The following is a 72,089-nucleotide window of genomic DNA, read 5'->3' on the forward strand; positions in this document are numbered from 1 at the left end:
AGTATCGGATCAGTAACATACAACCTCCCCAAAGCACTGATTGAAATCATCAAACCCCTCCTCAGTACAACAGAAGTTGTTTTGAGACAAAAACAACTGGCACAAGAACTCAACAGCATAAGAGTAGAAAAAGATGAAATATTCATATCACACGACGTGTTATCACTAGTCCCAAAACCCCCAGTTGACGTCACATTACACATCGTACAGGAACGACTCAAGGAACACCGAAACCCTCAAAAAACACACAAACCTGACAGTTGAAGATATTTCCACACACTGTCGTTCCTCGATCTGAACATCCACCACAAAGAAGACGGCATCAAAAAATCACTGTTTACAGAAAACCCACTCACACGGACCAGTACCTCCTCTGGACATCAGAACATCCCACAGCACACAATCACTCAGTCGTTAGAACACTCTATCAAACAGGCCAACAACATCACGGAAGATAAAGATAGACAGGAAGAGGAAAGACACATAGAACACGCACTCACACTTTGTCAATATAATACAATACAATAAACAAAAAGAGAGAACGAAGAAACACACTCAGAAAACAGGACCAATACAAAGACACCATATGCATACCATACATCCGGGGATAACGGAAGCAATACAACACATCATGAAAAAACATCACATCAACGCAGCAATAAAACCACACAAAAAACTCTGTTAACTCATAGTACACCCAAAAGACAAAATAGAACTGGACAAAAAATGCAACATCATCTATGAAATATCGTGCAAAACATAAACATGCCCAAAAACATATATTGGAGAAACTGGAAGATCATTCTACACATGGAGAAATTAACACAAAAAAGAATGCGAAACAGGAGACAGCGGGGAAATCAGGAGCAATCACAGATCACTGCAGGAGAAATTGGAGGCCATAGAAATCAGGAAGCGGGCACACAAAACTATCAACCGGGACGAGGGGGCGTACACCCTGGACCCTGGAGTGAGTGTGTACATGCACACTCACTCTCCGCCCGCTCGCTCGTTCACTTACACTTCATGCACACACACACACACACACATTTCACCCTGCACTGGACAAAAGTGGTAACTTTTTCCCACTTAGGGTCATGAACAAACTAAAATGAAGCATTTAAATTTGGGGGGGGGGGGCAATTTTGAACAAAAAAATCTATTTAAAAATCGTAAAACAAAAAATCCTGATACTTATGTGAGTTGATTTTCTATCCCAACCCTAATACACTATGCACTTAAGCTGATCAGGTCGGACCGCTCTCTGGAGACACGCCCACTGGAGACTCTCCACAATACACCTAGCGCAAGATAGAAACAGACACACCAGTGCATGCACACACACATCAAGAGGGGAGAGAAACACGGCCAACCCATACAGCCGTAATAGCAACTTATGTAATAATACAGTGTTGGTCACTTCTCTGACAAGTAGTTTCTTTTTTTTTGGCGGGGGGTTTCAAACATCTGACATTGGACTACACAGAAGGAGCATCCCTGCTAGGTCTAACCCTGTTTCTTCGCGAGGATTCAGAGAACTTCTTCAGGACATGCTTGGTGAGTACAAAAGGAGGCTCAACATATCTATCCAGACAAGAGGATAGATATAATCGCTTGGACTGTGTGTGCATTAACAAGAAACAAACGCACGGTAGGGTACGGAATAATTGTGTACACCACTGGAAAGTTTATCAGATGACTAAGCAGAATGAATCCCATTTAACTACCGTTCATTAGAGTGAAGCTAATTAAAATTAAAAAATGTTATCCTCTTGTCTGGATCAGGGTCGAGAGGCTAATAACCAAAGGAGAAAAAAAATGGTAGAAGCATCACTCCATGTTGCTTTTTTCTACATGCAGACATGCATGGCAAACTTTTTTGTTTTGTTTTTATGGGTGTTTTATTCAGTTGGATAATTCTGCCCAATTTACAATGTTAAATTGTATGCTGACATTGTGACATTGTTTTTCTTTTATTATATTATATAAACTGTTTTGTTGTGAACTGCACAGGTGTTTTTACAGGTTTTGCGTATTTCTGTTTGACACAGCCACTTGAGATATGTCAGCAATGTTGTTGCTGTTGTTACAATTGTAATACACTGCTCAATGACTTGTATATGAAATGGTAAAAATGTTTCGAATGTATTTGATCATAGGTCAATAACACTTGGAAGTTATTATTGTTATGGAGCTACTTGTTCTGCACTTTGCTGTAGTAAGACAGCAATTCTCTGCTGCTACTGTTAAATTGTTAAATGGAACAATTTCCAATTATTTCAATAAAGTATGAAGTAAACTTTAAACTTGTTTTGTATTCTGTGAAATGCAATTTTAAATGTTATTAACCTTAACTTGAAATGTTAACTTAACAACCCTAACTTGCTTTTTTGAGTGAGTAAAATTCTTAGTTGGTATAACGCTAACCTTTAAGTTTTACTAATGGAGAAAACTACTTTATCTGAACAAAAGATTATTAGTTGGCCAAACTGTTTGAAAACATAGACTTGGCACAAGTCTAACTTTCAAGTTTGTCTCAAAAGGAAAATGTAAAAACAAAACAATATGAGATTTTGGTTGGGCTCAAAACTCAAACATTGATTGCAATAAGTTGCCTTGAAATTTTGAGTTTTCTCAACTTTTTCATTTTTACACTGTCTGTATCTTGACGACTAAAATGCAACACAAACCAAACCCAGGAGACATGGACTCAAACGCCCACAGCCATGGCACAAAACTTTCGGAAAGCTCTCTCCCTGCTCTATCACATAGGTCAGAGTCAAAACTCAGTTAGTGATATATTTCTTTTTTCATTGAAATTGTAGATTAATGACAATCGTGTGCCACAAAACTTAAAATAACAGATTGCTTCAACTGGCGAATGTGAGCAGGTTCCTGCTTGGCCCAACAAGCCTCAGCAGCACTCTGCAAAAAGGTCTGTTTCCGACCTTACAACACCACACACCACACGCTGGTGGGACAAAAACTTTCTGAATTCTCCGGAGCATCTCTCTGACATATAACCAATTCACACTGTTGGCACGTTGCTTTATATTGCACCTCCAACAAAAGATCACCAAACTCTTATATACCCACATACAATGTGTCTTTAATGAGGCCCACGTACACAACTTCCTCATCTTTAGTACAACATTTAGATCCAACATATTCCTGGAAAGGTCTCAGTGTTGAATCAAGCTACCTCAGACCCAGCGCTATGTGCATACCTGAACAGAACTAGATGGTGCCTATTTTTTTTAACAAAACCCACAAAACATACACTGAAACACTCACACGCACGGCACAAAATGATTCAGAAACCTCCAGGAGGGAGAGCTGGTCACTAACCACTGCTGTGAGAATGTGAGGCCCCCCCTCTGTTTCCCATCTTTCCTTAATATCTAAAGTATGGCCAAGATTTTGAAGACCTTTGTGTAGTTTGGATATTATCTTTTGGAAGGGGACATTCTTGTAGGCTCTTTGAAAAGTGTTATGAATTCCATCTCTCTCTGAAGTAACATCCCTTGGGAATTCCTTGCCTTTAAAGTCTTATGAATGGTTCCTTCCTGAAAACTCAAAACTTTATCTGTGGGCTATTAATATTCGTGTGTCTTTTATTGGAGGTGTAATTTAAAGCAACATGCCAACGTACATATCAGAGAGACGCGTATTCAGAAAGTTTTTGTCCCACCAATATGTGTTGTTAAATTGCCTTTAATGTTCTTAAATTCGCCAGGCGGAAGATATCCTTTGCACTAAATTTTGCGTGATGTCATTAATCTGCAATTTCAGTGACAAAAGAAATGTGAACCTATCAGTTACTGATACTTTGTTTTGGACATATGTGATTGAGCAGGGAGAGAAGTTTCTGAATCATTTTGTGCCGTGCGTGTGAGTGTTTCAGTGTATGTTTTGTGGGTTTTGGTAAAAAAAATAGACACCATCTAGTTCTGTTCAGGTATGCACATAGCGCTGGGTCTGAGGTAGCTTGATTCAACACTGAGACCTTTCCAGGAATATGTTGGATCTAAATGTTGTACTAAAGATGAGGAAGTTGTGTACGTGGGCCTCATTAAAGACACATTGTATGTGGGTATATAAGAGTTTGGTGATCTTTTGTTGGAGGTGCAATATAAAGCAACATGCCAACAGTGTGAATTGGCTATATGTCAGAGAGATGCTCCGGAGAATTCAGAAAGTTTTTGTCCCACCAGCGTGTGGTGTGTGGTGTTGTAAGGTCGGAAACAGACCTTTTCGCAGAGTGCTGCTGAGGCTTGTTGGGCCAAGCAGGAACCTGCTCACATTCGCCAGTTGAAGCAATCTGTTATTTTAAGTTTTGTGGCGCATGATTGTCATTAATCTACAATTTCAATGAAAAAAGAAATATATCACTAACTGAGTTTTGACTCTGACCTATGTGATAGAGCAGGGAGAGAGCTTTCCGAAAGTTTTGTGCCATGGCTGTGGGTGTTTGAGTCCATGTCTCCTGGGTTTGGTTTGTGTTGCATTTTAGTCGTCAAGATACAGACAGTGTAAAAATGAAAAAGTTGAGAAAACTCAAAATTTCAAGGCAACTTATTGTAATCAATGTTTGAGTTTTGAGCCCAACCAAAAACTCATATTGTTTTGTTTTTACATTTTCCTTTTGAGACAAACTTGAAAGTTAGACTTGTGCCAAGTCTATGTTTTCAAACAGTTTGGCCAACTAATAATCTTTTGTTCAGATAAAGTAGTTTTCTCCATTATTAAAACTTAAAGGTTAGCGTTATACCAACTAAGAATTTTACTCACTCAAAAAAGTAAGTTAGGGTTGTTAAGTTAACATTTCAAGTTAAGGTTAATAACTTTAAAATTGTTTAAAATGAAGTTTACTTCATACTTTATTGAAATAATTGGAAATTGTTCCATTTAACAATTTAACAGTAGCAGCGGAGAATTGCTGTCTTACTACAGCAAAGTGCAGAACAAGTAGCTCCATAACAATAATAACTTCCAAGTGTTATTGACCTATGATCAAATACATTCGAAACATTTTTACCATTTCATATACAAGTCATTGAGCAGTGTATTACAATTGTAACAACAGCAACAACATTGCTGACATATCTCAAGTGGCTGTGTCAAACAGAAATACGCAAAACCTGTAAAAACACCTGTGCAGTTCACAACACAACAGTTTATATAATATATAAAAAAAAAACAATGTCACAATGTCAGCATACAATTTAACATTGTAAATTGGGCAGAATTATCCAACTGAATAAAACACCCATAAAAACAAAACAAAAAAGTTTGCCATGCATGTCTGCATGTAGACAAAAGCAACATGGAGTGATGCTTCTACCATTTTTTTCCCCCTTTGGTTATTAGCCTCTCGACCCTGATCCAGACAAGAGGATAACATTTTTTAATTTAATTAGCTTCACTCTAATGAACGGTAGTAAATGGGATTCATTCTGCTTAGTCATCTGATAAACTTTCCAGTGGTGTACACAATTATTCCGTACCCTACCGTGCGTTTGTTTCTTGTTAATGCACACACAGTCTAAGCGATTATATCTATCCTCTTGTCTGGATAGATATGTTGAGCCTCCTATTGTACTCACCAAGCATGTCCTGAAGAACTTCTCTGAATCCTCGCGAAGAAACAGGGTTAGACCTTGCAGGGATGTGCTCCTTCTGTGTAGTCCAATATCAGATGTTTGAAACCCCCCGCCAAAAAAAAAGAAACTACTTGTCAGAGAAGTGACCAACACTGTATTATTACATAAGTTGCTATTACGGCCGTGAGGGTTGGCCGTGTTTCTCTCCCCTCTTGATGTGTGTGTGCATGCACTAGTGTGTCTGTTTCTATCTTGCGCTAGGTGTATTGTGGAGAGTCTCCAGTGGGCGTGTCTCCAGAGAGCGTGTCCGACCTGATCAGCTTAAGTGTATAGTGTATAAGGGTTGGGATAGAAAATCAACTCACATAAGTATCAGGATTTTTTGTTTTACGATTTTTAAATAGATTTTTTTGCTCAAAATTGTCCCCCCCAAATTTAAATGCTTCATTTTAGTTTGTTCATGACCCTAAGTGGGAAAATGCATGAAGTGTAAGTGAACGAGCTAGCGGGCGGAGAGTGAGTGTGCATGTACACACTCACTCCAGGGTCCAGGGTGTACGCCCCCTCGTCCCGGTTGATAGTTTTGTGTGCCCGCTTCCTGATTTCTATGGCCTCCAATTTCTCCTGCAGTGATCTGTGATTGCTCCTGATTTCCCCGCTGTCTCCTGTTCGCATTCTTTTTTGTGTTAACTTCTCCATGTGTAGAATGATCTTCCAGTTTCTCCAATGTATGTTTTTGGGCATGTTTATGTTTTGCACGATATTTCATAGATGATGTTGCATTTTTTGTCCAGTTCTATTTTGTCTTTTGGGTGTACTATGAGTTAACAGAGTTTTTTGTGTGGTTTTATTGCTGCGCTGATGTGATGTTTTTTCATGATGTGTTGTATTGCTTCCGTTATCCCCGGATGTATGGTATGCATATGGTGTCTTTGTATTGGTCCTCTGTTTTCTGAGTGTGTTTCTTCGTTCTCTCTTTTTGTTTATTGTATTGTATTATATTGACAAAGTGTGAGTGCGTGTTCTATGTGTCTTTCCTCTTCCTGTCTATCTTTATCTTCCGTGATGATGTTGGCCTGTTGATATAGTGTTCTGACGACTGAGTGATTGTGTGCTGTGGGATGTTCTGATGTCCAGAGGAGGTACTGGTCCGTGTGAGTGGGTTTTCTGTAAACAGTGATTTTTTGATGCCGTCTTCTTTGTGGTGGATGTTCAGATCGAGGAACGACATGGTCCGGTTGTGTTCTTCTTCGTGCGTGAATTTTATGTTTCCAGTGTTGTCCATAGTGTGGACATTGTGTGTGTCTGACTTTTATTTTTTTTCCAAGATGTCATCCACGTATCTTTTCCACAGTGTGGGTTTACAGTGTGTGGATGCTGTGTAGATGGTTTTTGATTCCAGGTCCTCCATGAAAAAACTGCTCATTGTTGCTGTCAGTGGATCTCCCATTGCGAAACGATCTGTCTGTCTGTATATGATTCCTTTAAACTGAAAATAAGTGGATTTAGCAACAAAATGTAAGAGTGTGGAAATATCTTCAACTGTCAGGTTTGTGTGTTTTTTGAGGGTTTTGGTGTTCCTTGAGTCGTTCCTGTACGATGTGTAATGTGACGTCAACTGGGGGTTTTGGGACTAGTGATAACACGTCGTGTGATATGAATATTTCATCTTTTTCTACTCTTATGCTGTTGAGTTCTTGTGCCAGTTGTTTTTTGTTTTGTTGTTTTTTTTTTGCAACATTGCAAAAACTCAAAACAACTTCTGTTGTACTGAGGAGGGGTTTGATGATTTCAATCAGTGCTTTGGGGAGGTTGTATGTTACTGATCCGATACTGTCAACTATTGGGCGGAGAGGGGTGTCTTTTTTGTGAATTTTGTTGTTCCGTATATCTGGGGGGTGATGTTGGCTGTGGGTATCAGGTGTTCATATGCGTCCCGTGTTATTTTGTTACTTTGTATTAAAGGTTTTAGTAATGATTTCAGGGTCCTTTTCTTTTCTTCCGTGGGGTTCTTTTTCAGTATTTATTGACACAATCATTTCCAAAACTTCCATGTAATAGAATAATGAGGTTCATTATGTCTTATTTTAGATATATGTTTAGGATTTTCTTATCTTCCAACATAATATGAGGAGATGTGTATCAAGGTCATCAAACTTTTGGTCTAAGACATGAGGTTCACTTTCAGAAAATTCAGAGTGTATGATTTTTGTGGTTTCTACTGTTGTGACTACTGAAACTTTTTAAATTGTATGTTTTCAAAGTAACACCTTTGAAAGGGACAATGCACAATCTCTTGATTTCCGAGATTGACCAAAAACTTTCTTTCATTACATACGTCTCTGAATTCACATAATTCACAGGAAAAATGTGACCGTGCCGTAGCCGGTGGTGTATCAAAAGAACATCTTGGTTGGACCCCACAAATGCACAGAACTTGCACTGCATATATGACCTAAAATGAAAATTAGCACGAAACAACAATTAGTTGGTTAATGTTTTAACCAGAACACATGAAAAAATACAATTTTAAAGCTGATATTACAATGAGTGTACTCATCAGGAAAAGGAGCTCAGCACACCCACATTAGTCTAGAAATGTTAGTAAATGTAGCCCATTTTACATTGTTTTCCTCAGGATTGAATAGTACAGTGTTTTTTTTAATTTTTAATATATATGTATCATTAATTTAATTCTCATCCTTTGCCTTGTTTTTCATTCATGAATTCATATTTCACATGATTGGTTGTGCCACAACCAAGCACTTGATTTCACAGAGCCAGGTAAAATACTCGTCTGTTTTACTTGGCTGCTAATTCAGAGTTATGATTGATTAAATGCGGTGACGCTTCATTTCTCTCGTCAGATTACACATACTGTATCTACTCTTTATTATGTCGATGAATGAAGTTAACCCAAAGATAGTATATCGAACCATGAGTCACACCTCATTTTGAATATAAATTTAATACAACTTTTGACCACAAACAGCAAAGATAAAACATACAGTTTCGTGTGGGGATTTTTTTTTTCTCTACTCTTCGGGGGCTAGCTCACCGAGTTTTCGCACAGTGATGAGACACATATCTTTGTAATCAGCAGAGTCTATGCTTTCAGGGGAAACCTGTTTGTGTGGTTTGGTTGAAGTGGTGAAATTAACAGAAGCACTGAAGTGGACATACGCGGTTTTCATTTTTGTTACATGCCCATACATGCTTGGGGATTGAACTGTGTTTCGTTTGGGTGGCGATTCCAGGTTGGAGTAATCTGGGATGGTTTCTATGTGTTTGGTTGACAGTATTTTGTCTTCAGCAGTGACAACACAGCCCAGAATAATAATCTTTTCCTGTACACACTGAGGTTTTGACAGACTTACCTTGTGTTCTTCTGCAGATAAGTGACGCAAGGAGAGTGAGTCAGAGCGACACTGTTCCTCTGTGGGTGCACAAACGAGGAGGTTGTCCAGTACTGAATGAGAGCACAGCCCTTTGTTTGACAGAACACATGACTTGAAAGGGTGCTCTAATCTTACAAAGATTTTTTTTTTTTCGTAAGTTATTAAACTATTTTTCCAGGCTATGTGAGAACTAGTGGAATGCCAAATTCTTCCCATCTTTCGAACTCCCTGCTTTGAACTACATGACTGTGAATTATACCATGGAGCTACGCTCCTCCGATTTATCACCTTTTTCAGAGGAGCAATTCCATTTAAAGTTGTACTGAGTGATGCTGTCGTACTATCAACAAAATAATCTTTTTGTGTTGGAGTTAGATTGTGGTTGCTGGCATCCACATCTCTGATATAAGGCACTGAGGTAAATACTGAAGGAATTAATTCCTTATATCTAGTTAGGAAATGTCTTTCTAATTTCAGTGTAATCCCATATTGTGAATTCAAATGTAACAAGGAAATTATTAGACAAAGGAGAGTTATGAGAATATATTGTCAGACCTTCAGTTTCTATGCCGTAAGTTAGAACAAGATCTGAGGTGTGATTGAAACAGTGACTTGATCCATTTACATTCTGAGAAAAGCCATTTGAATCTAATAATGACATATATGAAGAGCTAAGACTGACTATGATGACTTTATCTGTTCTAAGCACTAAATCACGTAGAAACTCATAGTAGCTATGACTGGGTGGCGTGGACTCATTTAAACTGACATATTCATCATCCTGCAGCCATGTTTCAGTTAAACTAAATAGATCAATCTGATGAGTAGTTCAAAGCAGGCAGTTCGAAATATGGTAGGAATTTGGCATTCCACTAAATCTGAAGAAGCTCACATAGCCTGGGAAGATAGTTTATTAACTTATACATATATATAAAAAAAGAAAAAAAAAACTCTCTGTAAGACTAGACCAGCATTGTAAGGGTCTCTTGTCTGGAGTGCTGAATATCTGAGCTAAACTACACCTGCTGTCGTGGTTTCATTAGCCAGCCCAGTCTTCATGGCCTGGAGTGCTGTGTGTCAGACATGTGGAGCTCCATAAACTACATGTGCCTCAGTCTTCATGGCCTCCTCTGCTTCTGAATATCAATATTTTCTACCAGCTCAAAGGAAATGAGCCCACCATGGAATCATTTTTTCATGGTTTTTATGAATACCAACTGAATGATAGCAGGCTCATTGCTGGGCCAACACATGGGATGACCAGCAGCCTCTTTCTCTATGAGGCACTGGAGGTTGTATGCTTTGTATGCTTATATGCTGACGGATGTATCAGGATGATAGTCAGCTTCTCTGAGGCTTAGCAGAATGATATGATGCTGAAATACCGGAGAGCATCTCCATATTTATATAGATAGATAGATATATAGATAGATATATATATGTGGCAAAATGCCATGTGTTCATTTGATAATGGTAAATGGTCTTGCTCTTATATAGCGCTTTTCTACCTACTCAAAGGTACTCAAAGTGTTTTTACAGTCAGAGACACATCCACCCATTCGCTCACACAAGCACACACATTCACACACCAGCGCCAGTTGCACTGGGAGCAACTGGGGGTTCAGTATCTTGCTCAAGGACACTTCGGCAAGGTCAAAGGTCCTCTAAAGGGGCCTTTTCTCAAAGTGTTGCTGAGGCCTGTTGGGCCAAAGAGATTGAGCAAATAGGAACCTGTCCAAAGTCAAAGAGGTTTGACTTCACGGGACAACTTATTGTAAGTAAGTGTCACTTCAGGTCTTTTTGCCCTTTAGGAAATGATGTTTAATTGCCTTCAATATTTTTATATTCACCAGGCAGAAGATATTTTTTTATTTTCTGCCATGTTTGTGAGTGCTTCAGTGTATGTTATATGGGTTCGCTTTGTGTTGTGTTGTAGTTCTCAAGATACAAGGGTTAAAAAGGTCAAACTTTGCAAAAATAGGCACCACCTAGTTCTGTTGTACATGGCGCTGGGTCTAAGACAGCTTGACTCAACACTGAGACCTTTCCAGGAATATGTTGGATTGTAATGATAATCCAATGCTGGGCGATATGGCGTAAAATCAATGTCACGATATATTGAGCAGTTCACCTCGATAACGATAAATGGATGAAAAAATGCGGGAAATTAAAAAAAAAAATATGTGTACGAATTCAACCACATGATTGTATTACAGGTGGTGGAAAAGGTTAGATGTATTGCCCTGGCTTGTGACAACAGTATTTTTGCACATTTTATGTTTTTCTGAGTAAAACCAAAATACTGCCACACGATTAAAAACGCATTTCTCTTTGGAACAAGCTGCTGCTTTTCCTCCTCCTCAACTAGGTCTACCTCCGCTGCCGGCACTGCAGCTGCCGCTTCGACGTTTAAACACTCCTCTGTTTTGTCACCGTCTCTTCCCCTTCTTGTTACAGACTGGATGGGGTGGAGTCACATGACTACATACGCTGTACTACGTGTGCAGTGTTTTAAAGAGACATGAACACAGCCTACCTACACACACAGCCAAAAGACAAAAAATACTTTTCTTTTTTTTTTTAATTCCAAATATACTGTCATGGGCAAAATGAATTCAGTTTTTGTCGTAAATTTTGATATTGGTAAATTTTCAATTTAACCCCCAGGCCTAATGATAATAATAATGCACTGCTTTTATACATTGATGTTGTCTCAAATCAAGACATGTTGATGATATTAACCAAACCCAACAAGCCTGTCTTTTGGAGGTGGGAGAAAAACTACAACTACAGAAAGAAACTTACACCAACAGGGAGAACTTGCAAACTCCAGAGAGGCACAAGCTGGGCTTGAACCCCAACCTCCTGATTGGGAGTCATAAGTGCTAACCACCAAGCTGCTGGGGCATCTGCCAACCCCTTGCTAAACTTAACACAAAATTTTCAACATGTTTTCAAGTCTGTAGGAGGCATAATGAAATATGTGAATGTTGTAAAAGTCATTCTGAACACACAATTTTATATTGAGTGTGCATTGTGACCAACTTCAGAAGTACGCAACATGTCATATTTGAAGGAAATGAAGGGCTTTCCTTGGACATATACAAGAGAAGACATTACTTGCAACTGCTGTTAAATGCAGTGATTTTCCTGAGTTTGGACTTGTGAGCAATGTATATTACAATGTATATTAAATTATAGTCTATGTAATTAAGTCATCATTGTATTGTTTTGAGTGGCAGCAGCGTAATACTATTTGCTATGATAGACATTACATGGCATATACAATAGAGATCCAAACTTGACACAAGCAACTGAACATATAACATCTATTAATCTTGTAGATTTCACTCCATGTTATAGTTATACTCACAGGGATGTGATATATTTCCCTACACAATATTATCTGGGAGATGTGCTTGGGCTACACAGTCTCTTCTAATAGACTGTAAAAGGCACACTGTTTAATGTATTTGCCTCCGCCAACTGACCTGACCGTAGTTTTTGTTGTTCTTGCTGCCTTTGCTACATTGTGATTCAGGATGCAGTTGAGTCAAGGGCCATTTCATTTTGGCTGTGTTTGTTTTAGTTTTTTGTTTATTTGTGGGCCATGCAGTTGTCATCCAGCATGCTTATTTGTATTAAGTTGTATGTTGTTTGTGGTATAGACTGGCATCTTAACATGATATGAAGCAGCAGGTTCTCTCAGGTTCAGTTGCACAAATGGTCTTACTCTTAAAATAAGGCAAACACTCTTGTTATTCCACTGAATTTCATCATTTATTTATTGTAAAACATTTTGATACTCTGGTTTCTGGTTCATTCTAAAAAACGAGTGCTTTGCTTAGAAATGATGACATAAACAATGCAGTGTGTCTATGTAATTATGTATTGTTTTGAGCTGCAGCAGCATAATACTGTTTAGTATGAGAGAAAGTAATTATTTTGGGAATTTCTATATGACAGAATTCATGTTACTAAACAAAGACTATCAAAAAAGCATCCAAGCCTTTTAGATTCATGTGATCGATGTTCTCAAAAATTCATAAATTCGACTCACATGTCTTGCTCAAAGTTGAATGAATATTGGACCTCTGTCTTCACCTTTTCTATTTTTATATTATTATATTATTCACTTTTGAATTGAATTGAACTGTCCCCTCATTGGATGTTGTGTTGTTGAGAAGTTAGTAATGATTCAGTCTCAGTGATCACTTTTGTTGGTTTGTTTGCAAATATTCTGCATGGATGGAGACAGTGAGTTTGTCACCCCAAATGTGAGGTGACAACAACTTTTATAATCCACACTCACATTTGTTCCCCGTGGATCTGATGAAAGTGTGCTTTCCATTTCTTGATTCTTACTTCTGCATAGAAATGAGGTGAGAAGGTCAAGAGGAAGTGCAAGCAAAGTCAAACGAGACAACGAAAGGTCTTCAGTCTGCACATATAGAAAATATGATGTAATGTGGCACTTATTATGAACTTTCGGTGAACTTCTGCCGAACTTGTTTTGATGTGTTTTCAACTTGTTTTGACTAAAAGGTCGCATAAGCACATAAAGACAGGTTGTATGAGCGAAGTAAAAATAAAAATGTTATTTTCCATCACATTTTGCAACTTTAATCATTTAAAGATCACAACATATACAAAGTATTAGAAAATGACATTCAATGTGTTGCCCTGACACACAGTTGACACACAACATCATCTTCATACGTCTGACACATGAAAAAAATGATTCCTTGACTCTGTTGTGTGTTCGATCCAGTGGGTGCATGTTAGTATTGTGCAGGAAACGCTTCCTTTCGCTGAGAGAAGTCGTTTTCTGTACAGAGTGTCACAAAGTGTCAGACTAGTGGAACTGAGCTCATTTTGTGACTTATTGTGCTGAATGTGATGAAAAGCACCTCCTAGTGACTTGTTATGCTCAGAATGACTGTTTCAGGCACGCGGTTGCTCCAGAACACAGGGGCCCCACCGTGCGCCTGTTAGGCCGAGAAAGGCGCACCTTTTCCGTATCAATTTCTCGCCATCTGCCGCCCCTTTGCTGGAACATGAAAATGTTGTTTCTCCTCCAATAAAGGCCTCCCTGCTATCATTCAAGCTTATTCGTGATGGGAGGTGACGGTTCTCGTGCAGTACAGCTGAATATTGCACTTCACTAAGTAGTTTTACATCGTCTTCATTGTTCTTATATCCGCCAGGTTGAAGCAATCCGTTATACTAAGTTTTGTGCTAGATGATTGTCATTAATCAGCAGTTTTAATGTCAAAGGAAATGTGAATATGTCAATAACTAAGGAAGTTAGAGTTTTAACTCTGACCTATGTGATAGCTCAGGGAGAGTGGTTTCTGAAACAGTTTGTACCATATCTGTAGCTGTTTCAGTGTATGTTTTATTAATTTAGTTTTTGTTGTGTTTTATTTCTCAAGATACAAAGGCTGACAAGGTAATATTTTCCAAAACTAGGCACCACCTACTTCTTCTCAGGCATAGCACATAGCGCTGGGTCTGAAACTAATAGTCTAATAGAAAGCTAAAATAGATTAAAATAGAAAGCAAAGAAATCTGGCAATGAGTTAGGTTTGTTTGCTTGACAAGAATTCTTAAAATAAGCACCAAGTTCTTGGCTCTGAAAGACTAAAATTAGACTGAAAACTAGACAGAAAATCTTAAATTAATACAAGTTCTGCGGTAAAAGTTCTAATTTAAGATTCAGTTACTTAAAATTCAAATTTAAGTTTTAACTTCAATTTAAGAAACGATACCTTAATGTGGAATTGATAATGAGACTGAAAGTAGTAAAAATAAGAAACAGTTTAAATAAAGACTATCAAAAAAGTCTGTGATCGATGTTCTCAAAAATCTGTACATTCAATTCACATGTCTTGCTCAAAGTTGAATGAATGTTGGACCTCTGTCTTCACCTTTTCTATCATTAAATTATTCACCTATTGAACTGTCCCCTCACGGGACGTTGTGGCAAGGTGTTGTGGAAAAATTCCACAAGTGAGGATTGTTGAGAAGTTAGTAATGATTCAAACTCAGTGATCACTTTTGATGGTTTATTTGCAAATATTCTGCGCGGAAGGAGACACACACACAAAGTAAAACTCAGAGAGCATGACACCCCAAATGTGAGGTGACAACAACTTTCATAATCCACACTCACATTTGTTCCACGTGGATCTGGTGAAAGTGTAATTTCCATTTCTTGATTCTTACTTCTTCATAGAAATGAGGTGAGAAGGTCAAGAGGAAGTGCAAGCAAAGTCAAGGTCTTCAGTCTGCACATATAGAAAAAATAATGTAATGTTGCACTTATTATGAACTTTCGGTGAAATTCTGCTGAACATATTTTCACTTGTTTTGAACTTGTGTGTGCTAAAAGGTCACATAAGTAAATATAGACAGCTTATATGAGAGATGAAAAAAATAACAATGTAATTTCCCATCACATTTCCCCCCGTTGATCATTTAAAGATCACAAAATATGCCAAGTATTACAAAATTACATCTACCATGTTACCCTGAGATACAGTTTAATACATATCTTCATACTTCTGACACATGAAACAAATGCTGCCCGGACACGGTTGTGTGTCCAATCCTTTGTGTGCTGGTGATTCTCTGTTGGGGATACAGGCATTGCCGTCTGCTTCCTTTCGTGGTTCTGGCTCAACAGGAGTCGGAACCCATGTGCAGTGGCTGGCGTGTATCCCCATTGCTCGTTCTGCCACTCTGCCACATGTGGGTTGTGAGCGGAATCTGGAACAGTCCATGAATCTTCACAAAGAGTTGTGGAAGGGAAACCCATTTCTGGTGGGGCTGGAAAGAGAACTTCAAATAGACTCAAATTAGTTCTGGCTCTTTTCCTCATCCTCATATACATGAGCACAGGTGGTAGTGCTGTGGTCCATTGAAGACCACTTTCTTCACAGCATTTGACCATTTTTTGTTTCAGTGTTCCATTTTCACACTCCACTGCACCCCCATTGGCTGGGTGGTAAGCACAGTGTTGCTTGAGGTCAATTTTCAGGAAATCACTGACCTGTTGCACTGCTTCATTTATGGTCTCGGGGTGACAGAGCCCTCGTAGCGGCCGCCCCAAGGCTCTGGATTAGCCTTCCCCTCCACATTCGGTCCTCCCAGTCCCTGGAGACTTTTAAATCTTCCTTACAAAACACATCTCTTCCACCTAGCCTATAATTCAGCCTGATTTTATCCTGACCCTGTCTCTCACTCTGACTTTTAACTTTTTATCTTTTTCATGACTACCTGCACTGTTTGCCCTGTGTTTGTTTTTATATTTATTTTATTTGGCTATTTTTGATTGATGTTTTATCAAACTCTTATGCTGCTGCTGCATTAACTGATTCTTATTGATTCATTAAACTTTCTATCCTTCCCATATGCAGCACTTTGGTCGACTGCTGTCATTTTAAATGTGCTATATAAATACATGTTGACTTGACTTGACCTGTCCATACAATATTAGAATAAGTGCAGCCAGACAGAGGCCAGAGTGTTTTGCGGCACTAGATAATGGGAATTTCAGAAAAAGAAGGAGGCGATTGACGGATTGCAGCCTGCTTAGTGGCTCCATCTGCTCTTGCATTTCCCTTAGATACGGGGTCAGCGTTATTGGTATGAGCAGCACATTTGCATATGGCAACCGCAGAGGGAACGGGATAGCGTTTAAAAGGTCCAAAACAAGTTTGTGGTTCTGAATAGGTGAACCATCTGATTTTAGAAAGTTTCTGTGTTTCCAGTGGCAACCAATATACTGCGCTACACCAAATGCGTAACGTGAGTCTGTATAGGTTGTGCAGGTGAGATTTTCTGAGAGTTTACACGCTGTTGTGAGTGCTAGCAGTTCTGCAGATTGTGCTGAGTATTGGAAGGGGAGCAGTCCAGAGTCCAGGACAGCAGTGTTGGTCACAACGTCATAACCAACACAGTTGGTACCCAGCTGGTTGCTGGAAGGAGAACCATCTACGAAGAGAATACGGTCCGAATTGGGGATTGGTTCATCCTTCAGGTCATTCCTGGGGGTGCAAACAAGGTTAACATAATCAAGACAGCTATGTGATTCTCCATCCTCTGTGAGGGGGAGGAGAGAGGATGGGTTCAGTGTGTTGCATCTTTTAATGGTGACATTTGGATGATTCAACATTTGGATGATTTGGATGGTACCAGACAAATCGAGCAGCAGAGAAATGAGAAGATGTCTGATCATTAAGTAGAAGAGTTATTGCATGAGGGAACATAGGAGTGACATCGGAGTAGGCCACAATGTCTCTGGTGGCCAGCAGAGCTCTTTCAGCTGACACGCTATCTCTCACGGCCATGGGGCTGTGAGAGATAGCCACAGATTACAGGTGCCACAGGGTCCAGTTTACAGTAATAATAGCCAACAGGTCTGAGTTTGTCACTGTGTTTTTGCAGCAACACAGAGGTCATGTGGCCTCCTTTCTCATCAACAGTTTGAACGAATTGTTTGTCTTCAGCATTGAGAACACGGCCCAGAAAAATAACCTTTTCCTGTACCCACTGAGGTTCTAAGAGACTTACCTTGTGTCCTTCTGCAGATAAGTGACGCAGCAAGGAGAGTGAGTCAGAACGGCACTGTTCCTCTGTGGGTGCACAAACGAGGAGGTTGTCCACGCACTGGATGAGAGCAGAGCCCTTCGTTTGACAGAACACATGACTTGAAAGGTAAGACTTTGTTTTAGAACCCCCTTTTAATACAGCTTGGTTGTAAAATATTCTAACTGCACTCTCTGCACTCTACTCTCTGCTCATTCAGTCACCTCAGAGATCCACTGTGTTGTCATTTCATCTGGGCAATGTAGCTCATTTTTTAGCTCAGCTAACCTTGCAGTCTCGTCCAGGAGTCTTAAGTCTTAAACAGTGTTATACAATAATAAGATTTAAGCCCTCGAGAATTAACAAGGCAAGAGAACAGCAAATATCACCAAATGGGCACAACAAAACCATCAATACAGATGTATGTAGTGGAAAGTGCTTTTATTATGGTTCCACCCCAGTGCATGCAAGCATGTCCACACGTGCCGTTGAAAACAAATGAGAATATTAAATGTAGTCTAATCAAAGGGAGCAAAAATATGGCAAATGGATTAATCAGCTGCTTTTGACATATTTTGTCATCAGGGCACAACAAGATAGGTAGCTAATAACTTGCTATGCCTCCTCACCAACCTTTGTCCAGGCTCCTTACTGGTTCCTACCACTTCATTTGATCTATGAGGGTTGATATCGCAAAAGGCTACATACCATTGTTATGCATCAACTTTAAATTGTATGTTAATATTGCTCTTGTAAACATTGACAATGCACATGTGAAACAAAAATGTTAACAATACCTCACACTTAGTTGCATGAGCTCTTGCATACATCACACTGAGGAACGGTTTAATTTTTGACAGCCCCTAGAGGGCCGGAAAAACGGGCAGCTTTGCTGAGGTAGGGCCAAAATTTGCAAGCTACATTGATGGCAAAGGACTGAGGTTTGCATGCAGTGACTTCCATCACCTCTTCATCCAATTGCAAAGCCTTCTTGGATCTCTCCCTTGCTGCTGTCTACTGGGAGTTCCTACACTTTCCTTTCCCTGTGTCTGTGACATAGGCCACAAATGTAAATTAAAAGGAAAGCAATGGGGTCCACTAAAAATGTCATAGTTTCTCTTAATTTAATTTCAGTAACAATTCCGTGATACAGCTAATTTGTAACATTATGAATATAACTTCCATTTTCACTGCTTTTTGAATGATATATATGGCAACTTCACTGTATTTTGCTACAAAGACAAAAAAGCAGAGGCTGAGGAAGAAAGAAAAATAGACAAATCTATTAATCCAAAAGAATATAAATTAATTAATTAGCAAAAACACTGAAAAAAAGAGCACCCTCCACTTTGGCTAAAGCAATACAAATTTCCATCAACAGAAACAGGCAACATTTCAGACTAGCAGGTTGGACAGGGGAATTCAAGACAGCAGAGTTGGGTTTCCTTAAACGAAGAGTAGGAAAACTGCACTGCAGTGTATCTTGATATGCCCACACTACAAGGTAAAAAGAATTGTACATTTTTGGATGTTGTCTGCTGAAATACAGCTTTTTAATATGATGAAGAACAAATATACTTACTCTTCCTCCACGCTTGTGCAGTGCTCCATTAACGTTACAAAGACCTTTCTGGAAGACGGGAGAAATTATATTCAGTTCCTGAAAGGAGCTCAGAAGGTCCAGTGTGTACAAAGCAGACACATTAAGAGTCCACTGGCTCTGGCATGTTCCACACAAATATGGTGGATGATGCAAGTCATAACACCCTTTGAACATAATCCAAATAAACAACATCATGAATACTTAACAATTCAATTCAGTTCAATTCAATTTTATTTATATAGTGCCTATAACAATACAAATTGTCTCAAGATGCTTTTCAAAAAAAAAAAAAAAAAAATCAACTCCATAGCAAGCCTGAGGGCAACGGTGGCAAGGAAAAACTGTTGCAGTATAAGAGAATGTACAGAGAGTATAAGAGGATTCATGGGCATGTTGGTGAATTGTAATGTGGGTTGTGCTTGTTTTCTTCTATTAGTGAAGAATAATATACTGCTCTAATCTTACAGAGATTTTTTTTTTCATAAGTTATTAAACTATCTTTCCAGGCTATGTCAGAACAAGTGGAAGGCAAAATTCTTACCATCTTTCGAACTCCCTGCTTTGAACTACATGACTGTGAATTATACCATGGAGCTACCCTCCTCCGATTTATCATCTTTTTCAGAGGAGCAAATGGATTTAAAGTTGTACTGAGTGATGCTGTCGTACTATTTATTAACTTATCTATATATATAAAAAAAAAAAAGAAAAAAAAACTCTCTGAACTCTCTGTAAGAGTAGCACAGCATTGTAAGGGTCTCTTGTCTGGAGTGCTGAATATCTGAGCTAAGCTACACCTGCTGTCGTGGTTTCATTAACCAGCCCAGTCTTCATGGCCTGGAGTGCTGTGTATCAGACATGTGGAGCTCCATAAACTACATGTGCCTCAGTCTTCATGGCCTCCTCTGCTTCTGAATATCAATATTTTCTACCAGCTCAAAAGAAATGAGCCCCCCATGGAATCATTTTTTCATGGTTTTTATGTATACTAACTGAATGACAGCAGGATCGTTGCCGGGCCAACACATGGGATGACCAGCAGCCTCTTTCTCTATGAGGCACTGGAGATTGTATGTTTTGTATGCTTATATGCTGACGGACATATCAGGATGATAGTGAGCTTCTCTGAGGCTTAGCAGAATGATATGATGCCGAAATACCGGAGAGCATTTCCATATTTATATAGATAGATAGATAACCCAGGCACTTGACACGTCCACAGGGGGCACCGGTGCCTCCCCCTGGACGTCCTGGACACGCCCATGACACCTCCCACCCACCGACCCAGCCAACCAAGCCAAGTGTCCGAGTCAAAAAAGTGCTCCCAGAAACCACTACAGTCGACTCCAAATGGCCTGAAACGCGCTCCTAAATGCTTTCCCTGGACCATTTTTTGGCATCCCACACTTAGCAAATTTCCCCAGTATTCCTATGGGGAAATTTCACATAACTTTTGATGGGAACGTCCTTGAAACTTGGTTCAAGTACCAGTGGGTGCCGCGTGGCCACAAATTGGGAGGCAGCAGCAGTCTCAACAAATGAGCACCTAAGGAAAAAAATTAGCCCCCGACATTATAAAATCAAAGGCCTCCCATGCTCCAATCGGAACGGGACCACTACCAGTCGATGCGGGGGGGCCGATATAGTGGGGGTAGCCCAAGTTTCAAGGCTCTCACATGCTCACAGAAAAATGAGCCGCGACTTTTAAAGTGGCACTCAGCCCCTTATCCTAACCCTAACCCTAACCCTAACCCCAACCGCTAACCCTATGTATTCCTATGGGGAAATTTCACTTGCTCATAACTTTTGATGGGAACGTCCTAGAAAGTTGGTTCAAGTACCAGTGGATGCCGCGTGGCCACAAATGGGGGGGTAGCCACAGTCTCAAGAAATGAGTACCTAAGGAAAAAAATGAGCCCCCTACTTTGTAAGATCAAAGGCTTCCCATGTTCCAATCAGAACGGGATCACTACCAGTCGATGCAGCGGGGCCGATATAGTTGGGGTAGCCCAAGTTTCAAGGCTCTCACATGCTCACAGAAAAATGAGCCGCGACTTTTATAGTGGCACTTAGCCCCTTTTCCTTATCCAAATCCTAAACGATAACCCTAACCCTAACCACTGACCCTATGTATTCCTATGGGGAAATTTTACTTGCTCATAACTTTTGTTGGGTACGTCCTAGACGTCCTAACCTTGTGGATTTGCCCTAACCCTAACCCCTATAGTTTAATTTAACCCTAACCCGGTAGTTTTGCCCTAACCCTAACCAACCTAACCCTTATGATTTAATGTAACCCTAACCTTGTAGTTTTACCCTAACCCTAACCATTCTAACCCTTATGATTTCTTTGAACCCTAATTAATATTCTTATTTAATTCTCCAACCCTAATCCCTATTTATATAAATTATTTTATGTGATTTTATTTCATAATTTAGAAGCAAGTTATAATTATAATTTAATATAAAAAAAAACGAATTAATTTCATTGTTTTATAGTTAAAATATATTAACAGTAATATTATGATGTATAAAACTAAGTAACAATATTAAAAACATTAAAAAAGTATATTAAAATTGATATAGAATAAATAGGGATTAAGATATAATATAAATATATTATAATATAATTCGTAGGGATAGACTAAAAATAATTTCATGGGTTAAATTCATATTCAAACAGAAAAACAGGGTGGGAAGGTATTGGAATACACATCTGAACACATTTCATAGAATTGGGAAGCGGGAGGGGCAACGTATGAAAAGGGAGAGATCACAAGGGAGAGCTCATTCTGCTGTGAGCAGGCGAAGGAGACAGCAGCATTTCCAGAGCTCGACAGTGTACCGAGGCCTGAGGAAGATCCTACAGGATCGAAACGTCGTTGTAGGTGCACTGTTGATTGGGATTTATTCATAACTGATTAATAAATAGTAATAAATAGATGGAAACTGTAATTTTGATTTGATTTAGTTAAAAACAATTTAATTTTATTATGTTTCATTTTTTGATTTGATTTTTGAGTTGTAATTAATAGATAACAAAGGCTACATTTAAAAACATTGTACAGCGCTCAAGAATGAGCTGCTTTTGGACACGTGATGGAGGGGGGGTGGACCACCGTCTCCTACAGGAGGCGTGGCCGCCCCCATTCCAACGTTTTGGGACCGGGAACGAGGGGGATACCGTAGAATGGACCGTGCACGTCCTGCTTTCAAGAGGGGGGCAGGCTCAGTACCTTCCCCCTAACCCTAACCCTAACCCCCTAACCCCTAACCCCTGACCCCTAACCCCTGACCCAAACCGTCACCTCCCGTCATGAATAAGCTTGAATGATAGCAGTGAGGCCTTTATTGCAGGAGAAACAACATTTTCATGCTCCAGCAGAGAGGCGGCTGATGGCGAGAAATTGATAAAGAAAAGGTGCGCCTTTCTCGGCCTAACAGGCGCACGGTGGGGCCCCTGTGTTCTGGAGCAACCGGGCGCCTGAAACAGTCATTCTGAGCATAACAAGTCACTAGGAGGTGCTTTTCGTCACATTCAGCACAATAAGTCACAATGTGAGCTCAGTTCCACTAGTCTGACACTTTGTGACACTCTGTGCAGAAAACGACTTCTCTGAGCGAGAGAAAGCGTTTCTTGCACAGATGGTAAAAATACTAACGGGCATCCAGCCCACACTCAATATTCAGCTGTACTGCATGAGAGCAGTCACCTCCCATCACGAATAAGCTTGAATGATAGCAGGGAGGCCTTTATTGCAGTAGAAACAACATTTTCATGTCTGTGCAGAAAACGACTTCTCTCAGCGAGAGAAAGCGTTTCTTGCACAGATGGTAAAAAAAAAAAAAAACCCAACAGGCATCCACCTCACACTCATTATTCAGATGTACTGCACGAGAACAGTCACCTCCCACCACGAATAAGCCTGAATGATAGCAGGGAGGCCTTTATTGCAGGAGAAACAACATTTTCATGCTCCAGCAGAGGGGCGGCAGATGGCGAGAAATTGATACGGAAAAAGTGCGCCTTTCTCGGCCTAACAGGTGCACGGTGGGGCCCCTGTGTTCTGGAGCAACCGGGGGCCTGAAACGGTCATTCTGAGCATAACAAGTCACTAGGAGGTGCTTTTCGTCACATTCAGCACAATAAGTCACAAAATGAGCTCAGTTCCACTAGTCTGACACTTTGTGACACTCTCTGCAGAAAACGACTTCTCTCAGCGAGAGAAAGCGTTTCTTGCACAGCTGGTAAAAACAAATACCAACAGGCATCCACCTCACACTCATTATTCAGCTGTGCTGCATGAGAACCGTCACCTCCCATCACGAATAAGCTTGAATAATAGCAGTGAGGCCTTTATTGCAGGAGAAACAACATTTTCATGCTCCAGCAGAGAGGCGGCAGATGGCGAGAAATTGATACGGAAAAGGTGGCACGGTGGGGCCCCTGTGGTCTGGAGCAACCGGTTGCCTGAAATGGTCATTCTGAGCATAGTTGTCACTAGGAGGTGCTTTTCGTCACATTCAGCACAATAAGTCACAAAATGAGCTCAGTTCCACTAGTCTGACACTTTGTGACTGCAAACCAACCTTTTTTGGTTAAAGCCTGGCAAAAGATTATAAACAAGTAAAACAAAACCAATGACTACTCTTAGCGGTGGATCACTCGGTTCGTGCGTCGATGAAGAATGCAGCTTGCTGCGAGAACTAATGTGAATTGCAGGACACATTCATCTTCGACACTTCAAACGCACCTTGCGGCCCGAGGTTCCTCCCGGGGCTACGCCTGTCTGAGGGTCGCTTTGCCATCAATCGGGAATCCTAGGCCTCCCACGGCTGGGGACTTTTCGTAGGCGGCTCCGGCCGGCCTTCGTCCCCCTAAGCGCCGACAGTTTTTGTCCTCCCCCTCCCTCGGCTACGGAACGCCCTTTCCCCGACTGGCGCAGTGGCTCCCTTTTCTCTGTGCTCCCTTCCCCTAGGGCCCCAGACTCGGGAACCTAGGTGGAGCGCCTTCCCCCGTTCGTGGCTCCGTGCGCGAGGCCGGCTGGTGCGGCTGCCAGTGGACGGCGCTCGTCTCCGCTGCTGACCGCGCCTCCCCCGCCCTGCGTCGCGTTTCCCCGTCCCAGCCCAAAGTGTGTTGTAAACTCCATCTAATGCTAAAAACTGGTACGAGACCGATAGAACACAAGTACCTTAAGGGAAAGTTGAAAAGAACTTTGAAGAGAGAGTTCAAGAGGGCGTGAAACCGTTGAGAGGTAAATGGGTGGGGTCCATGCAGTCTGCCTGGGGGATTCAACTTGGCGGGTTAGGGTTCAGGCGGCACGGTGCAGGAGGATACCCTCAGCGGAACCTCTCCCCGGCGCCGGCCGGCCCCCGTCGGGCGCATTTCCTCTGCAGTAGTGCGCCACGACCGGCTCTGGGTTGGCTTGGAAGTGCTCGGGGTGAAGATGGCTCGCCGGCTCCGGCCGCAAGATTTACAGCGACCCCCCACAGCCCAACTTGCCGCTTCCCCTGGATTCGTGGAATCAGTGCTCACTGCGCTCTCTCTACCCGCGGGGAGGGACGGGGTCCCCTCACTCAGGATAGCTGGCACTCAGAGTCTCGCGGTTTTATCTGGTAAAGCGAATGATTAGAGGCTTTGGGGCCGAAAACGATCTCAACCTATTCTCAAACTTTAAATGTCCGGCTCGCTGGCTTGGAGCCCGGCGTGGAATGCGAGCCGCCTAGTGGGTCACTTTTGGTAAGCAGAACTGGTGCTGCGGGATGAACCAAACGCCGGGTTAAGGCGCCCGATGCAGACGCTCATCAGACCCCAGAAAAGGTGTTGGTTGATACAGACAGCAGAGCAGTGGCCATGGAAGTTGGAATCCACTAAGGAGTGTGTAACAACTCACCTGACGAATCAACTAGCCCTGAAAATGGATGGCACTGGAGCGTCGGGCCCATACCCAGCCGTCGCTGGCAACGGGAGCCGCGAGGGCTAGGACGTGACGAGTAGGAGAGCCGCTGCAGTGAGCATGGAAGACTAGGGCACGAGCCCAGGTGGAGCCGCCGCGGGTGCAGATCTTTGGTGGTAGTAGCAAATATTCAAACGAGAACTTGAAGTGGAGAAGGGTTCCATGTGAACAGCAGTTGAACATGGGTCAATCGGTCCTAAGGGATGGGCGAACGCTGTTCGGAAGCGCGGGGTGATGGCCTATGTCACCCCCGGCCGATTGATAGGGAGTCGGGTTCAGCGCAAAGTTTCTGTGGCTGTGGCTATGCTGGGGCAGTGGCGGTGGGGCTTAAGTGTGGAGCCCCCCGGGGACCTGCTGGTGGAGCGGACTGAGGCTGGAGGATGGAGGACGGAGGTGAGGAGGCTGGAGCGCCATGGGACCTAGCCACAGCACTGTGAGGGGAGGTTTGGGGTGCCAGGGGCGCAAAGTTTCTGTGGCTGTGGCAGTGGCGGTGGGGCTTAGGCGAGGAGCCCCCTGGGGACCTGCTGGTGGGGCGAATTGAGGCTGGAGGACAGAAGTGAAGAGGCTGGAGCGCCGTGGGACTTTGCCACAGCGCTGTGAGGGAGGTTTGGAGTACTAGGGGCGCAAAGTTTCTGTGGCTGTGGCTATGCTGGGACAGTGTGGGGGCCCTGGGGACCTGCTGCTGGGGCGGATTGAGGCTGGAGGCTGGAGGACGGAAGTGAGGAGGCTGGAGAGGCGTGGGACTTTGCCACAGCACTGTGAGGGAGGTTTGGAGTACCAGGGGCGCGAAGATTCTGTGGCTGTGGCTATGCTGGGACAGTGTGGAGTCCCTGGGGACCTGCTGGTGGGGGGGATTGAGGCTGGAGGACAGAGGTGAGGAGGCTGGAGAGGCATGGGACTTTGCCACAGCGCTGTGAGGGAGGTTTGGACTACCAGGGTTGCGAAGTTCTGTGGCTGTGGCTATGCTGGGACAGTGTGGGGGTGCTTAAGTGTGGGGGCCCCAGGGCCTGCTGGTGGTTAGGGGTGCCTCTGCCCTAGCGGACTGAGGCTGGAGGGAGGCTGGAGGGCCCTGGAGGACGGAGGGACATAGCCGCGGAGGATTGAGGGAGGCTGGCTGGCTGGAGGGAGAGAGGCTGTAGCACGCAGGGACATAGCCGCGGAGCTGTGAGGGAGGCTGGCTGGAGGGAGAATGGAGGGAAGCTGGCTGGCTGGAGGGAGGGAGGCTGTAGCACGCAGGAACATAGCCGCGGAGGAGTGAGGGAGGCTGGAAGGAGGGAGGTAGGCTGGCTGGTAGGAGGGAGGCTGGAGCACAGAGGGACATAGCCACAGAGCTGTGAGGGAGGCTGGAGGGAGGAGGGACATAGCCGTGGAGGTGTGGGGTCCCAGTAAAGCTAAGATCATGACCTGTATTTTAATATATGATACCACAAAATCCCACCATGCTGGACTGGTATAAGCAGCTTAGAAGAGAACAACATTTAACATTTACCGGGTGCCACTACAGATTTGACCTCAATGAACAGGCCACTCTGACCCCCACAGAAGTTTTTACATGCACATATCTGGGGTCTCTGTAAAGCTAAGATCATAACCTTTATTTTAATATATGATACATACATACACTGTCATCTAACCACCCTGAAACAGGTTGAGATGTGGATGTGTCTGACTCATCTGTTAAGTAAATAACTTTAACAGTGGTCTTGTCTTTGATTTCTGAGATCTCTGTCAAGTTCACAAACTCATTGTCATATTCAATGTCTCTATATTGTAGTCTGAAACTACCAGACAAGCTGAATTGTCTTTTAATTTCTTCTTTGGGAGCCTCTACTGAATCAGGCATCCCATTGGGCAGAGTTAGTTTTGATGCATTGTCCACTCCAAGTACAACTCTCAGTGATGCAGGCATCTTGTGTTCATTCTGAAAAACAAAAACAAAATACATAATAATTTTAAATATTTTTTTAAATACTTAATATTTTTAATACTTTTTAAATGCTTAATGAAATACTTAATTTCTTTAATCAAATCTCGATGAATTTCATAAATCTCATCATAATGAATTTTAGCATTGCAACACTTTATTTAGGAGTGACTGAGTTTTAATAACTGAGAACCATTTTACCATACTGTATTTTAAGAAATTACCTGTTGTTGCACTGTTTGCACCTCCACATTCAGAGCCTACAAAGAAGAGAGACAGTGATTAGTACTGCTTATAAAACAGATATGGAACATAGTAAATACCAGTTATATAATGTTACATTGAGCCACTCTGAGTCAACTGCACTGGACCTGTATATATTTTTACCAAAAGCAATTAATGGATGTAGGCTAAATCATGATTTTTTTTTTTGCAACTACATTTAAGCCACTGGCTTTGCATCTATCAAGTGAAACACAAAACAAACAAACACCTCTTTCATGGAATACAGGCCTCATAAAATTTACAACTTTAGTATACTCTTTATTATTATCTATTAGATTTTAAAATGTGATATGAAATTTCAAATATGAATTTTTAAACAGTGTTCAAGAACACTAGAGCTCCTGCTTTCTGTTTAATATTTAGGGATGCAGTAAACAGGCAAAAAAGAAAATCATCTGGCTATTTAGGAATTCAAGAAATAACAGCTACGGTATTTCACCAATTAATCGCTGGGCCGCAAATAGCCGCCTGGTTCTTAAAACGCCCACCCGAATAACCGCCGGGGGCGATTATTTGCATTATTTTTGCAGAAGTAAACAGTTGGCACTTCCGTTTTCTGTTAAAATAAGAGAAGTAGCTAACGTTAGAAAAGGGTGTACCGTAATCTTAGATGACCAACTAACTCTTATTTTGACAAAAAACGGAAGTGTGAGAATGACTCGCAGCGCGCGATTTTAACGCCCCATCTTCGCACACCGGAGGACAGGTCAACATGGAGGAGAATAGAACGCAAATGGACATAAATGATAACGTAAGAAGGAAGAAAAATAAAAAGTATGACGCTACGTTTAAGCTTGGAGTTGTGAAATACAACTGTCATCACAATAATGGCCTGGTGCAGGTCTGTGTAAAATCAAATAAAGGCCTGCAGCGAAAAGCCGTATGTTTTTTTTTTTTTTTGGTGAAATACGGTATGCAAGTTTTACACTTCACAGTGGCGCAAATATGTCAATGGCACACACCAAACTCATTTATTTGGAGAGAAAAAAAATGTCAGGGAAAAAAAAAAAAACACACACTTTTTCCTCCCCAATATAACTTTAAAAGATGTTTAACACAAAGCAAGATCTCCGATAAAACCACATTAGCCACATGCTGTTTTAAACTGACCTTCGTTTTGATCTTCGGTGTTTTGTAACCTTGAAATCATTTATTATTATGTTATTCCAATGAGACCTTGTTTTATGTAAAAACGGAATAATTTTAGTAGTTTTACCACAACAAAGTAACACAATATGAACAACACCACTATTTCACTTCTTAGAGTGTGGGGTCAAATGAAGGCAGAAAACGTGCGAAGTAGATTTAGTTTCCTTTGTTCATACGTCATTTGAATCAAGCACACTAACGTTTTTTCTAGGTGCTTCAGTGGGAAACGAACACTTAGGACAGAACAACTTTATTAATGGATGAATTATGTACTCACGAGAAGCCGCCCATCACGTCAACTGTACCAAATGTGCTCTTATTAGCTGTTTTAATGGCATTATTTTATTTAAAAAGGCTGTAGGCTATATTAGATTTGATGTAATATAACACTTTACAACAATAATTTGATCTTTTCAACACATGAGAACATGACAAAAAATGAGACCAAGCTGAACAAGAACAGCTACAATTTCCCAATCTCCGTATTTTTATTCAACTGTAGCAGGTAGCCACTATTACAGCAATATTCAAAAATCTATTCAATTAAAATGACTGGATCTGAAACAATAAAAAAACAAAAAAAAAAACAAAATTCAACTAAACTGGTAATGAAAGAAAAAAAATAGTTGAGTTACCAATTTACATACAAGTCACCATACATCCACAATACTGATTAGAAACTTGGTGAAACATCACTGGAAATGTATCCATACTCTATACCAGGGGTCGGCAACCCCAGTTTCTGAGCTGTAACCACCTGAAGAGAAGACAGAAAACATTAGTACAACAGTTTAAGAGGCAGGACCAGGATAGAGGTGCAAGAAGATCCAGACTTTTCCAACACCACAGCAGTCACACGAGTCCCACTATAGATGACACCGTTGCTTTGGGACAGACAAGCTTGCAAGATCTCAACATAACACACTACAAAGAAAATACACACCAGACTCACTATACATGGGAACTAAATGAACAACATATTGTTGTTGGGGGAACTATTCCTACTGCAGGATACAAAACATTTTTTTCTGTACATTGTGATAAAGTATCCTTTGTTCATCCCATAATCCCATCCCATCATTAGTTGTGTGTCATTTGCTACTGAATCAGAATCTAGAGAAGATAGACCCAACTTATGATACTGATTTCTAAGCACACTGTCAATTCACTGCTGCTGATTGTACCATATTACACTAAGTTACAGGTAGATTATGTTATTTTTCATAATCTGACTGCAATAAAGGCCTCACTGCTATCATTCAAGCTTTTTTTTGATGGAAGGTGACAGTTCTCATGCAGTACTGCTGAATATTGAGTGGGGGGCGGCTGCATGTTAGTATTTTTACCATCTGTGCAAGAAACGCTTTCTCTCGCTGAGAGAAGTCGTTTTGTGCACAGACAAGAAAATGTTGATTCTCCTGTAATAAAGGCCTCACTGCTATCATTCATGTTCATGTTCAGAAGTCGTGAAGAAGCAATGCGGAATGAAAGCTTACGTCAAAGCCCTTGTTAAAGGGTAAGGTCAGAACACAGTTGAGGTCGTCTGAGGTGAACTTCAGAGTTTTCAGGATGAGCTTCCGTGAGATGTCAAGCCTTGACATCCACGGGTGCTTTCCATCAACCTCCTTTAAAGAGAAACGGACACTGTGGTGCCACCGTGTGTCGGCATAGCTGGCCGGCATGTTGGAGGCACCACCAGCTTGAGGAGCTAAAACCAGCTTAAAAATAATTCTAAAAAACAACAACAAACAATTGGATTAAAAAAGTAAAAACAACAAATGGTAAATTAGCGCGAAACTTACCTGGTGTAGAAACAAATAGTAAAGAAAATGAACCACTTTGTTGGCAAGGGCTTGTTGAAGCCCTTAAAAAGACAAAGAGCAACAATGTCCTCCCAAACGTTGGAGTAAAGTTATGTCACAGAGACAATCACTTTCACCACCCAGAGGAGGCGATTGCAGTCTTAGCCAAAAGGCCGAGAAGCGGTACTTGCAAAGGCTTGGCTGAGCCTCGCCCTGGGTGAACCGCCTTCTTGATCACGGTATCTCCCCTGCCAGGTAAGTATGAGTGGCACAAGTCACAAGCGGGGGAGTCTGTCCCTGACACACCGTGCAGACTGATGTTGCTGACAATCTACGCGTTAACAAAGCCAGGTCCTACAGGTACCTGTAGCCATCTGCTACACTGCTGTTGTCCGGAACTCCAGTCGGTTTCTATTCCACATTTGAATGAGATGAAGATGGCGAGCCTAGCCCATGGACCTGCGGGCAGTCCTTAAAGCAGCGTGGCCAGCCGTGGTACCTGCTCACAAGCAGTGCTGAAATCTCAGCACATTCCATTTGGACGGCATAAGAATCCATCACGCTCTCCACTCTACCCGTGTAACAGTAATAGCAGTAGACCAGTGGCAGTGATAAGTACGGGTAAGTCCCTTGCTGGTAAGTACGGGAAATTTAAGGAGCCAGCCATTTCCCACAGGTCTTTGGCTGCGCTGCACTCCCAGAGCAGGTGCCTCACCGACTCAGGTACACCACAACCAGGTCGGGGGCAGGTTGAGTCTCTTGCCATGCCCGGGAGTGCATGACGGACCTGACTGGGAGAATCTCATGCACCACCATCCATGACAGGTCCTGGAGTCTGTTCGGGAGAGCGGGAGTCTAGCCCATGGACCTGCGGGCAGTCCTTAAAGCAGTGTGGCCAGCCGTGGTACCCGCTCACAGGCGGTGCTGAAATCTCAGCACATTCCGTTTGGACGGCATAAGAATCCATCACGCTTACAACAGTAATAGCAGTAGACCAGTGGCAGTGATACACATGAACGGGTACTGGACATTTTTTGCTTTTTGCAGCTTTTTGTTGTTGTTTTTCAAGGCCAACCGAGGTGATGCGGTTGAGCATGGATGTGGGTTAGCCTGAAAATGGCAAGGTCTCAAATTGTGTCATAGGTGGTTGTTCACTGGTGAGGAGGTAGACAATAAAGATATGGCGTGCTTTTGTTTCCATTGGCTGGATAATCAGGGTAACCGGTGAAGAAACTCAGTGTAAAGATACAGCCACTGAAGAACTCGAGTCTACACGAGGCGAGCGCATCCGGCTTCTTCCAGAGTCAACCAAGTTGTACGCCGAGCTTACCAAGCCGTCCTTGTTTGTGGACATGTGGAGAGGAGTGCACCGTTTTGAAGGTACTGCAATACCAGGTCGATGCGTGGAATGTAGAGAGCAAGCCCTTGCTCCATCTCCCAACACCAAAAATCAACTTAATATATGGTCCTCGGATAGAGGACGTATCAGATATTAATTATTATTTTTTTTTTTTTCATTAAAATTATTCATTGATACAGGCGGGGGGCAGAAGATGGAGAGTACAGGGAGCCTTAGGCCGGTCCCCAGTGGGTCGACAGGGGCCCAGACACCACAAGAAAATTAATGAAAATAGAATGAATAAATCAATCAGTCTCATAGGAGATTTGCCTTCCTTATCCTTCCTCCTCCCCCTCCACTATCTCCCACTATCGTTCATTATCATCATAGTAATTATTATCACTATAATTATTGTTTTGTATGTCTGTTTTGTGATTTCTTTTCTCATTTTCTTAAATTATTACTGAAAACATCATTTTACTTCATATATTCTTACTATAATATAAATAATGATGTAATAATTATTATTATTCCTTTATTATTGTATTAATAATTTGCTGGTAAACACGTAATTTAATACCATGATAGGTCTCACGCACATCTGCGCACACATAAATATATTTTTATACAGTTTCAGTTTTAAATGTCAGTTTTAACCCATCAATGTGTGTGCCTAGATCCAACATGATTTATATAAATTATATTTCCACATTCAATTCCCATTTTTTTACGGGCGTTATTAATTCTTCCAAGTTTACAGTTTCAGTAATTAGTGATTTAATCTTTTGACAGTAAATATTTTTATTTAGAGTTACATTTCAAGTATGTTTGAACAAGTTCTACTGTTCTTAGGTTTCATAGATGGATACAACACTATGGTCAGTAAGTGGAGCAGCAGATATATCAGAGCTGATATCATAACACAGCAAGTGGGATGCATTTAACCAGTGGTCAAATCGATTTATAATTGGAGTTGAACCATGACAATTTAAATATTGCTAGATTTATCATCAAGGGTAAGTATGAGTATTATTCAGTGACCATTAAAAAAGTACATTTTTTTAGTAGGATGGCGACCCCTGCTGATCTTGAAGTACCATGGCTGAAATAAACGTCGCATCCACATTGTTTAGACCAAAAAGTGATATCATCTATCTTGGAATGCGTTTCTTGCAAAAAAAATAATAAATAAAAATGTCATGACTCTCAGACCCTTTGCATTGACAGACATCAGAGAAATATTTTTTAACTGTAACATATGACTCAAAACAAACAAAAATTGAGATGAATTAACTGAACTGTTTTAGAAACAAGAATATGGTGTTATCTACGGATACTAACACATTATGGTAGCAAAAACTTAAGCATGTCAGTTTGCTTGTAGGAACAAATCCCCCTTGCCTTGATGAAGGCATGGCCTCGAGGCCTCTGGAAACCTCACACGAACCCAGCTGGAAACTCCCTGATAGACGGTGGGCCGTGGCTGGGACTTCATCAAATGAAGTCACAGAAAAAAAACTGACCTACAGAGAGGTCAAAGCAGATCCGAATAGCATGTTGATTATCACCAATCAATAATATTCATTTGCATTAACCGGTTTAAACCATGTTCTCAAAAGGTTTAGTTGTACAATGAAAATCAAATCTATCTTTAGTTCAAGAGTTCAAGTATTAATTTGTAGTTGCGAAACTATAAAACATTCAAAGTGCTTTCTTTTTTTTTTTAACTATATCCAAGTGCTGTAGTTACATTAATAACTGTTTCAAGAGCTGAATCAGTTTTAGTTACGTTAGTAACAAAGAAAATATCATTTTTCAAAATTAAAAGTATCTATATTGCACAGTACCCTTTAATTTGGTAGAAAACTGCATTACATTCAGAAAACCCATGGTAGCTAGAGGCATTAAGGCATAACGTGCTTAATTGTCTCTCCTCGCACCGGTAACAGTGAGATACCACACTAAATATTTACCTCTTTAAGTATCACAAGCACACACTTACATCCATCAGTCTCACCAATACCTTATTTTTTCAACATACGCAGTGAACAACAGCTTAGAAAATATCCCTTAGTAAATAACAACACTGAAATAATTATTTGGATGTGACACCAACAAGCTAAGCTGCTAAGCTCAGGTCAATGGCCTATTAGCATCACAATCCAGTCTCAGGCGGCACCATTAGCACCTTTTTTCATGTCTGCTACGCCGATTAACGTAACTTTCAGCCGCTTCACAATCAACCAAACAAGTTACACATAAGGTACATTACTGTCAACCGAGCAGGTTAAAGGGTATTTTTTCACTCACCGAGTGATCAATTCAGGAACGAGCGTTCCAGCAATTACCCTCGCTTGGTCGGCAGAAATCGTCCGGTCTCACTGCTTTATAAAGTTTAAATATTAACAATACACCGGCCAGCCAGTGTTTGACATCATCAAGAATTATTCCAACTCAGTTTAAAACACTATTTTCAGGTCTTACCCCGTGGATGAAAACAGGCTTTATCTCCGTTTGGATCCGACAGTGCACGAGGCAGCCACCGTGAACATGCCGCAAAACAGGAAGTGATGACCGGATGTAACCTATGAGGTTGATCACTCTTTTCTCACTTTTTTCTTTTTCTGTCTATTTCTCCCTTTCTGTAGTAAGGGCTGCCTCAAATAGTGGCATTGGCAACTAGTTGTGACATTTCCGGTTGCATCCCTAGATCCCATGGCCGATGCCACTGTCAGGGGAGATGCCACGGCCGATGCTATGGCCCATGCCTTTCTTTATGGGAGATGCCACTGTCAGTGTCACTGTTTACGCCGCTGTTTGTCCGAGACAATAGGGTCTTGCGGCAGACCTCTAGCGTAAGGCCGCATCTGTGTCAGACGGTCAGAACAATAAGTACGCGCAAAGAAACTTTGAAAAAAAAATCATTTTACACACTTTTTTAAGAAGCGACTCTGTCATTAATTCATATTTAATTAGCGAGCACTAGAACGGCACAGTGGTCCAAGGGTCATTGCCGATGTCTCCCAGTGAGAAGGTATATGTCAACTCCAGCTCTGGCATTTCACATGTTCATTTTAACTCTTCTTCATACGTTGCAATATAAGTACATGCAGCACATTACTGCATTAAATCATCTGTCAAAATATAACATTTAATGCTTGAACAACAGCTTAGAAAAATATCCCTTAGTAAATAACAACACTGAAATAATTATTTGGATGTGACACCAACAAGCTAAGCTGCTAAGCTCAGGTCAATGGCCTATTAGCATCACAACCCAGTCTCAGGCGGCACCATTAGCACCTTTTTTCATGTCTGCTACGCCGATTAACGTAACTTTCAGCCGCTTCACAATCAACCAAACAAGTTACACATAAGGTACATTACTGTCAACCGAGCAGGTTAAAGGGTATTTTTTCACTCACCGAGTGATCAATTCAGGAACGAGCGTTCCAGCAATTACCCTCGCTTGGTCGGCAGAAATCGTCCGGTCTCACTGCTTTATAAAGTTTAAATATTAACAATACACCGGCCAGCCAGTGTTTGACATCATCAAGAATTATTCCAACTCAGTTTAAAACACTATTTTCAGGTCTTACCCCGTGGATGAAAACAGGCTTTATCTCCGTTTGGATCCGACAGTGCACGAGGCAGCCACCGTGAACATGCCGCAAAACAGGAAGTGATGACCGGATGTAACCTATGAGGTTGATCACTCTTTTCTCACTTTTTTCTTTTTCTGTCTATTTCTCCCTTTCTGTAGTAAGGGCTGCCTCAAATAGTGGCATTGGCAACTAGTTGTGACATTTCCGGTTGCATCCCTAGATCCCATGGCCGATGCCACTGTCAGGGGAGATGCCACGGCCGATGCTATGGCCCATGCCTTTCTTTATGGGAGATGCCACTGTCAGTGTCACTGTTTACGCCGCTGTTTGTCCGAGACAATAGGGTCTTGCGGCAGACCTCTAGCGTAAGGCCGCATCTGTGTCAGACGGTCAGAACAATAAGTACGCGCAAAGAAACTTTGAAAAAAAAATCATTTTACACACTTTTTTAAGAAGCGACTCTGTCATTAATTCATATTTAATTAGCGAGCACTAGAATGGCACAGTGGTCCAGGGGTCATTGCCGATGTCTCCCAGTGAGAAGGTATATGTCAACTCCAGCTCTGGCATTTCACATGTTCATTTTAACTCTTCTTCATACGTTGCAATATAAGTACATGCAGCACATTACTGCATTAAATCATCTGTCAAAATATAACATTTAATAGTTGAGAGTCATTTTTGGCACACTTGTGCCTTGACACCATCAATCAACCTAACATTAGTAATGTAAGCTCTTACCATACCATCAGTATCTCATGTGTAACATTTATATATATTGTTTTGGGTAGATTCCCAAATCTTTTACATGGTATGCTTTACACCTAAAGATTTTTAGAAGGCATAGTAGCCGATTGCATTTAGAGCTATGTTCAAATAACAGTGTCAGCATGTGCCTAAAAAAAATAAAATAATAATAATTAAAAAAAAACAACTTACCTGTGTTCTTAATGAAAATAAGTAATTATTTTTTAATAAATAAATAAACACAAAATGAAAAGTTTTCATTCTTTTTGTCTTTTTTAATCTTAACATTTATTGATGATTTTAATACACTATTGAAATCAACAGCATTGAGAATACACAGAAATTATTCAATATAAATGATATCATAAAGGCACTGAACACATGCTGTATTTCAGTCTACAACAATGTTATCTATCGAATTTTCAAATCAATTCAAAATATCAGTAAGTACACCTTGGTGCTGAAGTGGAAACAGAGACTTCTCTAAATATACGTCAATGAAACAACATGGTAACACAAAATACAAAGGCAGCAGAGGTAATCTTTGAATTTACAGCTGGTTTTGGAAATTGCAATTGGACATAGAACATAGAACAAAAAATGTCCACACAACGTCCTCTGTCAGTTCTGTGGATGTACAAAGAGTGGTTGTTAGCTACTCCAGCTAAGCTTTTATTCAGCATTAGTGCTCCATTTTGCATTCAAGTTATGCCAAGTATCCTTGTCTGTCACGAATCTCCTCACAAAAAAGATATCCTCTTTCTGCGGGGCATTGTCATTCTGCCTCAGACCAAAGGATGGCATACTACAGTACAGCCCCTGCCAGCTATTCCTCTCTCATTTTTACATCCGATGTCAGAGTGGGAAGAAACTGTACCCATTGCAGGCACAGATAGGATTAGTGGTAAACAAATTCATCTTCAATTAAAAGGGAGTTATTTTGATTTTCACTCAGTTGTTACGCATGGTGTGTAGATTATCACCTGTAACTTAATTTGCTAAAGCTATATTTTGCAACTTAGTTTATTGTCTGTGTTCTTTCTTGTATGATTATCACAGCCTTTGCCAGGAGTGGGTTTCCACTGCCACAGATGCCACGGATGTCACTGTCAGGGGGACATGCCACGGACGATATCGCTGTTTGGGAAGGCTGCCATGGAGATGCCGAAAGCTTAGTTTATGAACTGTAGCAAACTAACCTAACCTTATGAAAGCTTTGTTACTGGAAAGCTACATCTTGGACAGGTCACCAGTCTATCACAGGGCTAACACCATTAAACTTATTAATGTGCAGAAGCAACACTTATGAGAGGGTTTATGACACTTTAGGGAATTGAGGGGACATTTCATTTTCATTTATAATTTTATTTTGAACATGTAAATGAGATCACATGAACAGAAGCATATGACCAATGTTTTATGTTGTAATGCTATGGAAATAAATTAATTGAAAACTTGTAGGGTCACTTGTAGGGTGCTTTGCTTTCACTCTTCTGTCCAGTTCATCACAAACCAGCTCCATGGGGTTAAAGTCTAGAGACTGGACCATGGAGACATGGTCAACTCCTTGTTTTCAAGCTTTCCATCTTGTTTTTATCCTGAGGTAGTTCTGGTAGAGCTTGGACTACAGTTTTGGGTCATTATCTTGCTGTAGGAGGAAACCCTGACTAACTGTACCAGAGCCCAGCCAGCATGTCCATGTGGGGCCACAAGGGTTAAATATGGGCTATGTGGGTACTGAGTGGGCATGGGGTTGCACTGGGTAAATTTTGCAGGTCCCATGTGGTTTGAGGTACATGGGCCCCACATGTGAAACTCATGTGGGCTAGCTATATGAGCCCCATAAGAGATGTAAGCGGGCTAAGTGGACTTAGGCATAAAAAGGGCAAATTTTTTGTTGGGCCCCATTTAAGGTCCAGTCCCCCTGATCCGCCTTCGTGCCCATGTGGGCAAAGATATGAGGCCTACATGGGTCCTGTGCAACTCAACAAGTTGGATCCCACCTGAAACCCGGTCAGAACCTACTTGAGGCCCATATGGGCAAACACAGTTGGGGTAACCATTAAAGCTACGGACAAATCCACTTGGGACCCTTATCTGCAGCCCAAATTTAACCCTTATGGGCCCCACATGGACATGCTGACTGGAAAGATACTACGTGCTTCAGTGTTTTGTGGACTTGAACTGTGTCATACTGTATAGTCCCTCGGGATATAAATCTTTTAATGGAGTACAACTTAATAGTTTAAGAAGTTTAACTTTAAAAAATAAAATAAAATGAAATAAAATAAAATAAAGATCTCGTTTTGTATTGTTTTATTATGCATGTCAAACAACATCAGTTAGCAAATGTTTGCTAAGACTGAATAATACTATTAAGGAGTTTATCAAACATTTAAAGAGTTCCATTTAATGCTGCATGTTATGTTTACTCTCAGTTTGTTTAATACATAAGTGCTTCTCATTGCCTGTTGTGCCACATACATCAATTTTTCATTGGGTTACGATGAATCATCTGAATACTATCTTATATAAAACTGCATTGAAAATCATATATATTATGAATGTGTAGTGGTTTCAGGCTTTTGATAGCAAGTATTTACATGTCAACAAATAACTGTTTCGTAGAAATAACTAAATGTTTTTGGATGACTTTGAGGATGAATCCCAGAGTCCGCCTCCGGGCTGAAAATACTACTTATATTTAAATAAAAATGCAAGAGAAAATAAGATAACTTCATTAAATTTCTAGAACATCGCTTTGAGTCTAATGTCATCCTTGAAAATTTGTAGAAAATACATCATTCGCTCTATATAAATTAAATTAGACGAATAAAAGCGCTTCAACAATCTACTGAACTGCTCAGTACCAATGAACAGGCTCTGTGTGCCTTACAGCCTTGTTTCAGTGCAAATTCAGCCTTTCTTCTCTCATTCAAAGTGTGAAACGCAGGAGGAGTTGTGAGCATGTATGTGTATTATCCAAAGGCAAGCCAAGTTGTGTGTATGTGGCTGGAGGGGGGAGGGGCTTGTATGAGTGTCCGGCAGTGGGACGGCGTTTGAGTGATTTACAACAGTGTAATTACAGATGGAGAAGAAGCACCCTGAGTGCCTAAGTTTGTTTGTGTTTGTATAAATAGTATTTTGTAAAGATTAAATTTGTCTAATAGGTTGTAATAATGTAGTTCTAGTTCACCAATTCTTTTGTCTTTCGTTCCAAGTCTTGTGTGCACGTAGTTACATCACCAATGTTTTTTTCTATGTTCCTACGCTTCAGGGTACCTTAAGTGTATAGTATACAGTAATTCATTATTTTTTTTTTTAACTCTTCACAAAATAAAATATCACACACACATTAGACCACAGTGAGTGAAAAAGTGACAGAAACCAAAAACGGCCCGAAACTGCTTGGGATTCAAAGGGTTAATCAACAAAACCTTTAAAAATAATACTTAAACCCCGATAGCAGAAGCAGTGACATCTCCCCTAAACAGTGACATAAGCTGTAGCATATCCCCTGACAGTGGCAACAGCTATGGCATCGGCCGTGGCATCTCCCCTGGCAGTGACATCGGCCACGGCATCGGCCGTGGCATCTCCCCTGACAGCGGCATCTCCCCTAAAACAGTGGCATCGGCCATGGCATCTGGGGATGCCACCGGAAATGTCACAGTTAGTCGCCAATGCGAAAGCGTATTACTGCCACGCTACAAAAATAAATAAAATAAATAAATAAAAATAGGCTCAGTTTCACGTAATTACGTGAAAAGTTTATTGTTATAACAATATCTTTTTCACGTTTTAACAATATATTTATCACGTTATAACGTGTTGACTCCTATGACAAACTAAAGCCATTCGGTGTATGTATAAATGGAGCAATTGATGGCTTTTCAAGATTCATGATATGGCTTCATGCCTATTCAACAAACAGCAATCCCAAGATCATCGCTGGTAATTGCATCAGAGTGTCAGGCCGAGACTCAAAGCAGGACTCAGGACTCAGAATGCAGAGATGACAAAAAAGGCTTTAATTGGATTGCTCAGAGATCCCTCACAGAGGGACAAACAAATGGCCACAAAAAAAAACCTAGACGTTAATCTGATCAGTGAAAACAAAAAACTCTCCAGAAGGAGGAAACTCAAATCCAAGAAACAAATCATAAAATTAACACAAAACACTCCGAATGGAGGAAAACCTCAGGGCTAAGGATTTAACTAAGAAAAGACTAAACAAACAAAACTTTCTCTTCGAGAGGATTCACAGGCTTACTTGGAACTACTTTGGTTGAAGACATGAAGCAAAGCACGAGAACAGGTTGACGACGATAACACTCTGGCACGAGACAAGGGGAACACAGACTACTTAAACACATGGAGAGAAATAGGGGACAGGTGGACACAATCAGGAATCAGGGAAGACAATCAGACTGGTGACACACGAGGAAGGGCAAGTGACCTGAAACAAGAGGAGAGTTACTTTTCAAAATAAAACAGGAAATGACAGGACAAAACAACCCCAAGACAAGACGCCCTCACCACGGTGTGACACAGAGAAGTTGACGGGAGGATGGGGACACCTTTGAGAATACGCGCAGATTTGGGAACAGAAAATGTCACAATGGCAGAAAGGTTCTTACGATGGAGTACGGATCATCGCCCGGTCAGTAATTGTTATACTGTATCTCTGGGTCCAGTAATCACAATTAGCGGATCGAAAGCTCGTGGGCCTTTTTGAGAAGACATCATGCCCAGTACGGGATGAATCGTTTCCAGGAACTGAAAGACAAAGACTTTTTCTCTGGAGACTTCTTGGACAAGCAGCTTGTATTGTTTAGCTGCCTGGCCATCATCCAGGTGAGGATACAGATGCATGTGTAACACACTGTAATCAGGTATTGTTATTCCAGGTATTATGGCTTTATTTTGGTGCAACTCTCAGTAAAACACACACAGATAAACACACTAATATCATATAACAGCGACCTATTAATTTGTAGCGACTTTCACCAGACTTCCTCTGTCTAAGCTGTAGCGGTCGCCATGGCAACAAGGCAACAAGTCACCCTCGCGCTACCAGGTTGCTACTGCCATCTATAGGCGAAAAGTAGCAACTGGGCTAGTCTGTCTGGAATCAGGTGGGTCTACAAGCAAACAAGCAACAAGGATAATCAAAAAAATAATGTCTATTGTCCAGGGTGCCACACATGTCCATCTCAGGTGTGAGAGCGAGAGAGCACACGCATGCATAACAGGCAATCAAAAATCACAATTTATTCAAGGATTCAAGGAAGTTTGTCATTGTATTGCTACAACAAAATTTCAGTGCCATTAAAAAAACATAAACATAACAAAAACAACAATGCAGTCTGAAAGTGTCATTTTACTAAATAAAGTGTTGAATAAATGTGACTAAGTGGTCAAGTACAAGACAGTGTGTCAGATAAGATGCTTGTAGTCAGTGGGAAGTAGAATAGTTATACATATGTAACCAGGTTATGAATAGGATATGTAAACAGTTATAAATATATAGACAGCAGTATCTATGGTTGGATACTTGTAGTCCTCAAGTCTGGCTGAGCCAGTAATAGCTCATTTCGGCTATTGTTTGTTTTCACCAGGATTACACAATGTTGCAGCCAGCAAGCCTTAGAGTGCAGCTGTCAAAAATCCTATGCCTATAAGTAACAATGTTGTCCATGATATTTTTTCTCTCTACATAGGAAGAACTGCAGCGAGTTGCACATTTATGGAATACCCATGTAATCCGCATGAGCAGAAATGCAGTAGCTCCAAGTGGATGTCCGATTCTCATGTACACCATCCCTCATGAATAAGGTCAGCTGGACATGTAAAATTTCTTGAAGACGTTTCGTCACTCATCCGAGTAGCTTCTTCAGTTCTGATAAAACTAGTGGGAAATTGAGGTTTAAATAGGAAAAACTCTGTGGGTATCACCCACCCGAAACTTGCTTGGGCAAAAACTGGGGTCACTAATTTCCATAATGACCGACCCTTACCTGTCCTTGAATGGGGGGAACTGTGTGCCTAGGCTACTTACTCTATGAATAGAGCTCTAACGAGACTATTGTCAATGGGAGCCTGGAGGCTCAAGGTGTGAATGGTGTTGAAACTTCTTGGGGACGGAAGTCAAGACTGAATTATAAATAGATGGTAAATTAAATCTCAGTCCACCTCCTCTGTCAAGAGAAGGTTTTTCCACTTTGACATAGATGGCTTCCTTTACTCCTCTCTCAAACCACCTGTACTCTCTGGCCAGGACTTTGAGGTTGGTATCTTCAAAGGAGTGTCCTTTGTCCTTCAGGTGGAGGTGGACTGCTGAGTTGTTCCCTGATGAGCTGGCTCTCCTGTGTTGGGCCATGCGTTTGTGGATGGGTTGTTTTGTTTCCCCAATGTATAAGTCTGTACCTTCCTCACTACACTGAACAGCATACACTAGATTAGTCTGTTTTTGTCTAGGTGTTTTGTCTTTGGGGTGGACCAGTTTCTGTCATTTTTCTGTCTTTTACTCTTGTACTGGATTCCACTGTTAATAAAGTAACTGAATACTTTTACTCTAGTACTAGACTCCACCCATTATAAAGTAACTGAGTACTTTTACTGGACTACTGGACTCTACTATTAATGAAGTAATTGAGTACTTTCACTCTACTACTGAACTCCACCATTAATAAAGTAACTGAGTACTTTTACTCTAGTACTGGATTCCACATTAATAAAGTAAATGAGTACTTTTACTCTAGTACTGGCCTCCATCGTTGAAAAAGTAACTGAATACTTTTACTCTAGTACTATACTCCACCCGTAATAAAGTAACTGAGTACTTTTACTCGACAAATGGACTCCTCCATTAATAAAGTAACTGAGTTTCACTCGACTACTGAACTCCACTATTAATAAAGTAACTGAGTACTTTCACTCTACTACTGCCTTAACCATGGTTACAAAACTAAACACCTACATGGACGGAGAAGGAGGCCAAATCTCACTCCACAGACACTCAACTGTAGCTTATGACCACGGGCTCCTTCCACACACCCAACTGCGCAGCTAACCCTGACCTCATATTCAAATAAGTCTGCCAAAACATTATGACCACCCAGGTCATTACAGTAGTTGACTCACTCAGGTGGCCAAATTATTAGGAACACCTTACACATCCATCATGATGAAGAATGACAGATCTGAGATTTGCAGAATTACCTAAGGAGGGAGGCTTTCAGTAACACAACAGCTGTGTACCTGCTCAATATGGCTGCTCACTGCTGAGTCACCCAGTTGGCCATATTATTAGGAACACCTTACACACCCATTGTAATGAACGGCAGATCTGGCAATTGCAGCAGTACCTAAGGACGGAGGGTTTCATTAACACAACAGCTGTGTACCTGGTGGCCATCATGATGGAACACTAAGTTACTCACACCGCCAAATAATTATGACCACCTTTGACATGGACAGACAAGGAGAAGGAGGCCATATTTCACTCCACAAACACCCCACTGTAGCGTTTGACCACGTGCTCCTTCTGCACATCCGAACGTGCACCCAACACTGACCACACATTCAAATAAGCTTGCCAAAACATTATGACCATTCAGGCCATTACAGCAGTACAATGGGACGTTTTAAAACAATGAAATTACCTATAAAGATGGCAAATTAACATTGTAATATGAATAATAATGCTTAAAGTTACAGAAATTAGCTCTTATTAGTTGGTTTTAATGACGTTATTTTATATAAAAAGGCTGTATATGACTATATTAGATGTAATATAACAGTATACAACAACAATTTGATCTTTCAAAACATGTCAGAAAAAGGTAACTACATATTGGGTGAACAACTGCAACAATTTACTGTTTATTGTAATTTCTGTGATTTCTTTTACATTGATTTCCTGAATATTTAAAGGACTTCCAACTAGAAATAACACCAGAATTATTTTAATTTTAAATGGTTTAAACCGGTTTTTGGTCAGTGGGAAATTAATTGCTGTGTTTCAATCAGACCAAGCTGAACAAGAACAGCTACAATTTCCCATTCTCCATATTTTTATTCAACTGTAACAGGTAACCATTATTACAGCAATATTCAAAAAAAAAATGGCTGGTTCTGACACAAAAAAAAACACAATAAAATTCAACTGAACTGATAATGAAATGTAACTGTAATGAAAAAAAAAGTTAAGAGTTACTAACTTACATACAAGGCATCCATAACCTGGTCAAGTCACCATACATCCACAACATTGATTACAAACTTCGTCAAACCTCACTGGAAATTAATCCAGGTGTGGTATCCATACTTGAACTACTTGTTGGCCATGGTGAAGTTGCAGTTTCTGAGCTGTAACCACCTGAAAAGAGCACAGAAAAAATTAGTTATTATTTAATAACAGCTAAAAACGTTTTAAGAGCCAGGACCAGGACACCCCACACACACCCCCACCCACCCCCACACCCCCACACACCCACACACACCCCCACCCACCCCCACACCCACACACACCCCCACCCACCCCCACACCCACCCACACCCCACCCCCCCACCCACACCCACCCACACCCCCCACACCCACCCACCCCCACACCCCCCCCCCCCCCCCCCCCCACACACACACACACACGATGAAGGAAGGTAAGCGAGCAGTCATAACAACTTCAAAGATAAGGTCTCTGCAGTTCCCCTCTCTGTCCCTCTACTTAAATGTTACACTTAAATAAAATAACCAGGGTCCACTACTATTACATATTACACTAAAGTCTCACTGTACAGCACCTACCATATGCTTTTTCTCACATTTACTTTCAGGTTTCTTTTGTCTTTTTTTCTCCCCATGTTTATTGTTATTGTTGCTGTCTTTTTGTCTTTTTTCCTTCTCGTTTCTACACACGCACACACACGCTCACACACATTCACACGCTAATAGAGATGAATTTTAACAACTGTTGAAAAAAAATATATAACCCATGTTACTATGTTGCCTCAGCTAAAGTTTGTTACTTGGAATATCCGTGGAATTGGTTCTCATGCAAAGAAAAACTAAATATTCAACCAATTAATAAAGTTAAAAGCTGACAGATATGAGTTTTGAAACTCATTTCTCCAAAACAGACTATAACAAGCTACTATCACTGCAATTTAATCAAGTATTCTCAGCCCACTACAATACAAAGCAAAGAGGAGTAGCTATATTGATACATAACCAAGTCTCATTAATTCACAACTCCACTATTACTGACCCGGAAGGATGTTTCATCATAATAAATATTACAATCAATAACAAACCACTAACAATCGGCAATATTTATGGTCCAAATTCTGATAACCCATCCTTTTTCAATAACTTCTTCTCCGCCATTATCGCCAACTCAAATAGTCCCATAATAATAGGAGGAGACTTTAACACAGTCAATAACCCATCAATAGACAGAAGTAACACCACAAATAAACTCAACTGGCAATCCACAGACACAATAAAACAGTTCATGAGTGATATTGGTCTTGGCGATGGTTGGCGTGTACAACACCCATCCTCAAAACAATATTCGTGCTTTTCACCAGTTCACCAGTCATTTTCACAAATCGACTACTTCCTTACTAGTAACTCAATAATCCCACATATCATAGATTCCAAAATTCATCCTATAACCATCAGTGACCACACACTAGTAACATTCACATGGCAGAGACTCAGTCTACCTAAATCTAGCCCCAGATTGCTTCAACACATCGCTCCTCAGTAATCCAGATTTCGACAAGCTCATTAAAAAGGAGTGGGCATCCTTCCTAGAAATAAATGATTCCCAAAAGTCATCTCCATCACTTCTATGGTAAACAGGTAAAGCAGTCTTAAGAGGTATCATCATTTCATTTTCCACTCAACGAAAAGAAGGAACAGGAAGAAGAAACTAAACTGGAACAAAAAAAATCACACACCTTGAAAATATTATCATGAATAATCCAGCAGAAGACATACAGAGTGAGCTCAGGAAATACAAATCACAATTAAATGATATAATAAATAAGAAAAGCAGGGAAGTCAACACAAGCACCACTGGAAATCAATAAAATCTTTAAAGACTTTTATACAAAACTATATTCATCTAAAGATCAACTGCTTTTTTAATGATGTCAGTATACCACAACTGTCTCCCGATTAATCTGCCATACTTGAAGATCCATTGACTACAGAAAAATTATTCCATGCTCTCAAACTTGTGCCCAACAACAAATCACCTAGACCTGATGGCTTCCCTGCTGAGTTCTATAAGCACTTCTGGCCCATTCTTGCCCCACTCTTCAAAAGACTATTTAAATAAAACAAACCGCAAAATTGCCACCAACAATGAATACAGCCATAATTTCAGTGATTCTCAAACCCGGCAAAGACCCATCCCTACCCTCAAGCTACCGACCAATTTCTCTCATAAACGCCGACATCAAAATTATCACCAAAGCACTTGCATACAGACTAGAAAAAGTAATGCCATCCATAATCCATCCAAACCAGACTGGTTTCATAAAAGGCAGACACTCCAACAACACACGCAGACTCTACAACATAATTGACTACTCCTCCAAGCACCATGTACAAACCATCATTACCACACTAGATGCAGAAAAGGCATTTGACAAGGTTAACGGGTCATTTCTCATATCAACTATGTATAAATTTGGCTTTGGGGAATCATTTATTAACTGGATAAAAATTCTATATACAGCACCTTCAGCCACTGTTATCACCAATGGACTAACTTCACAACCTTTCACAGTTCACAGGGGGACTAGGCAAGGATGCCCACTCTCTCCCTTCCTGTTTACAATATTTATTGAACCCCTAGCCACAGCCATACGCCAAAATTCCAACATCAAGGGAATTCAGTCACAGAACATACACCACAAAATCAGCCTTTATGCAGATGATATCTTACTTTTCTTACAAAACCCCCACACATCCCTTGAGAGACAATTAAAACCATTGAATCGTTTTCTAACATCTCTGAATACTCCATTAACTGGCAAAAATCCTAAGTCCTCCCACTATACAGCAATAGCCGGGGTTTGGCAACCCAGACACTTCTCATTCCTATATGCACGAATCACATCACATATCTGGGTATTTACATTTCCCCCAGTCTGTCAGAGTTGCTTAGTCTAAATTACACACCATTACTGAAATCAGTATCAGACAGTCTCCTCCGCTGCATAAACTTACCACTTTCATTATTAGGCCGTATAGCACTGATTAAAATGACAATACTTCCCAAAATAACTTACCTATTCACAATGATTGCGTCTCAACCCAGCACATCATGGTTTAAATCACTAGATTTGATTATAACAAAATTCTACTGGAAAAATAAAACACCAAGAATCAAACTCACAACTTTACAGAAACCAAAGACACACGGAGGACTTTCAGCACCAAACTTTTATAATTACTACTTGCAATAACTTCACTATCTCAGATCTCCCATTCCTCAGTCAGACAATCAAACAGCATCAATGTTTTAGAATGTTATCAATTTCAGCAACTCTGACAGCCTGGTGGAAATTCCACAAAATCACAAACTCATCATTGGCACCTTCCAAATTCACACCACTCTGGAACAATCCCAACTTTCTCAATAATAAAAAACATTCCACCGTTCCACATGGTCACAAAAAGGCATAACACACTGAAAACACATAATACATAACAACACACTGGTCCTGTTTACTCACTTGGTCCAGGAGTACAGCATCAGGAGCAAGCAGTTTCTGTAATACCTTCAACTCAAATCATCAATTCAAGCAAAATACAATATCAGAACCATTAACTTAGATTTACCCCCACCAATTTTGAACCTGATTAACATCCATACAAAAAAGAAAGTCCTTTCAAGAATATATCAAATCTTTTTACAATCTGACACAACTCTATCCATACCTATATCAAAGTGGGAAAAAGATCTGGCAATTGCTCCTGATGCTGACTTCTGGAACCACATCTGCAGAAACATTTACTCCATGTCTAGAAATGCTAATCTACAACTTATACAATATAAAATACTTCACAGGATTCACTACACAGGACAGAAACTGGCAAAAATGGGATCCACATCAGAAATCTGCACAAACTGCATGCAAAATAAACCAGACACTTACCTTCACGCATTCTGGCACTGCACACCTGTTAAACAATTCTGGAGCGAGGTCACCGAATCACTTTCTGTTTTCTTGGGTTGCCATATCACCTTGTCTCCCTCCCTCTGCTTACTTGGTAACACCTCTGTCAGGCCGGGACTCAAAGCAGGACTCTGGACTCAGAATGCAGAGATGACAAAGGGACTTTAATTGGAATGCTCAGAGATCTCTCACAGAGGGACAAACAAATGGCCACAAAAATTCCTGGACGTAAATCTAATCAGTGAAAACAAAAAACTCTCCAAAGGGAGGAAATTCAAATTGAAGAAACGAATCACAAAATAAACACAAAACACTCCAAATGGAGGAAACCTCAGAACTGAGGAAATAACTAAGAAAAGACTAAACAAACCAAAACTATCTCTCCGAGAGGATTCACAGGCTTACTTGAAAACACTTTGGTAGAAAACATGAAGCAAAGCACGAGAACAGGTTGACGAAGACAACACTCTGGCACAAGACAAGGGGAACACAGACTACTTAAACACATGGAGGGAAATAGGGGACAGGTGGACACAATCAGGAATCAGGGAAGACAATCAGACTTGTGACACATGAGGAAGGGCAAGTGACCTGAAACGAGAGGAGCGTTACTTTTCAAAATAAAACAGGAAATGACAGGACAAAACAACCCCAAGACAAGACACCCTCACCACGGTGTGACAACCTCTGCGTCAAACCTGACAAACTCAAACAATAAACTCCTACTGGTGGCGCTAACCATCGCCAAGAAAACTATCGTCATGAATTGGAAGTCCCAACCCAACATAAACATAACTCACTGGAAAAATCTCTTATCCGACTACATCTCAATAGAAGACTTCAATCAACAGCTTGCAAAGGAATCTCTATCTATTTGGTCACCACTCATTTTCTCTTCACAAAACAGTCCCTCATGATGCCTGAGAGCCAATTCCACTAGAAGCATCAATATCACTACATCAAGTCTCTGCATCTTACTACAAAAACATACCTGTAGCTCCACAGTTATTGTACTATATTGTTTTATGTCGATAGTATCTTCACTAATCAATTATAGTATACAAATGTTCCTCTTCATTTTTTTTTCTTATTTTTCTCCTTCCACTGCCCCTCTCCAATAATTCCTTGCTGTCATTATTGATAATGCTATTTCCATTATTATTGTTGTTATTATTTTTTATTATTACAATAACAAACTAACCCTATATCAAATGAGGGGGAGGAGGAACAACAGATATAAATATGATGGTTACTATTACTATGACTATATTTGCCACCTGCTAATATTAAGGCCTCGGGTCCCTGTGGGGCTGCACCTGATGGACCCTTGCCTGGGGTCTCTTCACTCCTCGTGGCCTCTGGCCCTTCCCCTCTCTGCCCTGGACGACTCACATGCAAACAGCAAACATGACAACCTCCATCTTGTTTTTAATGCATCACACTACAAAAAAAAAAAAACAAAAAAAAAACAACACACACGCACACACACGAGCCCCGGTGGGAGGCGGGGGACAGGGGCTGGAGGCTGGTTCCCATTGGGTCAGCAGGGGCCCGAGACACCACATTAAAATAATTTAAAATAGACTGAACAAACAAATTAGTGTCTTAGAAGATTTATCTTGCCTATCCTTCCTCCTCCCCCTCCATTATCTCTCACTATCCTTCACTATAGTAATTATTATCACTATAATTATTAATTGTTTTGTATATGGCTGTTAGTTTTGTTTGTTTTATTTATTATCATTATTACTTTTCTTTTAAATTTCAATTAAATTGTTTTATTTCATATGTTCATTACATATCCTTACTATAATATAAATAACAATGTAATAATTATTATTATTAGTATTAACTGGTAAACATACAAATTATAATAGGTCTCACACGCACATCTGCGCGCGCACACACACACGCACACACACACAAATACACATTGTTCATATCTTCTTTGTTGTTCATATTTGTATTGTATGTACTGTATTTAAAAATAAATAAATAAATAAATAAAAAAGACCACAGTTTGTGAGATTACAGGACACTGCATATCCCCTCTAATCTCGTTCACAATCACACAAGATTATGTTACTGCCTTTTCGTTGCACATAGAGAAACACAGCCTAGATAAATCTGTAGCTATCCTCGAAATAGAGGTAAGTAAACACCTTTTTTCTGCTGTTACTTGTGTTGTGATTCCGATACCAGTATCAACTGAAAATACTGGAATCGGTATCGGCAAGTAAAAATGCAAGCACACATATATCTGTTTACCAATTAGCACAGTTAGCTCAGTTAGCGTGGCTTCAGTCGAACGCGAGCGGCCTGTTTATTGAACGACAAGAGCAGCGCTACAAATAGCCTGTGTACTATTCTCAGATTCTGGTCAGTGGCCAGTGAAACAGGACGCTCTGCCATGCACTCTGCCAGTGGTGCAGCTTTTGGACCAGTGTGAAAAAACGTGCATGAGCTGAAAAATGAAAAATCATATTACTGTATGCACCAGTATATGTGAAAACTGTGAAAAATGTATTTCTTTTGCTGTATTCATTCATGTTTTACAAAGGGTTTAACCAGAACCAGGCCTTACAACAATAATAGTCACATAACATCCATGAAGGCGTAGTAGTATACCACACCAGTATATTTCTGGTAATTGGTCAAAAAAATTTGACATTTGATTTTGTACTTATTGCCTGCCTTGACTTATTGATCTGGCTAAACTTTAAAGCTAAATAAAGTACGTAAACCTGTTTTGCATTATATATATTTGTAATTTTTTAAGATGTGTGTTAACCTTCTTTTGCACTTTATGTTTATTTTTGTCTTTTTAGAAAAAAATTATGTGGTCTATGCTGATAATTGGAATGCTTTCTGGGAAATATAAGATGAATTATCTTGTTTCAAGGGCGCATAGTATATTCTTAAATTTATCATGAATGTGTCTATCTTGATGATAAATGACTAAATGACTTACTTTGTCATTAAATCTTAAATTTAATATATTACTGGTAAAACAAGTAAAAATACATTCAGAATCCATTTATACTCTTCTATTCCACAAAACAAAACTTATTTCAAGATTTGGCCACAAAAACTCAGTTTGATTTCAAAGTTCAATTACTTGATTTAAGTTAAATTTCTTAATTTGAGAATAATTCAAAGGTAGATTTAAAAAAACAAAACAAAACACATTTTTATTCAACAGTACATACGATTTCATAATTGAAATTAGATGGAGAAAGTAATCAAACCAACAAATGATTTTGGCTTTAGCCACTTTTCAACAGTGGAATCATCGGCAAAACAAATACAACTGGCCAATACGTAACAACTGACTATAGCAAACTAGTGTACAATGTGGAGGACATCTCACCCAGAGCTCATTATATATATTTTACATCCCCAAGCCCGTTTCTATGTACAATGACATCACAGAGAGTATATTTTATTGGTACGAACACACTATCCTTAAAAGTATCTGGAAAATATGAGGCGTGATCTACAAGTTCATGCACCAATTCTGTTGCCTGGGCAAGAGTAGTTAATGCAACTTCATATGCTAACAAATCCATCAAATGTTTGATAACGCTGATACTCAAAAGCAACAAAAGAAGAATCTACTAAAAAGATGTCTTTCCCAGTCCAAACACAGGCAAAGTATCATTCATATCTGCAATAATCAGAGACTTTCCACTGATGTACTTATTTCCATTGAGAATGAGCCACTTCACAAAGACAACAGATTGGCTGATGTCCATATCCAAAACATCTCTAATCTCTGATCTACTATAATTAGTATTTGAAATATCTGCAACCGGCCCCAATTCTCTCTCAGTTGCAAAAATAGGGTGTTCAATGCCAATTTTATTCTGACAACATTCAAGAAATTGATTATGTTTTGCAAGTGACTTAAACACATTTTTAAAATTCAACTTTGGAGTCCACTGTTTGAAATAACTGTGCTAGGTTTCAAATCGCATACTTCTTATTAAAAGACCAAGGGATTTAATTTCATTGGGCAGAGGTAATGTTGCTTAGGTATTACATTAGTTTCGGGGATGTTTAAATTGACTAAGCTGTTCTTTAATCATAAGTTTAATCCATATTACTGTTTGTAGAGAAATAACGGGAGCAAGAGCAATCTGCACAATTTCAATAAACTTAATAATAAATGTAACATACTCATTGTCCACGTAACACAGAATAAAAGGTAATACTTTTAAAAGTATTAACATTCGCCCACATGATTGTTTCAATTTGTTGTCACTGTCAAAGTACTGACACTTACAGGACAAGACTTATCACGTATATCAAGAGGCGAGTAAGGAAAATTCTGAATAGCTAAATTGAACACATCTAACTCTAGATCACTTGACAGTATAAGACTTTTCGACACAAGCTTAATTTCCATTGGTGCAACACCTTCAAAAAATTACATACATTATGTCCTGTTGAGTTTGTCTGTTTAGGTCAAATGCAGGAAAATCAACAAGGCTGCTTCTTCTGTTTTGGGTCAAGAGGGCTCACTCTAGTATCTTTGTTAGCAAGACACACAAGCTTAACTCAGACTCGGTTTGAGGCTTGGGCAACTACAGTGGACATGCACATTTTGACACTTTGGAAAAAACGGGGTTCCTAATGAACTTTTCAGGGATTTCACCCACAAGCCTACACATTGTGGATCTCCCTCCATGTTGGGTCAGCTTTCTCTGAATGGTGAGCATTTCCAGAGAAAATGTTTAGTTACTCTGTATTGTTGTAAATGTAATTCACGATTGTTTTGGCAACGTGTGTAGTAACAAGTTTTATATTATTATTTTAGGGCTTTAGAGATTGTTGTTAGCAAGAAAGCCAGCTAGCCTCTTCAACCCGAAAGTCCCCCCTAGCAGACACGACCAGTGTCTGCTAGGAAGCACCAGTCCTAACATGAGGCATACCAAAATGATGGGGAGAAACTCAGTGTAGTATATTATCTTCTTGTTTTTCTCTTCTGTCCCTTTCCTGTGTTTGGGGGTTGTGAAGTGTGTATAAAGTTAAAGGTCAAAAGGTCAAAAGGTCATTTACCAGATGCCAGTTCGTAAAACGAACCAGGACATACAACCTAAAGCTTTGTTTGTGTATGGGGGTTCTCGGGGATGACCATCCTATATAAGGTGACTGTGGGAGCTGAATGGCAGAGGGGATTCGACGATTGGCCAGAGGCTCTCTCAGATTCGGCAAGAGTTTGACATTGTTCTTTCTTGTAAATAAACCTTTTTAAATGCAAGATAAGACTTGTCAGCGGTGATCACTTCTTTCTTCAGCACATCAATATACAACAATTTTGGCGTCACGAACTTGGACGTGTTTGTGGCCTCTCAGCATCTGCTTTCAGTCCTGAGGAGCTGACTCCCGCATCAGTCGACTTATATACAGGGTGAGTTTTTCACATTATAGTGCGCTGGTTTGCTCGTGGGGACTGTGCAGTGTTGCTGTGGGGACACACCGTTTAAGACTCTTTGTGGGGTGGTTGTTGTGCTGCTGTTAGAAGTTATTCGTCGTTCTAAATTTCTAAATTTGAGGTTTCTTTGCGTTGCTGGCAACGCAAAAGGGGGGTAAGGATGATATAGATTTAAAGGAAATAAGAAGATAAGAAAAAGAGAAGTTAGGATTAAGGAATAAAAGGAAATAAGAGTAGGCCTACAAATAGAGAAAAAGCGAAGAAGAGAATAGAAAAGGAATAGAAGAAATAAGAGTAGAAAAGCCTAATTAGTAGCATGAGGCGCTGAACTCACATCGTGCAAAGTTAAGTGGAGGGGCCCTTTACCGCTGTAACTAGTAAGACACATGGTCTTTGGTAGCAGTGTGAAAATTGGCTTTATTGGCTTTAAAGGAATTGGCTTAAAGTAAAAATAGGATAAAAAAGAGAGAGAGAGAACTCCTGGGCCCAGGGGAAATTAGGAACATTTGAATTTTTCAAAAAAAGAGGTAAATTTAGAGGAAAATAGGAAAAGAGGATATAAGAGTTAAAAAGGAATAGAGAAAAAGGGGTTCTATAGCTTGAGGCTACTAGGGCAGGTCTAGGACCGCTAGAAAGAATCGCCTAAAAAAGAGAAGAAAATAGGAATTTTCTTAATAGTGAAAGGTTAACAGTGAAATAGAAGATAGTAGTTAGTTAAAAGAAGAAGTTAGTTAGAAGTTAAAGTCGGAGGTAGAAGTTAGAGAGAAGTTGGAGGCCTAGTTATTTGGAAGAGAAATGTGTGATCACTTTAAATTTGTGTGTTCTGTATGTGTTGTCTGTGGATCCTTGTTGTTTGTGTGGCAACCGGTTTTATGAAGTAATATGTTAGATTTTATGTTGAATAAAACGAATAAAATTAGGAAATAGGAGATTAAGGAGATGAAAATGATAATAATATACTTACATATTCAGTATTTGCTAAAATACTATGAGCCTTTTTTAAGGACGTTTGATAAATATAGTATGAGCCTTTTGTGGGGACTTTTTTGGGTTAAAATACTATGAGCCTCTGCTTGGAGGACTTTGGAAACTGTTAAAATATATGAGCCCCAGAAAAAGGACTTTATATTTAAAGAAATAATAAAGGAAAGTGTTGGCAGGAATGTGTTAGTCACATTGAAGAGTGTATTGTACTTAGTGGTTTTCTACAATGTTAAAGTGTTTGCCTGTTGTCTCTTTTTATGGGGTGAGAGTTCAAGAAGGAAGCAAAAGGACAAGGGGGGTGTCTGGAGGCAGAGGAGAGAACAGCTGGTCTACCTCACAGGAAACTTGAGGCTTGCAGATGACAGCACACGCATCTGAACCCAGCAATAAGGCCAGTGTGATTTTATCCACAGACTCTTTCTAATCTACCTGCTTTTTGACCTCTATGCATTTGTTAATGGTTGATATTGATGATACATATATTGTTTGATTGGTAATCAGATTTGGGACAACAACAGTATATTCATTTGTTTGCACATAGCATGTATGTTGCAGTTTGAGGCTTGGCAATGACTGACCATTCAAATAACAGAGTTTAATTTCGGCTGAGTTGGGGAAGTTGTACCTTGCAATTTGATCGGTTGTTTGTATATGGTTGATATTGTGTGTGGACCTGGCGTTGTTTGCTCTTACACCTGTAGGGTTGTTTTTGCATCCTCTGAAGTTGGCAAATTTATTCATTTGTTTGTTGATTGTGATAAAAAGGGGGAATATAGGTAGTAATAATAATAGTGTATCAATTAAAATAAATATAATAATAGGATAATAGAATAGAGTTAAGGTTATTTTTAATTAGGTTGAATTTGATTACAGATAAAAAGAGGGTGTTACTATTATATCGAAAATGGATAACTCAAAAGTAACTACTCCTGTTGAGGTAGTTCAGAAGAATAACCCTTTAATTAAAGGTATTGCAAAGATGTCACAGAAGAGGGGTGTAAGCGTTGGCCTGAAATTGAGCAACCATGGCCAGTGATAGGAACCTTTAATCCAGAAGTAATAAAAACAATACAGGTGCTTGTGACCACATATAAGGCAGATGAAAAGAAAGGAAGAAAAGGTGAAAGACGTAAACAGAAGAGACAAACGGAGCTTGGCATTCTCCAGTTGTTTGAGAAGGAGGGACAGAAATGGATGGAGAAGAAGAAAGACTGTGAAGAGAAGACGGTAGATGAAATGAAAAAGAATGTGAAGAAAACAGAGAAGTTAATGGCAGAGATTGATGCACCCTTTTCACATGTAGTTCCAGTACAGAGACCTCCGCCGTATAAGAAGGAGATGGAGCTCAGGGAAGTTTATCCTCAGCTTCCGGTAATTAGTCAAGAGGGCAATTACCACATTAAGAATGAGGCTGAGCAGGTTATAAAAGTGGGGAAGGCAGAGACAACTATTAGGATGAATCCAAGTACAAAAAGTAAAAAGAAAACGACACGTTTGGAGACCGGAGGACAATTGAGAATTAAAAGGATGGATTTTGGAGAAGTGGAGGATCAGAGTGATGAAGAAGAAGCCATGGGAGGATATGATCCAGCAGTCAGACGACTACTGGCCAGAGCGGAAAGAAGAGGAGGCACAACAGGAAGAAGAATGGAACTGAGAGATGAAAGTGAAGTTGAAGGTGAAAGTGGAAGTGAAAATGAGATTGAGAATGAGGAAAGTGATGAAGAAAGTGAGAGTCCTACTCTTTTGAAGTCTGCTAAGATAAAAACTGTTTATAGAGACGAAGAAAGACGACAGATTTTAAGAGAAGTTGAAGAGAATATAGATCGATGCTGTAGATGTCTGGACAAATGCACTACACCAAAAGGAAGGAAGGCATTAGAAGACCAATTACAAGAACTGCAGATTCAGAAGAAAGAGTTGCGGAAAACAGGTTCCCAAAAACAGGACAAGGAATATGAACTGCGTTCAAGGAAAGAGAAGAAGCCTGGTAAGATGTGTCCAGTTGTCATAAGAGGTCAGAATTTGGAATGTAAACCTTGGCAGAGTACTGACATGTCAGATATACTTGAGAAGTTACCTACTCTTCAAGATGGAGCACACCCTTGGATCTCAAAGTTGGAAGAGATCATGGTGGGGACGCAAGCTGCAGTAGGAGACATTAAGAGATTGCTGGCTAATATACTTGGGGTTCCAGCCATGGGGGAGATTTTGCAGAGAGCTGGATTAAACCATTATGTGGAAACTGCTGTAAATGATTCAGAGCTGTTTGCAGCAAATAGAGGTCGAGTATGGAGAGCATTGAAAGATAAATTTCCAACAAATATACACCCCGACAACATTCTCATTGAGCCACTGGGACAGGAAGAAAATCCGAGAGCCTATGTGTCAAGAGCCTATCAAGTGTGGAGAAATGTCACAGGAAAGATCCAGAGGAGAGTCAAATGGAGCAATCAATTTTGCGAGCCAAGATACAGAAGGGGCTACCTCTACCAGTGCGGAGCAAATTGGCAGAAGTGGTCGGTCTTGGAAATATGGCGAAAGGTGTATATACAGACCATGTAGCACATCAAGTGGACCTGTATAGAAAGAAGGAGTATGATCAGAAGGAACAAGATCAAGAAACTCTTCGGAAACTCAATCAAATACAATTGGTGGATAACAAGAAGAAGGAGAAGAAGCAGGCTTTCGTTTTACAGAGCCAGCCTGAACAAAATCAGCCGCCACCACAATTGCAGCCAAACCAGGTTCAGTTTCAATCACCTCAACCATCCCCAGTGGTCCCTGTTGTTTATAACACACAACCAACTTTTGGCCAGCTGCAAATATGGAGAGGAAGAGGTCGAGGAACCTTTGGAAGAGGAAGAGGAAACTTTAATTTCCAACAGTTCTCAGAAGTGTGTTATAACTGTGGACAGTTTGGACACTTTGCTCGTGAGTGTGATAGACCAGGAGGAAATTTCAGAGGAAACTTCAGGGGAAATGCAAGAGGAGGATTCAGAGGTCAGCAATTGATAATCCGGGGACCGGCGAACCCTTATAGGGGTCCAGAGCAAGGATTTTAGGGGTGCCCGGAAAATTCGAAAGGGGGGTGTCAGCTGGTAGTGTCAGGGCCGGAACAAGATCCAACAATAATGGTGAAAGTAAATAATAGACCATTAGAAGTGATGGTAGATAGCGGAGCGGCTTTCACCTGTATTCGGCCTGAAGATGCTATACACCTCCCTATGTCTGGTCGGGGTTTGAGGGAGTGAAACAGCTGGTACCTCTTACAAAACCAATTGAGCTCTGTTACAAAAATCAAAAGACTACAATACCTATATTGGTTTCAGAACACACACCTATTGCACTGTTAGGAAGAGATGCTTTATGCAGATTGAAGTGTGTTATAAAGTGTACACCCGACGGCTGTTTGGTGGAGATGCCATCTGATACTGCTTACCAACTATTGATGACAACAGATGTGGAGGCCTCTTCAGTATGCTGGATTGGAGATCTTAGTGCAGAGTTTATGGAACCTGTTAAATTGTGGGAGAAGTTCATTGTAGCAAATATGCCTGATGCAAAACTTCCAGACTATCCGCTTCATTGTACGCTCAAGTATTTTAAGGACGCTGCCCAGTCAAATTGTGAGGAGTGGATAAGTCATCAACCAAAAGAAGTTGAACTCACCTCGTCTTGTATAATTTTGGGACCACAAGGAGCAGCAATGATGGTTGATATGAATGAATATGTGAGCGAAGAATATAAAATCAAAGAGAGTGTACCACATGTGACTTTGATGGTGTCTGAAGAATATGAACAGAAAGATATAGGAGAAATGATGGCGGAAGCAGTAAAAGCTGTTTTTGCACCAGTAGAGGGGAATTCTGCCATCTGGAAGAGTGAGGATCAGTGGTTTCTCAAGATTATGATATCTGCTCAAGGACATGGGCGACCAGAAGTTGTCCAAATGACACATGAAACGATATGTGGGGTTGAAATGGACGCAGACGTTTTGAGGAGAAATGTTACAGCAAGTACCTGAATGTTTGTGGTCTCGATACAGTACTGATATTGGTCTTGTTAAATCAGCTCAACCAGTGAAAGTGGAGCTTAGACCTGGAGCCAGACCTCCTTGGAAGAATCAGTATCCACTGAAAGAAGAGGCAGTTCAAGGGATTGAACCACAGCTTGAAGGACTTCTGAGAGCAGATGTGCTGAAGATAACTCAAAATCCTATAAGCAATACGCCATTGTTGCCTTTACAGAAACCAGATGATTCCTATCGCTTGGTTCATGATTTGAGATTTGTGAACGAAGTAGTAGCCGATTTTCCAGCAGAAGTGCCAGATCCGCATACTTTGTTAGCTCAAATTCCCCCAAATGCTACACATTTTACAGTACTGGATTTATGTGGTGCATTTTTCAGTGTTCCACAGAGCGTAGAAAGTCAGGGTTTGTTAGGGTTCACATACAAGGGACAGTTTTATGTGTACAAAAGGTTGCCACAGGGATTTAAACATAGTCCTCATATTTTCAATAAAGTATTGAAAGATGATTTGGCAGGACTAGATCAAAAATTAAAAAGTACAGTGGTTCAATATGTAGATGACATTATTATTTGTTCACCAGATAAGAAAACATGTCATGAAGACTCAATTAAGTTGTTGCAGATTTTGGCAGAAAATGGTCACAAGGTCTCACAGAAGAAGTTGCAATATTGTCAGGAGAAGGTAGTTTATTTGGGTCAAACAATATCACAGGGCCACAGAAGTATTTCTGACAGTCATTTAGAGGCTATTCGAAAGGCTCCAAAGCCCCGAACAGTCAGGGAGATGATGACATTCCTCGGTATCACTGGTTACTCTTCAGCATGGATTGAAGATTATGCAAGTTTGACAGGACCTTTAAGGGCTATGATTAAAGATACTGGGAGTACTCAACTTCATTGTAATCTTCTCTGGACACAGGATGGTTTATTAGCCTTTGAAACGATTAAACAGAGGTTACAAGAAGCTCCAGCGTTAGCACTTCCAGACTATTCTAAGAATTTTCTGTTGTACGTATCTACCTCAGCTGGAGGAAAATATGCATGTGCAGTTCTTTGTCAGCCAACAGGTACAGGGACCAGTCCTCAACCTATTTCATATTATTCTACTGCTTACTCAGATGTTGAACTTGGACTACCACTGTGTTATAGAGCAATGGTGGGAGTCTATTTAATGTATGACAAAGCATCTTCGGTCACGAGGGGATATCCAGTGACAATTCTTACTCATCATAGTCTCAGAAATCTTTTGAACTATGGCAGGTATACGTTGACCATGCCTAGACTTAGAGACTATAATAGGCTTTTAGAACAGGAGGATGTCACATTAGTCAGATGTGTTACGATAAATCCAGCTGAGAATTTGCCAACTCCAGAAGATGGTGAACCACATGATTGTGTTCAAGAAGCAGAGAAATACTCAAGATTAAGGTCAGATTTGAAAGCTCTCCCACTGCGTGAGGCAGATGTAGAGTATTGGACAGATGGGTCCTGTTATCGTGTGGGAGATAATTTGAGTGCTGGTTATGCGGTGGTAAAAGCCCAGGGAACAGGATTTGTTGTTGAGAAAGCGGAAGTGGTACCGCAGCCTGCATCAGCGCAGCTTGCCGAATTGGTGGGGTTAACTGAAGCATGTCTTTTAGCGGAAGGCAAGCGTGTGACGGTCTATACAGATTCTGCATATGCTCATAATGTGTGTCATTTGTTTGGATCGGTATGGAAAAATCGAGGGTTTAAGAAAACAGATGGTTCCCCAATACAGCATCACACTCAGATAATGAAACTTCTCCATGCTATGATGAAACCTAAAGAAATAGCAATAGCTAAATGTGCAGCACATAAGAAGGATGTGTCAAGAGTCACTCAGGGTAATAAAGCGGCTGATGAGGCTGCAAAAGCAGTGACAGGAGCTGAGAAGTTGGGTAAAGTTTTCTTGGTCACACATGAAGTAGATTTGGAGGATAAGATTACAGTGAAAGATGTGGTCTTAATGCAGGAAGCTGTCTCTGAGGTGGATAAACAGTTGTGGGTGGATCGAGGGGCAACACAGGATTCTACTGGTCTTTGGAGAAATCATGAGGGACTGATAGTAGCACCTCCAGACCTGTTGGGATTGATGATTCAGGAAGCACATGGCTTAGCCCATGTTGCAAGGGGGGAAGTTAGGAGGAAGATTATAAAAGAGTATGGATTTTGGGCACCATATTTGCTTGAGCAAATTGATTATGTTATAAGCAGGTGCACTATCTGTCTGAAAAATAATGTTCGGAGGGGTGTGATGGTTCCTCCAGGTCATATTCCAACGCCAAGGGATCCAACGCGTGAGTTGGTGGTGGATTTTGTCGATATGATAAAACCAGTGGGAGGTAAGAGGTACATGTTGGTCGTCGTGGATAGATTTTCACGATGGCCTGAGGCTTGTCCAACTAAGCGAAAGGATGCTCAGTCAGTTGCCAAGTTTCTGTGCAGGGAGGTCATAAGCAGGTGGGGACTTCCTGATCAAATATCTTCGGATAACGGGAAGGAGTTTGTGGATAAGACTGTGAAACTGATCTTACAAAAATTGGGGATTAAACAGCGTCAGGGGCAGTTTATCATCCACAGAGTCAAGGGAGAAATGTGTGTGTGTTGATGTTTGTTTTTAAATATATTGTGTCTATACGTTTTAATGTTTGCAAAGATACTGGTGTGCTGTCTTTTCTCCACTTAGAAGGATATTGAAGGAGGATCACTGCAAGAAGCTGGGTGTTCGGGGACTGAAGGACCTTGAACTAGGACACTGTGATGAAGCTTTGCAGTGCCAGTGGAAAACGAATGGAGCAAAGTGGAAAAGAATCACAGTGCAACATACTTTTGTTTTGTCAATGTTGTAATGAATGTAATTGAGTTATGTGTTTGTTAAGAAAGTGGATGTATTGGAACCTCAGTTGTTTTCTTTTTGTTTTCGGGGTGTTTAAGGAAAGTAATGCTAGGAAGGGAAAGGTCCAATGGAGGGTCCGATGGGTCGACCAGCCTGATGTTGGATATGGATTTGATTTATTTTCTGAGGTATCCATATATATACTCTGCTTAAGATATTTCCCTATAAAGTTTAGAAATCCTTCTTTTTTAGTAGGCTTGGAGTACTACTGTGTGGTCGCCTTAGACAGAGGGGCCGTGAGAGAATTTCCTGTCTAGATTGAAAGGTGGACATTTTAAGAAAGATGACTGTCTGATAGGTTTTCGCTCTCACACTCCATGAATTTGTTGTATTGTTAAGGGTTGTGCTGTAACTGGCACTGTAAGAAGGACATATCATTCTGTTATAACAATGAATATGTTTTTGTGTTTGAATGTGTGTATGTGTTTTTTGGTGGTCGAGACTCTAGGAGCCTCGAAGGGGGGAAATATGTAGTATATTATCTTCTTGTTTTTCTCTTCTGTCCCTTTCCTGTGTTTGGGGGTTGTGAAGTGTGTATAAAGTTAAAGGTCAAAAGGTCAAAAGGTCATTTACCAGATGCCAGTTCGTAAAACGAACCAGGACATACAACCTAAAGCTTTGTTTGTGTATGGGGGTTCTCGGGGATGACCATCCTATATAAGGTGACTGTGGGAGCTGAATGGCAGAGGGGATTCGACGATTGGCCAGAGGCTCTCTCAGATTCGGCAAGAGTTTGACATTGTTCTTTCTTGTAAATAAACCTTTTTAAATGCAAGATAAGACTTGTCAGCGGTGATCACTTCTTTCTTCAGCACATCAATATACAACATCAGCTAAAAGCCTCTACCAAGCATTGTCACCCAAACAAAACAAAGTTCAATCTCCAAGCAGTTACATGGGCATGTAACAAAAATGAAAACCGCGTATGTCCACTTCAGTGCTTCTGCTACTTTCACCACTTCAACCAAACCACATAAACGAGGTGTCCTGTGAAAGCAGAGACTCCGCTGATTACAGATATGTGTCTCATCACTGTGCGGCGAAAACTTGGCGACTTAGCCCCGCAAGAGTAGACAAAAAAAAATCCACAAAATGATACTATATGTTTTATCTTTGCTGTTTTGTGGTAAAAAGTTGTATTAAAGTTATATTCTAGTGTGAAAAAATGTTGAGATCAATCACGAAGGTCCTCGTTGTTTACATGAAGACAAAGGGGCTTTGAAAGTGAGGTGTGACTCTTGGTTTGATATACTATGGGTTTACTCACTCATAGACACAATAAAGAGAAGACGCAGCATTGGCTGCTGAGGCGCAAGAAATGCGGCCGCCATCTTGGACTGTTCACCATCTCCACTCAGTGTAATCTGACAGGAGAAATGAAGTGTCAGTGCATTTAATCAATCATAACTCTGAATACTAAACTGATTTTCACAGGATTTTTTCTGTAAAGATCATACATGTTGGCATGATACTGGACACATGATTCGGTGTATTTTAATATTCATAGTAGGCTTACCAGTAATAGAATATTCTGGTATGTGATATATGTATGATAGGTATTTTGCAAAAGATATACGATATATAATATAATACACACACACACACACACACACACACACACACACACACACACATATAAAAACACTAATATATGATAGAGAAGCAGAAGCAGATTGTGTACTACTCAGCTATTTAAATAAGTTGAAAAATGAAGATATAGTAATACATCATACATCCATATATAAGATAAAACACAATAAACAGAAGTTATATCTCAGAAAAAATGAATATATATATATATATAGATATAGATATAGATATATATATATATATATATATGGTAACATTTTCTATGAAGGTTGTATTTATAATGACCTATGAATGCATTGATAATATTTTATAAGGTATCTATAAAGCGTTGTAATGCTCATTATTACCATCTATACGTACTCACAAGTCATCATAACCAACTTCATGATGCATTATGACAACTGGTTATGAATTATTATAATTTTAATCTGAATAGTGCATTATAAATATGTCAATATCTGCCTAGTCACTTGTTAGTTTTATGATGCATCATAACTGCTTTGCTTTGCTAAATGTGTATAGTGATGCATAATGAGTTTTGTCTTCTACTATAGTCCTTTATATCTGTAGCTATAAGTATATGTAATATACTTATATATATAAGTTATAATAATGTATGCATCTCTCTACAGCACACAGTTATAAACAGCTATGCAATATCATAAATGCTATTTGTCAGCTCTTAGTAAAGTGACAAGAATATGACACTATTATTAACAGATATAAGTTAGTATGAGTAATTAAAAGGTGCAATGAACTAAGTACTGAGTCTGGCATCTTTACCCCATATGCACAATATTATGAATGACTGTGTTAATATCATAGGTGTTATTTGTCAGCTTTAGGTAAAGTAGTGCAAATGAGGTGTTGTTATAAATAGACTAAATAAGACTATTATAAACAAATATGAGTCACAATGAAATGAGAGCCTGGACAGTAAAGACAAAAGGAATGCATTTAGTTCACTTTATTTTCATTTAAACCAACACACATGATTATCAATGCTCTGAGCACATTACACAAACACATGAAACACATGAAACAGGCCACAAACGTGGCACGGCATGGTCCTATACTATGTCGTGGTGGTTATCATTGGAACACGTGATACGGCATGGTCGTATTCTTGCGTTTAATGATTGGAAAAATTCGAAATCATTGCTTTAATATGTAAACCATGTGCTCCCACTGTTGGAAAGCATTTACTGTATATACTAGTCGGAAAACGGCTTTTCTGCCCTTTGTCCGCTGAGCCCTCTCCAGGTCTTATTTTTAGACTGGAACAAGCTTGTTTTGAGATTTCTTGTCAAGTAAAATTATCTTGCATGGACAGATAATTTAACTAGTATTGATTAACGTTATGCTTGAATTAAGTAAGATTTTCTTATATTTCGACTAGCCTTTTTTGCAGTGTAGGTAAGTGCAGAGTTCACACAGATAACCACCATCCCGCTCATCCAAAGGTTTATGTCACAGCTGGACCACTACTCTGAGAAGTTAGCTGGAGTGCTCCGTAAGAAAGGAGGGGCAGCAGTAAACAAAATCAGAAAGATCATGTCTGTTATTGACTAGGTTTGTGTATAAATACTTGCATAATAAAGGATACCTCAGTTGCTGTGGATAAATCCCCCTAATTCAATTCACATAATGCTCAGTAGCCAACTGTCGCCTTTCACTCTTATTTGCTCTGCCCTTGTTGCTAATTGGCAAGTGCACCTGTTGTTGACTGTGATTTTATGAATCTGAGTGACCTCTGGATGAAGGCTGGCTGGCCAACTTATACCTGTGTCAGGGATCACTTTCTGGAATTTTTTCCAACTTCTAAATGTTAGTGACTTGTTTATACAGTATATTTTACACAATGACTCCATCAAAACAGGGAGAGCTTGCAGCCTCCAAGCACTAGCCTTGTATTTCAGTGAAGACCCTGAAGGGCTAGTGAAGGAATACAGAGTAAGTGTTATCAGTTGTTTTAAAGTTATATTTTTTTCAAAAATGAACAAGGTGCTAAATATGCTCTCATCAATGTTTTTATTTTTTTATTTAACTGACAACATACTAGTGGAACGAGTTATCAATGTGAATATTAAAATGGTGCCAGTTTCTTGTGAATTATGTGCTTTATGTGCTCAGTGGGTGAGTTTTTATTAAATTATTGTTGTTCATTTTTGTCTGTTTTTAGAGTCAGAACCTTGATGAAACCCAGAGAGATTTGGATCAACAACAATATGTTTATTGCATCTATGTGATAAAACATACAAGTGCAGATGTTGATCAACTTCTAGAAGATGTGGGCATCATAGTTGAAGGTGTGCAGGTGCTCTTTGGACTCAAATATGTTGCCACTGCTTGTGCCTTACTGTTTGGTATCATCTACGACCTCAACCTGAGCTACCAACTGACCTCAGATACAAATTTGAATTCATTTAAAATATCCTGATGGAACTTGATACACACAGGCTTTCAACCAAAATCCAGGTACTCCAAAACAAACTGCTGGAATGAATGCATGAAGCCATTACAGTGTTGTGACCTGGAGGCTATTCAGTGCGCTAAAATGTTTTTGTTATTTTGGCTACTTGAGCTATAGTTTTGACTGTGTTAACATTTTTTGTAATTTCTAACTGTTACTGTTATGCCTGAAAGGTAGAAGTTTCACATAGGACTCTAAAGCAGTGGTATCAAACTATCGACCGAAGACCAAATGCTGCTTGTTGATGCTTTTGTAAAGTCCTGCGTTAAGATTTACATAAGATTGTTAGAGTGTTCTTCTTGTCATGACTTTTCTGTGTCATAATTGTGTCAAATTGTATGTACAGCAGTTCCAGTTGTTATAAGCTGCCTCTTATTGTACACACTGTCAGCCCTACTGGGTAAAAGATCCTGACAACCTCATACTATTAAAAGCTTGTGACCCCTGCTTAAGAGTTTGAATTTATTGGCAATATGTTTATTGAAATAAAAAAATTCTAAACAAAAGTGCTGTTTTGAGAAAAGTTGTGACAAACTAAACTTAATCAACACTAACTTAACCACATCAAGTTACTATGACTCAATAACCCTGTCTTGCTTTAATGCATATCCAGTTCATTCACTGAACTTAACCATATCAAATAAGTTTAATCTAGGCTTCATTTATAAAATGAAAGTTACCCAATTCAGCCACTTAAGTCACTGTTGTACAATATACTTCAATATATTGAGTAAATGGTATGAAAACAGGTTTATTAACATCTACTGAACCAAGTTACGTGGAACCACCTGAAACAACATTTTCAGTAATCAGGATTTAGAAGGGAATTGAAAAAAAGCTGCTTTGAGTAAAGAAATTAGGTTAAATTCTGTTGACTGATGTCTGTAAAGCTGCAGAGTGCCTTATTTTGTATTTTTAGTTTAAACTTGTACAGACACAGCTCTAAATGAGCTGATCTCTGAATATGTCTGTGTATGTGTGAGCATATGTGTGCGTACGCATGTGTAGGTGGTTGTACAATGTATGTATATACTTGTACTGTGTATGCATGGTGCATGTGAATGTATATACAGTATGCATACTATATATGTATGTAACTGAAGAAGCTACTCGGAAGAGTGGCGAAACGTCTTCAAGAAATTCTACAAGTCCAGCTGACCTTATTCAACGCTTTTATGGACATATTATATATGTGCCTGTAGGAATTTGATGTGTATACTCCTATTTGCATAGTGATATAAGTATTTTTATTTTAGGATCTGAGTTTTTTTTTATGGGAATAAACTAATTGCTTGTTTGTTTGTTTTGTTTTTTCATATTTTTGGTGATTTCTATTTTGGGAACACTATATAAGACCCAATTTGTCTTGCTTTTTAGGGACCCTAGGAAGAATAGTCGTCACCATGGTGTCAACTAATGGGGATCCAATAAACAATAAACAGCAACCACAATTTAACTCCAACACAAATAGATTATTTTGTTGATAGCACAGCAGCATCACTTGGTACAAATTTAAATCCTCTGAAAAAGAAGGTGGTAAATCGGAGGAGGGCAGCTCCATGGTTGGAGGGTAGCTTCACAGTTGCGTAGTTCAAAGCAGGTAGTTCAAAAGCTGGAAAGAATTTGGCATTCCACTAATTCTGAAGAAGCTCACATAGCCTGGAAAGTTAGTTTAACAACCTATATATATATATATATATATATATATATATATATATATATATATATATATATAAACTCCCTGTAAGATTATAACAGCATATTATTCTTCATTAATAGAAGAAAAAAAAGAATAACCCCAGATTTCTTTTCAGCACTGTAGCCAGGCTGACAAAGAGTCACAGCTCTGCTGAGCCATCTATTCTTTCAACTCTGAGCAGTAATGACTTCATGAGCTTCTAAACTGATAAAACTGTTGGCATTTTAGTGAAAATTCATAGCATCCTTCCAGCCGTCAAAGATGTAAGTCAATATTTGGATTATTTCTTTCAAATTGATCTTCCTGAGCTCACTTCAACAATTACAGCATCTAAACCTGAATAATTTCAGTCAGGTTTTAGAGTTCATTATAGAACAGAAACGGCTCTGGTTAAAGTTACCAATGGTCTCCTCATGGCTTCAGACTATGGACTTGTCTCTAAATTTGTCCTGCAAGATCTATTTGACACTATTGATCACAGTATTCTACTACAGAGACTTCAAAGTGTGATCAAGAACTGCATTAGACCGATTTGAATCACATCTGTCAGACAGATTCCAGTTTGTCCACGCAAACAATGATTCTTGTATATACAGTCCCCTCCAAAAGTATTGGAAAAGCAATGCAAATTCCCTTGTTTTTTTTGTTCACTGAAGACATTTGGGTTTAAGATCAAAAGATGAGTATGATGTGACAAGAGTTCAGAATGTCGGCTTTTATTTCCTGGTATTTGCATCTTGATGTGTTAAACAACTTGGGACATATCACCCTTTGTTTGAACCCACCTATTTTTCAAGTGAGCGAAACTTTTGGAACATGTGACTGACAGGTGTTTCTTGTTCACCAGGTGTTGCCTTTAAGGTTGATTGTTCAAACATTAAATAGCTCTGCATGACTAGTCTACTTTTTGGCCTCGGTTGAAACCTATAATGTATGCATTTCTTGTTAAAGAGGATAAACCAACATGAAGACCATGAGAGCTGTCTATGGGAGAAAAGCAAGCCAATTTCAAGCTGAAAAAGAAGGAAAATCAATGAGAGCCATCGGACAAACATTGGGCATAGCAAGCACAACAATTTGGAATTGGAATAAGAACGAAACGACTGCTGTACAGCAACAGACATCGAACAGGTCAGCCAAGGAAAACAAAAGTAGTTGATGACAGAAATATTATTGCGAGAGCTGTGAAGAAAACCCCCAAAACATCAGTAACTGACATCAGTAAGTATGTCTCACAATCCACAGTTCGAAGACTCCAAGAGCAGAAATATAGAGGTCATACCAAAAGATGCAAAGCACTCATCAGTAGTAAGAATAGGAAGGCCAGATTGAAATTTGCAAAGACGTACAGAAATGAGCCACAAAAGTTCTGATACACAATCTTATGGACTGATGAGACCAAGATTAAGCTCTACCAAAGTGATGGAAAGTTGTGGAGAAAGAAAGAAACTGCTTATGATCTGAAGCATACAAGCTCATCTGTGAAGCATATTTACTGATGATGTAACAGATGATGGTAACAGCAGAATGAATTATGAATTGTACAGAAACATTCTGTCTGCCAGTTTACAGGGAGGAATTTTATCATGCAGCAGGACCAGTGTTGGGTGTAACGTCTGTAATCAGATTACTTTTTCCAGTAACGAGTAGTGTAAGTCATTACTATACTGAAAATAGTAATCATATTACAGTTTTCCAGGCTCGCTACTTGCGTTACATTGCTAGTAGCAACTTCACTAAACACACATCACACAACACAGAAGGGAGGGGGGTGGGGACGTGAATGCAATAGTGATTGGGGTTTGGCATGAGGTATCATTTACCATCACCGTTTGGCTGCCACCCGGCAGCCAGCACCCGCAAGGACAGATGGGGATAAAATCGAAGAGTCAACAAGTCCGGAGCATGCTGCTGCAAGCTCTTGTTCTAAAGAAGGTTCCCAGCTGCAAAAAACCTACCTTCGATGGGTGAAGATTCAGTCATTACTTTGAATTTGTGCAACGAAAGGAAAATAACCTGGTGGTGCAGTGCACACTCTGCCCGGGGAGAAAGCTGCTCTCCACCGCTTCCAACACCACCTCCAACTTGAAAAAACACTTGGAGCGACAGCATGGACACATAGCTCGTTGAGAAGCAATGGACCGACATGAATGAGCAGCCTTGCAAGCAGTTAAAACTTTCATTCGAACAAAAGGTACTGGTACCACCATCAAAATCCAAGATAAATAAGCTTGTTGCCTCGTACATAGTAGAGGAAATGTTACCTCTTTCGACTGTTGAATCGCTGTCTTTTTGTAACATACTCGGCAAAATACTGATAGCAGGGAAGGACCAGTCGTAATCTGACAGGAATACTTTAGCAACGTACCTTGATAAATGTTAGGCCATGATGCAAAGTGAGCTGAAGAAAACGTTTGAGAGCACTGAGTATTTGTCAATGACCGCTGACATCAGGACTTGTCACAACAAAAGCTATACAGGCATAACTGCCCACTAGATTGATCCGGGCAACTTCCATTGTGCAAAAGCAGCCCTTGCTTGCAAAAGAACATGATGAATTTATTTCTTTTTGTTTCTTTCACTTCTCACATTCAGGGAGTATGAGCCCCGGCCAGCAGTAGCAACAGCAGCAGCAGCAGCATCAGCAGCAGCAGCAGCAGCAGATTCTGAGGACGAGGGATCCAAGGAGGATGAAGAGGTGACATTTACTGATGTACAAGAAGTGCTCTCCAATGAACACGACCCAGCACACTTTACTCTCCCCCCTCACATAAGATGTGCATCACACACACTGAATCTCATTTTAAATGTTGACATTGAAAAATGGTTGACAGTGACAAACTACACACACTCCACCAAACCAAACAGACAACCAAAACAATCTACAGAAGTGCCACTGCTAAGTGCTCTGCCCTCTAGACTAAGGCCAGCTGGTCTACGGTAGCTGCAGGGCTAGTTGAAAGCATATGTGGGAAAAAAGCTCACTGTGCCTACACCAACAAGATGGAACTCTTTCTACAATGCAATAGCCCGCATCACTGAGATCCCCATGTCCCAGTTAACCACTCTTTGAAGTCAGCTAGGTTTGAGAGCCTTTGAGCTGGAGTATAAATTCCTTGTGGAATACTGCACACAAAACCACTTACAAAAGCTTTGGACCAATTACAAGGTGAGATTAAGTATACGTAGGTTCCTGTTAATCTATGACTTCTTGCCTTTCCTTTTTTTTGACTGTTAAACATTTGAATCAAACAAGAAATTCATTAATTGATTCATATTCATTAATTCCAGGTGAAAATGATTGCTTTTATGGCAATCTACTACCGATACTGGAGAATCCTGGCACCAGAAAAATGCACTAAAGTAGTTGGAAATACCAACTGTATTTTCAGTGATTTATTTTGAGGCTTTTGTATATGCTTTAAAACATTTCAACAACCTACTTCTCCTCTGCACTGTTTTGCTTTTATGTTTGACAGTTTACCTCTCCTCTACATAGTGCTGGTAAGGTCAGTCTTTTTTATTTATGGATATATGTTTGAGGGAGTTAATATTTCTTTGTTTTTTACTTGTTGTAAATTGACAATCAAATTGATTGATTGTTTGCACTAGACAGTGTTTGTTAAACATTGAGGAAGTTAATATTTGTTTGTACTTGATTGCACAAGTACAGTTGTTTGTACCTATTTGCACTAGACAGTATTGTCAAGGCCAGTCTGTTGTTGCCGTAATAACGACCCTCAAGAACACTCCTGCTTTGTCTGTTGTCCTTCCGTCTTATGCATCTCAGGCAACTTTAGAGTAATTAGAAAAAATATCTAATGAGTAATATAACTAGTCATATAACTAGTTACTTTCTCCAGGGAGTAATAAAGTTATGTAAGGCATTACTATTTTTGAGAGTAATATGTAATGTGTAATATATTACTTTTTTAAGTAACGAAACCCAACACTGAGCAGGACAATGACCCAAAGCACACTACCAACAAAACAAAGGACTTCATCAGGGGAAAAAAGTGGAAGGTTTTAGACTGGCCAAGTCAATCACCTGACCTTACCCCAACTGAGCATGCATTTCACCTTCTGAAGCAGAGACTGAAAGGAGCCTCTGGGAAAAAATAATTTAATATGCTATAATGCTCAACGAAAAAATATCAGTATATATCAAATGTCGCCATTCAGCTAAAAAATATCAGGATGTGGCTTTTAGTCCATATCACCCAGCCCTATCCAGAACACCATCACATTCAATTACCAACACTAGCAACACACCTCTTTGTTTCTCTTCTGTCTTTGAGGTGTCAAGGTCAGCCAAACATTTGTAGGAGAACATCTGATTTCTCCCCTGACCCAAAAGGAGGGGGAGGACTTCTACAGACAGTCCATAACGGACAGGATTGTTTTGTTTCCTTCGCAGATTTCTGAGCCTATAAAACAAAGCCATAAAACAAGCTTTTAAGCACATTCCAAATGCCAAGAACCAAGAATTATTTTTAATAAATTAGAATTGCAACACCTCTCTTTGACTAGAACTAGAAACTATGAAATGTACACTTGTAACCAAAAATACAATGTTTAAAGTACACCCAGCTCATGATCAGCATCAAAACCACGTTTTGATGCTGATCTAGCACCAAATCATCATCACAGTAAATGCTGCGTCAGCCTAAATCACCTTTATTACCTGAGTTTAATGTAAAACATCAACCTATATTGCAAATACATCCATAATTATTATAATGGCCAATTAAAGA

General features: G+C 40.1%; 3 protein-coding genes, 1 long non-coding RNA gene, 1 other non-coding gene and 2 pseudogenes across 6 annotated transcripts; 3 read left to right on the forward strand and 4 right to left on the reverse strand.

Moving 5' to 3' along the window:
* Window positions 1-22,617: 22,617 nt before the first annotated feature.
* Window positions 22,618-23,444, reverse strand: LOC125007632. The gene is made up of 3 exons (XR_007112754.1): window positions 23,392-23,444; window positions 23,105-23,172; window positions 22,618-22,909 (listed from the first exon to the last, which is right to left on the reverse strand). It is a non-coding gene; the product is annotated as an uncharacterized LOC125007632 (long non-coding RNA).
* A 398-nt stretch (window positions 23,445-23,842) lies between these two features.
* LOC125008717 lies at window positions 23,843-23,996 on the forward strand. The gene has a single exon (XR_007112907.1). It is a non-coding gene; the product is annotated as a 5.8S ribosomal RNA (ribosomal RNA).
* A 1,458-nt stretch (window positions 23,997-25,454) lies between these two features.
* Window positions 25,455-31,093, reverse strand: LOC125008507 (proline-rich protein 36-like). The gene is made up of 5 exons (XM_047585784.1): window positions 31,029-31,093; window positions 30,008-30,242; window positions 27,302-27,337; window positions 26,181-26,455; window positions 25,455-26,118 (listed from the first exon to the last, which is right to left on the reverse strand). The coding sequence occupies exons 1-5, from the start codon at window positions 31,091-31,093 to the stop codon at window positions 25,455-25,457; spliced, it is 1,275 nt and encodes a 424-aa protein (XP_047441740.1).
* Window positions 30,465-30,576, reverse strand: LOC125008722 (annotated as a pseudogene).
* Window positions 31,094-31,672: 579 nt separating the features above from the next.
* Window positions 31,673-31,840, reverse strand: LOC125008723 (annotated as a pseudogene).
* Window positions 31,841-54,942: 23,102 nt separating this feature from the next.
* Window positions 54,943-60,457, forward strand: LOC125007684. Of its 2 annotated transcripts, none has more exons than XM_047584422.1 (2): window positions 54,943-57,295; window positions 58,803-60,457. In XM_047584422.1, exon 1 carries the CDS (start codon window positions 55,818-55,820, stop codon window positions 57,186-57,188), a length of 1,371 nt encoding a protein of 456 aa, XP_047440378.1. In that variant the 5' UTR covers window positions 54,943-55,817; the 3' UTR covers window positions 57,189-57,295; window positions 58,803-60,457. The 2 variants fall into 2 exon arrangements, with proteins under 2 accessions (XP_047440378.1, XP_047440379.1); XM_047584423.1 differs by lacking the exon at window positions 58,803-60,457 and adding an exon at window positions 57,579-58,624 and having other exon boundaries at window positions 54,943-57,239.
* LOC125007683 lies at window positions 59,062-61,599 on the forward strand. The gene is made up of 2 exons (XM_047584420.1): window positions 59,062-60,822; window positions 61,020-61,599. The coding sequence occupies exons 1-2, from the start codon at window positions 59,441-59,443 to the stop codon at window positions 61,021-61,023; spliced, it is 1,386 nt and encodes a 461-aa protein (XP_047440376.1). The 5' UTR covers window positions 59,062-59,440; the 3' UTR covers window positions 61,024-61,599.
* Window positions 61,600-72,089: the final 10,490 nt, after the last annotated feature.

The sequence above is a fragment of the Mugil cephalus genome, chromosome 5 (genome assembly GCF_022458985.1).
Source record: "Mugil cephalus isolate CIBA_MC_2020 chromosome 5, CIBA_Mcephalus_1.1, whole genome shotgun sequence".
In the NCBI taxonomy this organism is placed as follows: domain Eukaryota; kingdom Metazoa; phylum Chordata; class Actinopteri; order Mugiliformes; family Mugilidae; genus Mugil; species Mugil cephalus.

Bases quoted from the DNA above. Each gene is read 5' to 3' on its own strand.
- LOC125007684 (XM_047584422.1), top strand. From the start codon at position 55,818: ATGGAGAAGAAGAAAGACTGTGAAGAGAAGACGGTAGATGAAATGAAA.
- LOC125007683 (XM_047584420.1), top strand. From the start codon at position 59,441: ATGATGACATTCCTCGGTATCACTGGTTACTCTTCAGCATGGATTGAA.
- LOC125008507 (XM_047585784.1), bottom strand. From the start codon at position 31,093: ATGCACTCCCGGGCATGGCAAGAGACTCAACCTGCCCCCGACCTGGTT. The intron at 30,243-31,028 runs GTGAGGCACCTG...GTTGTTTTTTAG, and splicing joins GTTGTGGTGTACCTGAGTCG to AATTATTTTTAAGCTGGTTT. The intron at 26,456-27,301 runs GTAATTTCTTAA...TCTGTGCTCCAG, and splicing joins TGCAAACAGTGCAACAACAG to CCTCCCTCCTACCAGCCAGC.